Here is a 61,418-nt window from a genome sequence, read left to right on the forward strand (position 1 = left end):
AGCTTGGAAGAAATTCTCCCTAAGATTCATTCCAACAGACTAAACCATCAAAACTGCGTACCTTGAACAACTCAGGCTATCTAAGCAACAAGGTGCCTGCTCAGTAAAGACTTAATACAAAAGTCATTAAGAAAAAGAACTGAACAGGCCTGTTTTCTTTCTGCTCTTGCACAGGTAGCGCAGGTCCTGTCTGGCAAGTTCTGCTTCTAGCTCCTTTGATGAGATGGGTTCAAGTACCAGCAGGCCATGGCTAGTAACAGAGACCCAAAAACAGAAATCTTGAAGTGCATCCATTTAGTGCTGTGCGGTACCTGCTGGAGAAATCTTTTGCTTCACATTGACCATACAGGGAATTTAAGTTAGGCACCTTAACAACTAGGTAATGTTATGATTTCATGCCTTGACCCATTTCAAATGTGAGTCCTATGTCACTGCTCAGCCATTCCTGCCATGGGAACAGGTTACTATAAAGATACGATGTGAATTTGCAGTCCATCAGCTATCCCACGGTAATGGACTGTGTAGAGGCTTTTTGGGTGTATGCTCACAGGGCAATTCACTTTGCTGGTCGCTATATGCTTCTGTAGGACAGAAGCATGCTGACAATGCACCTCATCCACAAGGTAACGTCTACCGACCATCCTGAGATACTCATTTATGAACTGTTCTCTGTACAAAATCATTTGATTTGCTGATAGATGGCAAATGGTGCTAACAAATAAATTACCTGCTGCCGTCTAATAGAAACCGGTGATGACCCAGATCACCTCAGAAACTAACAGTTTTTCTTAAGGAATGATTAGCTGAAAAACAATACTAGAGGCAATACATGCTATTACTAAATTCATTCTGTTGTCATCATTAGGGGAGTCAACTTTCCTGTTCTGTGCTAATTAGATCAGTTAGCAGAAGCTCAGAAAGAGGAACATTAACCAAGTGTATCTGGAGCATCCCAGGGACAGAGACAGCTCGAAGGGATTTCTGAGTACTCACTGCCTATGAAAATTTGGAATCCCCTTAAACCAGTCATTCAAGTTAGGTCAATATATATGGGTTTAATCCTTCCACTCCCTCTAGCAAAGCACAAAGCACTTTGTGAAGGAGCTTTCAACTAAGGCCAAATTAGCAAGTTTGTCTTGTTTTGCTAATGCAGTAATGCTGATGATCTGTGCCTCCTGACAGAAGGTAAGACTTCCTCTCCCATGTGATTCTGCTCCCAATGCAAATCCAGCGTAGTTCAGTGCTGATGAAGATGAAATTTAGATTCTCCACCCTTTTTCTGTTAACAGGTGCTACGGGTATTAAAAATATCTTGTTAGGCCAGTATCACACCAATGTATGCCATAATAAGTAACGTTCTCTGGGACAAAATTACTTCCTCTGACCTGTAATTACTAGAATGACACCTGCCAGAGTAAGTCCACCCCTGATTCACGCCTTCTGTGACTACCAATACCTGAAGTTTGTAAGCCTACCAAAAAGATCATTGTTTATCCTAGATTAAATCCAAAATTTAAGTCTTGCAGTACTATAAGCATAGTGCACTCAATACAACTGACCGTCTTGCACCACCTTGCCTTGGAGACCAGCAGAGAAAAATCAGAGACAGATGACCCATAGTCCTTTTCCTTGGAGGAAAGATCCCTCTCCTCTACCAGCCAGAGAATGCTTCCCAAGAGAGCTCCAGAAAGAAAGATCAGACCGTGTGCAAATTCTCCTCTATCTTACTTAGAAATAAAAGATCGAATAGGACTGAGACCTCCATTTCCTTTCACAAAAGTTGCAGTAGTTACCGAGATCAGACTCTGTGCTGAGCGTGTGCATGACCGGACACGAGTACGTGCTACAGCACTGACATGACTTGCATGCATCAGCCAGCAAAGCAACTGCACTGGAGGGCTCCACCCTCCCCTGCTTAGAGAAGGCTGCACCTCGTACTAGCGAGGCACATGTAATCTGGTACAGCAGAGCCCCAGGTCAGAGAAACGGGGACACGCAAAGCCTGACCACCTGTATTTTTCCTGCCCAGTGACAATGTTTGGAGCACAGTTTGCAGCTCAGTATTACACCACGCAAACACCTCCACAAAGGTGCAGCGATCTGTAATGTGCATTTAAAGGCTTCTAGAGGAGGTGCTCTAAGAGCAGTGAAGGAACTCTTCAGAGCAGCAAAACAAACACCACTGATGCAAGCAAATACTATCGTTAACAAACTTATTTACAGTATTCAGCTGTGAATTTAAGGTTAAATGGGTTGTCAACACAAGACTACCCTCAAAAAAGGAATTTTCAACTAGAGTGGCATCAGCACAGTGACTATCCCCATGTTACCACACGGTCCCAGCAGAGCAGAAGGGGAAGTACACTAACCCAAGCAGTGACCATCCCTCCCTAGCAGTACCGTTTGGTTGTGGTCAATTGATCCTAAAGGTCCACCCTGCGAGCTGAACTAAGTGCCCTCTGGATAGCTGGTGCATGTCAAGGCATCAAAAATCTTTGTTTTCTCTCTACTGGAGCCGGGTTGAAGACAGGAGTCAAATTCAAGCAGTTGGGTTTTATTCCGTAGTTCTACAGAATAGTCCTTTCACTAGGGTTGTCATAGTGTACATGAAAAACATTTTTCAGTTGCTCAGAACATGGCCTTTGTAGTTTCTTTTTTTTTAACCTGTAGAAAGTGAACAATCATGTCAGGGAAAAACAAAAAGCGATTAATCTAGCTGATCATATCTCTATCAAATGACAAGAGTCAAAAACTTTTGCTTCAAAGTATTCATCCACAAACACTTCCTCAACAACTGCAGAAAGGAGATCCAACTGTAGAAGAGTTGAGTACTTATCTATTTAGACCCCCGCCTTCATCATTTGTATCAAAGACTATCTTGACCATATATTGACAATTGCCTACCATTATAGTAGTCAGCAGGATGAATTTAAATATTTCAACTTCCCAAATCAAGAAATGAAATTAATCTAAAAATATTTTAATGTAGCAAGTTTGGCTATAGAACCAGTGCAACATAAAGAGGACACCCATTGTATAACTGACTTTACTCTTAATCTTAACAGAGTAAGCTACAGATGCAACGGATTTACCACAAGTTATCTGGTTAAATTAAATACTGCAATTAGGATCATGCTGTTCGTAATTGTGGCTTTACAGTACCGATGCTCAAGTTGGCTGAGTTAGTTTTACTAAGTAAAATGCAAGTTTACAGAGAAACAAAATAATCTAGTATAGTATGCTGTATTCTGTTTCATGCTCAGTCACAATGATAACGTCTTCAAACAGATAAACAATATTTCAGCATTATGTTAATAATGCCAAAACATACAGGAATTTTAATGCCAAATTTACAACATAATACAGTGCTTAACAGACAGATTTCTCAGGTATGGTGGCCAAGTGAAAATGCTACACAGGACTGAGAAGCATCCAAGCACTACTCAGTGCATAAGAAGTGAAACACGCTGACAGGAATGTCATACCTTTTGATGGAATCACTGTTCTAGAAGTTTGTGTCCCAAACATAATGCAATGTAAAATGAATGTTGAACCCTTGCCTCAAACTTGAAGCAAAAGCACGACGTGTTATTTACAAACTTGAACCAGTAAAACCACTTTAAGAACAGAAAAAAAATTGTGATCACTTGACAAAGATGACAGAGCTTGATTACTGTGTTATGTGAACTAGAATGGTAATGAAGTTGTAAACAAACTTTAACCAAATTAGGTTAATGCATCTATTCTTAACTCAAGAATATTGTCACTTCAGCAAACAGTGATTTTTAAAGCTAAGGACACTATCAGAGGTTTTATTTTTGTTTAAAGCCAAAACTGATAAAAATCTGGAAGCTGGCAAATCATTTTTGTTCCCTATTAGCCTTCATTAACTTCTCCACTGCATACTTCAGCAAAACTTTCAAAACCCCTGTTTTTATCTAATTCTGCTTCAACTTAAGTAGCTGGTAGCAAAGTTGAAGCAAACATTAATCAACACTTGAAAAATCCCTACTCAGAGTGGTTTGGTTTTCCACTATTGGGGAAGAGATTAGACTGCTGGCATTGTTCTGCATAGAAAACAAAACACTAAAGCATTCATTTTTACTTTTAAAATAAAAACTTCCTCAAAATTAAATAGGTTTTGCAAATATGCAAAGAAATATAAAGGTGAATCTGTCAATCACAGCAGCGTCCTTCTCATTCCCCCACCCCCCACCCCCAACCCCCTCCAAACTAACAGCACTGCCAAAGTGGCTGATGTGAAACTGATATAATTAAATTCATTTACATGAAGCCTGGCTACAAAACAAAAAGAAACTTTGTCCCTGCCGCATCTATTTTTTATCTTTTTCCTGCATTTTGTAATGAATTCATGCAAGCATAAAGGGGGTTGTGTCAGGTTTTTGTGTGGGTTTTTTAAACAGGCATAAGGGTTGTGCAAGACAAAACTGAACAAACTTTTGTTTCACTTCAGAAAGATTTTATATTACCAACTCATTTCTCTTCATAACTAAAGGTGATAAAAAATAAATCCATAGTAATAAAAAAAAACCAACCCCACAACCTGTAGTCACACTGCTTTTTCAAGTATGTTTCTCCCCTCATGAAAGAATTGCATTAGCCATACTACAAACCCATGTCACAATCATTAGGGTTTAGACCATAGGTCCAGATCTCCTGGAACCGGGCTCAACTGGATCTCCAGCTGAGTTTACACAAGACTGGAAGCAGGAGGCTGATGGGTACACACGCATGCATTACACCACTCCTCAACTCCCCGATTCTGACCACATCCACTATCACACCCCCCATCACATCCCCGAAGCAGGAGAAATGGCACAGGAGCCACAAAGTGATCTTGGACAGGTACCATTATTCACCGATTAATCAGGTGCAAATCTGGTTTGTGCTGACGGAGATGCACTTTGCAGACCTAAGAGACTGGAGAATTTTGCCCACAATGTTTCTACATAGCACAGCATAATACACATCTTAGTATTTCATTCAGTCTGGAATTCACATCTCAATCTATTGCAATTATGGAAGCCAATGAAAAGTCAATGAGAGGGGTTCTACAAGAGTTGGTCCCAGCATTAAACACTAATACATATGAAAAAAAAAAGTGGACAAACTTCAAGTCACTATTAGTGATGGTGATAGGTTCAACTTTTCTTCCTTCCTCCTTAAATTCACCTCCCATTAATGCAAAGAGAAAGTGCAACTTTGCAGCATGTTTGTTCACATCAAGTTTTTCCTCAAGAACACATTTTGCAGTAACAAAATATGGTCTATAAAGTTGCAAAGTGCACAAGCTGAAGGCACAGAGTACAAACACATAGGAAAACAGATTTCAAAATACCAAGTAACAAAAAAAGAGATAAAAGAAAAATCTGGAATTTAAAACTCCCTGACAGAAGATACATTTATATGGGACCAACTCTTAAAAGGTGACAACTTTTAAACTAATGAACAAATACTGCAAAATAATGAAAATTTATTCTTATTATTTAAGGAAAAGCTCCAGAAAATACCTTGAAGTTTAAAAACTAATACACTGACGTGTTAACTAGTTTTAAGAATGTCCTTAATATTTAAGAAAAGAGTGCAAAAAAGATTCTTCCATTCTAACGCTTTTGGAAGCTGCTGATTTCGGCTGCCCATTTCCACTTTGAAAGGATTGTTTTTCAAGGTGCATTCCTCACAAAAATCGCAGAACATGAACTTGTTGAGAGGCTAGACCAAGGAATCATGTCTTTCAAAGTCATCCCAATTGTAGCAGCAACTGACATTTTATTATATAAAGAAGAAAGTCCAAAATTCTTCTTTGAGGCATAGTTCGTGTCAGAGCTCGAGTATCAGCAGTTGCCAAAGGAGGCTCCGGATACCACCTGCGCTCCTCCAGTGTCTGTTCTGGCTAGGAATAGAAGCTGATCCAGTATATTCACTATCTGTACCCCCTGGAGCTTGCACAAGCTGATGAGCCATCTGAAATTACATAAAAAGTTCAAGAAATTCTCTCATATTAAACTTCCACCTTATGTCCTTTGCCCCCCTTCCCCCAACAGCCCAAAAACCAACCAGCCCAAAGGTTGCCTGCAAAACATTAACAGTGTAAACAGAAGCTGACATACCACGTAAACATCCATTCATTCATTTCAGGTTGTAATAAGAGTTCATCATAAAACTGTATGACATTTTATGGTAGGAAATAAAGCGAACATACTCAGCTGAATGGGAGTTCACAGGAGGGAACTTGGCGAAAAGAACGCAATAAAATGAACTGAAGTTAACAACAGTACCAGAACAGATACTATTCCCCAATCCCCAAGCCTATTTAATGACAATCAGGACTTTGTACTTCAATCCTAACATAGAATGTATGGGACTAGATTCTCTCCTGGCTAGATATTTAGTCAGCAGAGAAGATGAGACCTTTGACTGACTGCACCCAAATTAGGGCTGTCTGGAGTAGAGCAACCAACTGAGAATGGAAATACGATTCCTCCCTGTGTCTCTTCCCCCCACTCCCTAATCTATACGGGGGAAAATTAAGGGAGTAACAAAGTGAAGAACCTTACAGTTAAACATGCAGCAAGAGACTTTATCTACAAATGGAAGAGAACTTCCCTGCTGCATGACTTGAACATTTGTGGCCAAATACTGCCTTTCGTGTCTCAACGCAGGTGCATCCCAGGTTGTATGAGACACTAATTGAGGGTTCCAAGTTAAAAACCCCTCCAAACTCTCCATTCTGTCACTGGACGGAAACATGCATTACCAGCAGGTGATTTATATCAGAGGTGGACTGGCTCATCATTTCATTGCCTGTTGTGTATCCTGACCAGGCAGAGACTTGGGACAACTATGTCCTTTTTCCTCAAGACCTCAGCTTCCGCTTAAATGAAGTAGAAATTTCTTGGCCTCAGTAGCTAGGATATCTTACTACCTTACAGGTGGCTGTGGGACTCCAGCACAGTTAGCCAGGCTCTAGATCCAAGAAGTTCCTATTATTACTTAGAATGGTAAAGTTTACATTGGCAGACAGCTAGCTGCGTGTGGAGATGTAGCCTCTGACACCTTACCATCCCCCAAGAACCCAGAAGCCCACCACTACCTGTATGCCCAACCCGTCAGGGACTGTAGCACACTGGAGGGCAGGGTTAGATGCATACTTACTGTAAGTTAACTCTTCTCCAGCTCTCTTGCGTGACTGGTCACCTCTAGGAAAGAAGGGGAAGAAAGACATTTTCATGACGACCTGAACTAATTGAAGATGTCCCTGCTCATTGCAAGGGAGTTGGACTAGTTGACCTTTAAAGGTCCGTACCAACCCAAACCATTCTATGATTTTAAAAAAGGGAAAACAATAGTGAAGTACCTCCACACAATCATCAACTTTTACAGACTTTAGAAACAAAATGCAAACATAGTAGCAATAACACATGACCGCAGGATTCTCAATTTACTAAAACAGAAGTATAAGCTGTATTTTATAGATTTAATTAACTCATTCTTTTGTTAAAGATAGTAGGTTTGATTTTTATAAAATTAAGATGAGGAAAATTGCTCATACGCAGTGTGGTCTTAAGTCATGCATAAAATTGTATTCCTTATTTCAAACTTCTCAACTAAACTTCATAGAACTATTTAAAAAATTCTGCATCTATCAGTCTAAAAAGGTAAGATGCTCCTGAAAACCCAACAATCAGACCCTAAGCAAGTCTGAGCTGCCAGCATTCCCTCTTCAAGCAGAAGATTTAAATAAATAACTAAAGTTGTGTAAACACCAGTTGACATCACTGCTGCTGAAAACCCAAAGTCAAATTCCCATCTATTTGGAAAACCTTTTTTTTTCCTTTTTTTCTTGTGCACACAAACTCTTAAAGCTGGAAAATCCTGCTGCTTCACAAGTTTCTTGTGATGATATGCTATTGATAGTGTTATATAAGGAAGAAAGATTTCAATATATTTTCATCACAGTGGTTGTAATTTCATATTTATCTGCTGGAAGTTGGTAGAAATAGGGGTTTTTTTGAATAACATGAGGTGTTCTTCCCTGAAACTACTCTTAATGTGATGGATCTGCTGTGTATGCCTTAATTAAGGTCTTTCACAAGAGAAATACCAGCAATGAACTGGCTTGTATTCCCACTTGCTGCAGCAATAGTATTTAACACTGTTGATAAGCTGACTATTTAAACCAGAGCATGACATGACATTAATGCTGCTGAAGACACCTCACTGTGCTGTGTTCCTCATGGGTATTGTTGTAGGAAACACAGCAGCAAAGACATCACCATTTTTTGGCGCAATTAGAGAACAGATGACATTTCATACTAACTCAGAAGAGAACAGACTTGGCACACTACTTGCTAAAAGAGAAAAACAATCCTTTCATACATATAAATATATACATCTATATGTGTAGGAATATAACCTCATAACAATTCTGAAAAATTATAAATAAATATAATCTATGTTCATAACACAGGAAGAAGCACATTACACCTTGAAATACATTTCAAGGCGAAATGCATTTCAAATACCACTGCAAAATGGCATGTAACAAATATATTACCTGTACTTCAGTTTTGTTTTCCTTGTGTCCTTTTAATGATGACAGACTCGACTCTAACACTTTATATAACCTCTATGTTTACCAGACTGCACTGACTCCCTCGCAGTACAACCATATAAAATATACTGTGCAAAACACATTCATCAGAGACTAAATGCCATCAATCAGTTATTCCACTGCAAAGTTTTACTTTGCATTTTTATTTAATAAATTGAAAGCAAGCTACATAGAAACAGCAGTTGCACAAAAGCATGGGCTAGGGTGGGCCAATTTTCTAAACCTATGAGGCACACCAAAACTCTTCACATGTCCGATAGCCACATCACCACATGCTGCAGAAAGCCAAAAGAAAGAGGAACTCTTGGGAATTAGACTCTGCAAACAACATGTGACAGAGAAACCTTTACTTAGTTCTTCCTTGTATGACTATCCTCAAGCCCTAATCTCTTCTTTGTCCCCACCTATCACACAGGATAGAAACAGTTTCCTATGGATTTTTATTAGTTCCAGTGCTAGAGAATTACTTTTCTGCATAAAACAGGAGTTGCTAAAATATATTCTGAAGGATCCCACCAAGTCTGTAACAGGAGAGCACGACAGAGGCATGTTGCCTTTGCAATGGTCAGCATCCTTCCTACTACCCTTCCTAGCCTTTTATACAGTATCCTCCTCACAGTACCAGCCAAAGAACTTCACAGTCAAGCTTACAAGCCTGTCTTATTTTCAGGTACCTAGGGAAAAATGTTTTTGAAACCAATTGTTTTTGTGGATATGGACTGTTACTACTTGAAACTTCATTCTTAATTCTCTATGGAGTGTAAAACTTGTGAAATGCAGTTGTAAGCAGAACTATAAGTCACCTACAGAATTAGTAAGATTGAAAGTTAGACAAAACCAAAATGTTCTTGGTTTTGTTTTGTTCTGTGCATTACAATCCTCTGTCAGCATTATATGCTCACTCAGTTTCAAAGTCTAAACTTCTATTTCTTGGGCCCAATGCACTGCTTTTCTCAGCCCAAGCTCTTATGGCTTTGTTTTTAGTGTCTTAACTCATGCATATCTATCAAAAAATTCTTTTCCTCAACAGAAAGCCTGACAAGGAATGAGTCTACAATACCATTTGCATTTGGGTCAGTAGTAGAGTTTTGAAGCTCAATAATTTACCAAGCTTTGAAGAGAGAGATTACCTTCAAGGAAAACTACACAAGAGTATGAAATGCAGGAGTACATCTAACACTAAACATAACCACGTCTAGTGGGTCTTCAGACTACAGGACCAGATTCTCAGCACTGCACAGGTAACAGGAAAGATGAAGATGTACTCCCTTCACAAACCTCTTGGGAACAGAGCACGATAGCTTCCCCAGCTTGATCTTGGTTTGTCAGACTACTGCGAAAGTGGCACACTGCTGTGGTGAAAGAGCTGTGCTTCTGTCTAGACAGTTAAATAGAAGAGCACAGAGCAACAGGCACAGCCCAGAGTAAACAATATAGGTTACAAAAATTTTCCACTGTCTCTTTTACTGTTTGTTCTTTTTTTTCCCCCAATTCAATAGCCAGAAGAGAAATACCTACTTAAAATAAACACCTTGACAGTATAAAATAGCTCTGAAAGTGGAATAAGAAGTCATCAACTGACATTTTCAGAAGCATTATGAAAAAAAGTCAGCTTATAGAAAATAAACGGCCAAAGTAATGGCTGAACAGGAGCATGATCATGCATTAGAAGCGCAATCAAAACACAGGAAGGCATGAACTGTAAGCAATCTGTTTCATGAAAATATCTCAAGACTTCTGATCATCTACTTTCTGGTACCATCTGCAGGGTTGGTAGTGCTCAAATTGCATGGAAAATAAGGCCATATTTCAGATACTGGGTTGTGAAGGTTCTTTATTAACTCTTAAATTATTTCTTCAATATTTTTAGGTGTATCCATTTTAACATTTCAGCACCGTCCAGCACAATTACTACTGAAGATTAATAATTATTACCTAGTAAATCCATTCTGCATAAGCTCTCTTTGAAGCTTCTGGTCTTGAGCAGCATATTCCTGAAGCTCAGATTCCACAGCAGGGGGTAGAATATTTGGGATGAATTTAGAAAATAAAGCTGGTGCCATCTGTACCCATTCTGTAAGAAGAGGGAAAGCAACAACAAAACACGTGGAAAAGATCTTTTGAAAATTTTACTCTTTGACAAATGTAACTTTGCTCTATTTTAAATACATTTTAGGATCTTGAATTAAAAAACAACAAAAACAGAAAACCCCAAAGCATCCCCCCAAAACCACAGAAACCAAGCCTTAAAGTAGAACACATAATCAAACTGTTAAAATCAGATGTTTACATGTAGATAATGGAATTACTGGGTTTTTTGGTCATCAACGTTATCATCAAATTGAAATTCAGTTCTTGCTGCATCTCGTAGGGCCTGCTGACTCTCTGGACATTCTCAAGGACAGGTAATGAGGATCAGCAAACTCACCTTGATAATCAGATCATTTGTAACACTTTATTCCAGGAAGCATATTCACAAAATTTATACCTCTCTTCCCCAAGCCTTACTTCTAGAAAGCACAGTAATATCACCATACAACCCTGCTTCTCCATCCCCCATTTCAAATGAATTAATGCAATTCTCTCACCGATCTTCCAGAGCTTAGATGAACACTTTTTAATGTTCATTATAAAATTTTAACCTGTACTAGTTCAGCTTCAGGATAGAAATGTGATTTAATTTCACTACACTGAACATTGCCTTACAGAAGCAAGACAGATTATGTTAAAGTTGCTTCAAGGCTGATGATAAGAAATACAGAAGACTGAGCAAAAGATGAAAATGGGGTTTATAGCAACTGTGTAAAAACTTCTAAGAAAAATAAATACTCCTCAAGTATTTCTGAAGCCAGACTTTCCAGAGGTTCTAGCAGTTATCTTAAACCTCATCTTTACTTGGAAAAAGGGATGCTTTTAAACATATTCACTAAGGCACATTACGAGTTTTTATCCAATTCCCACATTTGGTTACTTGGTCCATGCCAAGCTTCAACAGTCTTTAATCAGCAAACTCACTAAATAATCATTACTATATGTGCAGGTGGTTTAAACAGAAAACAATGCACTAACCTCCCTCATCGTAGAATCATTTAAGGTTGGAAAAGACCTTTAAGATCATTGAGTCCAACTGTAAACCTAGCACTGCCAAGTCCACCACTAAACCATGTCCTTAAGCGCCACATCTACACATCTTCTAAATACCTCCAGGGATGGCGACTCCACCACTTCCCTGGGCAGCCTGTTCCAATACCTGACAACCCTTTCGGTGAAGACATTTTTCCTAATATCCAATCTAAACCTTCCCTGGCACAACTTGAGGCCATTTCCTCTCGTCCTGTTGCTTGTTACTGGGGAGAAGAGACCGACCCCCACCTCACCACAACCCCCTTTCAGGTAGCTGTAGAGAGCGATCAGGTCTCCCCTCAGCCTCCTTTCCTCCAGGCTAAGCAACCCCAGGTCCCTCAGCCGCTCCTCGTAAGACTTGTGCTCCAGACCCTTCGCCACCTTCGTTGCCCTTCTCCGGACACGCTCCAGCCCCTCCATGTCTTTCCTGCAGTGAGGGGCCCAAAACTGAACACAGCACTCGAGGTGCGGCCTCACCAGTGCCCAGGACAGGGGACGATCACCTCCCTGCTCCTGCTGGCCACACCATTTCTGATATAGGCCAGGATGCCGTTGGCCTTCTTGGCCACCCGGGCACACTGCCGGCTCATATTCAGCCGGCTGTCGACCAACACACCCAGGTCCTTTTCCACGGGGCAGCTTTCCAGCCACTCTTCCCCAAGCCTGTAGGGTTGCGTGGGGTTGCCGTGACCCAGGTGCAGGACCCGGCACTTGGCCTTGTTGAACCTCATACAACTGGCCTCGGCCCATCGACCCAGCCTGTCCAGATCCCTCTGTAGACCCTCCCTACCCTCCAGCAGATCAACCCTCCCGCCCAACCTGGTGTCACCTGAAAACTTACTGAGGGTGCACTCGACCTCCTCGTCCAGATCATTGACACAGATACTGGCCCCAGTACTGAGCCCTGGGGAACACCACCTGTGACCAGACACCAGCTGGATTTCACTCCATTCACCACAACTCTTTGGCCCCGGCCATCCAGCCAGCTTTTTACCCAGCAAAGCGTACACCCATCCAAGCCACAAACAGCCAGCTTCTCCAGGAGAATGCTGTGGGAAATGGTGACAAAGGCTTTCCTAAAGTCCAAGTAGACAACATCCACAGCCTTTCCCTCATCCACTAAGCAAGTCACCTTGCCACAGAAGGAGATCAGGTTGGTCAAGCAGGACCTGCCTTTCATAAACCCACGCTGGCTGGGCCTGATCACCTGGTTGTCCTGTACAGGCCGTGTGATGGCACTCAAGGTGATCTGTTCCATAACCTTTCCCAGCACCGAGGTCAGGCTGACAGGTCTGTAGTTCCACAGATCCCACAGACCATAGCAGTGCTCGATTAAAAAAAAAAAAACAAAAAACAAAAAAAACAACCAACCCCCCCCCCCCAAACCAAACCAACAAAACGAACAACACTCTACAGACATAAAACGGCACTTTTCATCTTATGAAATACAGTAAAAAAGTACCACACAGAACATGCTACCTACAAAAAAACCCTACTGCTACTGAATAGTTTAGCTAAGCTAATAAACTGTCTTGGAATTCACAACATGAAATACTGTGGTATGGTATTTCATGCCACTACCAGATCATTATAGGTGAGGTGAAAAGAGTATTTCAGATTAAATCCAAGTGGGCCAACTAGCAGCCCAAGCACCTGCCCAGGCTTCAGCCTTTTCTACTGCGGCCACTGCGTGCTGGAGCTAGAATTAGAAGACAGTCTTTTCTGGCAACATTTGAAGTCTAACGGCTGTCAAGTACTTGCAACTTGAAGAGAAAGTAAAAGAAGAGAAAGAGAAGAGAAAGCCCATGGCCACCAGCCACATAAGCATCGCTTCTCCATTTGCTCTCTGCACTGCCTAAACAGATGCTTCCCAGTGCTGCTTTAATCCCCCAGCACCTCCCACTGGCCACATTTTATGCTTTACTTCCCAGTTATCTGCTGCCCAGTCCCCATGATACATCCAATGGAGCATGTCCCACAGAATAAGTGAGCAGCACTACCTCAGAGGAACTCTTGCCCTGATTGTTTCAGAATTCATCCTCAAAAACCAGCACCACCAAAGAACAGCCTTTTACATCAGTAAGTCTATCTTGTGCTCTTCTGGTTGGAATGACATTAAAGTTCCTCATTTTCTCAGAGGCTGAGAAGTTTGAGGAGCAGGTAATTAGAGCAAATGTGTATCTGTTTAAGCACTAGCTTAAAGTCAATCACCTGGGTCTTCATACCCAGCTGTGAAAAGCAGGCATCACGAATTGTAAGAACATTTTTTATACTTAAAAGATCTTACAGACATAAGACAACTATTCAAAAATCTGATTAGGCCCATGATACCAACCCAAACCAGTATCTGTTGTGTTATGTAGTAGAAAGCAAGACAGGGATCATCTGAAATGGACAACTGGGAAATTGTAAGTCCATCATCTACAGTACTAAGTGCAGTACAACAAAACCATACTGAGCTGCTTTCAGAAGAATTATACTTTTATACTGATGTATATACCCCTCCTTCCTTTGGTACTAAACAGTTTATGAAATTAGTATTGCCTTCAAAAATTATGGTAGGATGTTAATTTTGCTGTTGTAAAAATAAACTTTGCTTACTGAAAGTGCTTTATCCATGCATTTTGTAAATGGAGGGTCCACCACGTTCCTGACGTGTATACAAGCTAAACATTGCACTACAGAAAAGGGCTTTTTTTGTAAAGCTCTCCCATCCTCATTTCTATTTCTGTAAATGTGGATTGCAAAGCAAAAACAGACTGAAGCTCAGACACAATCCTCTCAGTCACACCAAGGTAAGAAGAAAGTATCAGTATTGCAAAAGGAAGGGAAGCAGGTACCGTTTTTTTATGGATATTTTGAATACTCTCTGTTTCTAAAGTCTTTTCGAACACAGGCTAGAGCTCTGCTTGGTTCTCCAAAACTTACAGAACCAAAGATTTTGGTACAAAATTGATTAAAATCTGCAACACCATTTTCCTATCAATATAACTGCTGTTGCACAAGATGTCATGATGTACTCACAAGTTAAATTAAGCTCTTCCATGAAATAATACCAACCAAGTAATGGCTTCATAGACAAAACAGTCATCTCATGTCAAAGATCTGGCTGAAGTGCGACTCACAATATAACTTTCACTATTTCAATACTTTTAAACTGCCATGACTGACTTCTTAAACAGCCTTCTTTCTTTATTTCTACAAAGCAAAAGAAATAGGTGTTCCCTCTGTCCCCAGAGTAGAGGGTTGGGTTGTTTTTTTTAAAATTAATTTGGTGTTCACATGGTACCCAGGTCACAGAAATGGGCAACAAGAACCACCAGGGCCTTTGCATAGTAGACACTAAGCATTATGATGGACAGAACACAATGCACATTTGTTTGTTAAATGTGCATTAGATAGACAGCAACCGCATACATATTTAGGAAAACACATCATAGCCACAGTATGAGAGACTCCTAGAAACATTTTTCTTTTTTTTACCTGGTCGTAGTGTATACAGGCCTTTCACTATATTTGCCATGGTTGAAGGAGTTATTTGAAACGGCGTTGACTGAGCTTCCAAAAGTAAAGCTGAAATAAAATTAAGAGAATTAGCCATTTTTCTAACCAAGAAATATAGGCTCTTAAACATACATTTTTGTATCGAAGAAATACAGTAGTTGTGCTTTTTTTGTTATCTGATGTCCTCACAAAGGAAACAGCCAGTTATCTGATTGCAACAATTCTCAAGAGTAATAAACCGTCACCTTTCAATAGAAGTATTCTGTTCAAATTACGTATGATGAAAATATGAAATAACTTATTTTTCATCTGTTTTCAGACAGGTAGCAGGAGTTCTGAGGAAAAACCAAGCAAGCGATAGCTCTAAGTATTCAGATGCAGAACTGAAGTAAACAACTTATTTTTAGAAGCACTCTCATACCGAGTGTGCTAAACACCTCGAGATCCACAGATCCTCGCTTTACAGTGTTTAGCGTCTTGTCCATTAAACTAAGGCTGCATTGAAAGTCTATGAATGAAGTACAAGTAGTGTAAAAAAAAAAAAAAAAGTAAAAATCAAATAAGAAAAGTTGTTTGTTCTTTTAAACACAAGTGAACATTTCTATTTCATTTTTGGTCTCTTCTGTAGTAAACATTGCAATAACTGCATTTTCCTCTCGTAGGAAAACTTGGCAATAGCGGATCTACTGCTTGTATTACAATAGCCAGACCTTTAGCCTGCCTTGTATTTATTTGAGGTTTGTACATCCATCTGAATTACATAAACAATCAAAAAAATAAATCACTAAGGTTTAAAACTAACTGCTGCCTTTCAGTTTTTATGCCTCTACAAAGGACTTGAGCAGTATACACACCTTTCTGTACCCACTGTGTAGAGGAGAAATGACTCCTACAATTCTACCTAAAGGGCATATCTCTTGTGCTTACATTGTAGAGACTCTGGTTTTTAAACTTCAAAGCTTCTTCAGTTCTGTCTTCAGTATCTGCCACTATAGTACTTACCATAAAAAGAAAAATCTTCTGCAGCATGTTCTTCTCTTTGTGAAACTGTTTAAGGGGCTCATGTAATAGGCAGATTAAAAAAAGAAAGTATTTTTTCTAACCTCCAAGTAATCAAAGTGGTTATATTTAACTGTTATGGATGAATTTATTTTACAAAGAACCATCTTAAAAGTGCTTGTTCCTTTCAGCTGAAGCCTTGAGGGGGTGAGAACCTGTGATTTGTTTTGTAATGACATATGTACAGCCTCTTTCCTAAAGATTTTTCAAACAGCCTTTTGGCAGGCAGGAAAGTTGCAAATCATAAAATTAAAAAGGGGATAATGCTTTGTAAGGAAGATATGCAGACAGTAATGCACAATCCATACAATGTGTGTGTATATACATATATATATATTTAATTAGACTGTAGCTACCTTCAGCATAAACTTCACCAACAGATTTGTAACGTGTCCAGAGAACTCAAAATTTATTCTTCATATGTAGGCACCAAATTATGTTCCAAAGCTATGTATAACAAATTATTTAAAACAGAATAAGCCTAAAAATTAATATTGACTTAAAGACCACAAAGTCCAGTGTTAAAAGTCACTTGAACATTTTAATAGATGTTAAGAAATAATTCAATTAACAGACTTTCTTGATTTTACTCCTGATAAACTGAAAACCATGCTCTCCAGTTGTATCCAAGTTATAACGAGTAAAAGCAATTTTAAAATATTTCAGAAGCTACTTTATGTAATTGTATATGTACAGGGCATACTGTGGAAGAGAAAGAAGTTATTCAGAGTTGCTCTGGGGACAAACCAAGCATTAACAGAAGCTGCTCACAACTACATAACGAACTAGAGGGTATCTTACTACTTGGGTATCTCTGAGTAAATGGAAAACTGCAGGTCACACTCCACCTACGGATGAAATCCGAAATACAGTGCCTATACCCCAAGCACACAGTTGTATGTACTGCCATCTTTCAATTTTTTTAATTTTTTTTTTATTTTTAAATAACATAGAACAAGTAGATGGCAGAGACAAAGAAAAACTTTATTTTATGGTATATATGGATCAAAGACAAGATGTGATGAGCACACCAGACTGGCAGCCCACCTCATTCCTCTCAGCCTGTGGTACTGGAGACGTACTCCTTCTACCTACTCCCAGAAGCTCCACCTGTGGCATTTACAAAGACAGAACAGGGTGAGGCAGAATAAAACTAAACCTCAGATGAATGACAGTGGTAATGACACTATGATACTATCTGACCACCTCCACAGTGTTTATGAACTAATATTGCACTTTACAGACTAAGTAACCAATATGCAAAGAAGTTAATTAACCTTCAAATAGTCTTGAAAATAACTCATGGCAGAATCAAAGAGGAGAAGTGTGGGTTCCCATGATGAAATGCTTTAATTGCAGAAAGATACAAGATCCTTTGAAATATTGTTGAACTGAAGTAAGACACAACACCCAGAATGGCCTCAGGATTTTTTTGACGAATGGAGGATGAACTGTATTGGAGTAAGTGAGGTATGAACCTGCAGCACTTCAGGTACTCTGAAGTTTGCCCCTTGATGAAGGTTTAAGCTACTTCCTAATTACAGTGGCGTCCTTGGGGCAGGATCCAGGGCTGCAGTAATTCCAAGAGTAGCAGATGATATCTTACAAGTTCAAACTCACTTGCTCATAACTCAAGATTCACTTGCAGAAACTATGAGTTGGCTATCCTAAAAATCTTTCTGTCCTTCAACATTCCTTTCAAAATAGATTTATTTTGCTTGGCAAAGATGTAATTTTTCTGGCAGAACAATGAAACTTTTGCATGTTAGAACAGAAGATTTTTTTCCTCCCTTTGCAGTAATCTAATAGAACTTCAAAGTAAGATATTTTAACCAATCATACGTGAGTATGGCTTAGGCAGATGTAGTCAAAGTTGTAACTATTCAATAATGCACTTAAAATTATAAAGTGTATTCCCATTAAATGCAACTCAAAGTAAAACAAATGTATTCCAGAGATCTTTACCCCATTGTACAAACTGTGCTCTTTAGTGCTTAATTCTAATATATATGCAATATTTATATTTGTGGCAGATTGACCCTGGCTGAACGCCAGGTACCCACCAAAGCCGTTCTATCACTCCCCCTCCTCAGCTGGACAGGGGAGAGAAAATATAACAAAGGACTCGTGGGTCAAGATAAGGACAGGAGAGATCACTCACCAATTACTGTCATGGGCAAAACAGACTCAACTTGGGGAAAATTAACTCAATTTATTACCAATCAACCAGAGTAGGGTAATGAGAAATAAAACCAAATCTCAGAACACCTTCCCTCCACCCCTCCCTTCTTCCCGGGCACAACTTCACTCCCAGATTCTCTACCTACCCCCCCCCCTCCAGCGGTACAGGGGGACGGGGAATGGGGTTTACGGTCAGTTCATCACACGTTATTTTCTGCCGCTTCATCCTCCTCAGGGGCAGGACTCCTCACACTCTTCCCCTGCTCCAGCGTGGGGTCCCTCCCACGGGAGACAGTTCTCCATTAACTTCTCCAACGTGAGTCCTTCCCACGGGCTGCAGTTCTTCATAAACTGCTCCAGCGTGGGTCCCTTCCACGGGCTGCAGTCCTTCAGGAGCACACTGCTCCAGCGTGGGTCCCCCACGGGGTCACAAGTCCTGCCAGAAAAGGTGCTCCGTGGGGTCCTCTCTCCACAGATCCATGGGTCCTGCCAGGAGCCTGACCCAGCGCGGGCTTCCCACGGGGTCCCAGCCTCCTTCAGACACCGACCTGCTCCGGCGTGGAGTCCTCCACGGGCTGCAGGTGGAGATCTGCTCCCCTGTGGACCTCCCTGGGCTGCAGGGGGACAGCCTGCCTCACCGTGGTCTTCCTCACGGGCTGCAGGGGAATCTCTGCTCCGGCACCTGGAGCATCTCCTCCCCTCCTTCTGCACTGACCTGGGGGTCTGCAGGGCTGGGGCTCTTACATGTTCTCACTCCTCTCTCCGGCTGCCATTTCTGTCTGTCCCAGCAACTTTTTTTTTTTCCTTCTTAAATCTGTTACAACAGAGGCGCTACCACTATCGCTGATGGGCTCAGACTTGGCCGGCAGCGGGTCCGTCTTAGAGCTGGCTGGTATTGGCTCTGTCAGACACAGGGGAAGCTTCCAGCAGCTTCTCACAGAAGCCACCCCTGTAACCACCCCCCCACCCCCACTACCAAAACCTTGCCACACAAAGCCAATACAATATTATTTTGCAGAATAGCAACTTCAATATTTCCACAGAACTTGAGCCCTTGCACAACTTTGAGAAATACAGGGATGCACAGCTGTAACGATGGAGCCATCACCAGTGCACAGCCTAAACAAACCTTCACAGCACAGGCTCACCTGGAAGTTCTGCCCTTTAGAAATATCATCAGATCACATGCATTCAAATCTACAGTATAATAAATTACCTTTCTCTCAGCTAAATTATATCGGGTCCATCTGACCACACATACTCTTCTACTTCACTGTGATAACATCAGATTCACCTTGAATAAGGTTCCTGTATCCCAATCTTTACTCCCAAATCTAGTCCATGCAAAGCACTTGGCTGAACCCCACATGCCAACTGCAATTAAACAGGAAGGGAATTGCTACAGCTGGCGTCCCCGAGATGTGGCTGTAGGTTGTTGTTTGTTTGGGTTGAGGCTTCTTGGGAGGTTGGTTGTTTTCTGGTTTTTTTTTTTTGTTCTTTGGGGTTTGTTGGGGTTTTTTCACCTGCTGCCTATTTTATTATTAAATTGACTGATGAAGTTTGATCATATATTACCTTTTCATTACTTTAACCCAGGTACATGTCAGCTATCAATTTAGAACTTCAAAAGCCATTTGCATGAAAACTGACCTTCCCTCTGGCTTAACCCTCACACTTGCTGTTACATCAAACTCCTTGTGATTCTGCATTTTTATTTTCTTTTAAACAGAACTAAAAATAAATTCTTAGCAAGTTAAATTCTTCAAAAGTTTGTAATTAATTAAAACGTAGGTTAGAAAAAAAACATTAGAAGTTGTATTTATTACTAGGCATTTAATGAAGCCACAGATTACTTTTGAAATATTCATTACATAGCCCAAAAGCTTTATAAAGTATCTAATAAAAATGCCACAAAATAAAAATTCCAAGTCTTAATAACATGGAAAATATTCAGTGTTGTAACAAGAATAAATATGAAAAACAAAGCTATAAATATAGAAATATAGACTTTTGGACTTCTATAACCGGAAAATAAGGTGGTATTTTCATGTTTACAATTTTATGAAGGCTTACTGAAATAGGAACATTATTCCTATTTCTTTACCAAGGAGCCAGATTAAACATGATGGTCATTATTTGAGACTACGTTTTCCAATTAAAAAATTCCCTTACTTTGAGGTGCTGCAACTTTATCAACATGGAACAAGAAAAATAGGAAACACTGCTGCAACTTTTTTAAAATAACTTAGTTCTTTGATGAAAAGTTTAGTTCACTGACAAAATTTGTGTGTAGATTAAACGTTATTTAAAGAATATGAGGGTATTCTATGATACTTCGTAACAGTACTGTTTCCAGTATGGTTACAATACAATTACTTAGCCCTGTCAAATCACAGCTACCACTTCAATATTAGTGATACCACCCTTAAACTGGCAAGAGTGTTATTCTCAATTATTCCATCAGGTCTGCAGAGCACAGAGGATATAAGAAAGATTAATAGCTACAAAAGCTATCCTATACAGCCCTTGAGCGGGTAGGGGTAGGTACCTGCTGAGGTCTAAGACCAGACTGACATTAACATGCCAATTCAGTATTCTGAAGAGGAAGGAATGGCTGATTATCCTGCAATAGCAGAGCCCCAGCACACTGCCCACATGCTGGAAAAGAAATGGAACATACTGCAGTTGATTTTCACTATCGGTTATCTCTGTCTACCAATATTTGGAATGAAGAGAGGAAGGAAAACACTGGTTTAAGGTTAGAATGGGAATTTGAAGTGGAGCTAATGGGATTAAACTATTTGCCTATGTAGAGTAAGCCAGAAATTAAACACTGAACAGATTCACAGTCTTGTAGATGCACAAAAGTCTTTAAAAATTACTTTTAATGAAGAACTTGATAATAAAAGCATCCCTTCCCTACATCTCAAAAAGGACCCTTTATGCTATAGAACCCTCTTGTCCCCAAAAACATTTGCTGCCCAAAGCTGGTATTTCAACAACTTTATAGCTGGGGAAAAAAGTAAATTAGCTTTTTGTTGTAGAAGAATTCTCATAGAAATCACCCCATTTTAGTCTGGTACAAATACACTGGAATGAATCAGTATTTTCTCCTAGTGCTCTGCTACCTTGCTTCATTTTTTGAGGCTCTTAGGAAGGAATCTTCTCATTTCATTTTACCCATCCAGACATGTAGCCTGATTCTAAAGACAGAGAGCAAGTCACTCCACAGGCAAGTAATTCTGCCTTTTTTTTTTTTTTAAAGAAACCTACCATTTTATTTTTCTGTATCATTCTTAAACTTAAAAAGAAAGAAGCATAGCTTTATGAAGGTGGCAAAGTGAGGTTGTGCAGGTTTTCTTCTCATACTGATTTTGCACACTTTAAGGAAAAAAATAAGCAAAGCAGTGTCTAGGGGCTGAGCAACATCCAATATATTACAGAAGGGAAAAGCCTCAGCAATCGAATAGGACATTTTTTTAACAACATATTGCTTCTGCCATCACAGTAGTCACTCTGTGTCTCAAAGAAAAAAGAACAGTGATTTCAAATGCTTAAGGGCAGATTATATATTAATGCTTTAGTTCAGATTAGAAATGTGCTTTTGAAGCAAATTCACTGATCATCCCCACTTACTGCTCTTTGGTTCGTATGACAGAGCTGCCTTGGAGCGTATTAACTTAATTCCTTTTGGACAAGATTAAACCAGATGTGCTCAAACTACTAACTGGCATTCTGTCCACAGGACCAGACATTAGCAAGCATGAAATACAACTCTCCAAAACACGTGTAAGGCGAACACTGGGTCCTCAACACCAACATGCAGGTCTTTCATACTTTGTAGATCTGCTCCCTTTGTACCACACCACTTATTAATGCAGACGTAGCCTAAAACATGCAAGGAAACCTTCAGCTCTTCCTACAGGGCACATACATTTCAAGATATAAAACCATGGTCATCGAACTTCTGCTGCAGCAAACCTATAATGAAGCTCCATGCTTTTTTGCCAGGACACTGGGCTACACTGACTTTTGATCCAGTTCAGCACAGCCATTCAGAAACAAGTTCATTTATGAAACTAACTACTATTTCTTTATGAAACAGAAGCATTAGATCTGACACGGAAATGAGAAGCACAAAGAAGAACAACTTCTTGAATGCAAATCCAAAAGGGCAGCATACAAAAAGCATGGGGGCAATGCCTTCTGTAAGAAGCTGCAAAATAACAGGAGTGTTTTCCCCCCCTTTTCAGGGGATTTTCTCTGCAGTTTGTGGGTCAAGGCAATGACAGCTTGCTTCTCATATGCAGATCATTTGAGACAGATGTCAAATTGGAGGGGAAAAAAAGAAATGCCAACTAGAGCAGGGAAAAAGTCAACCCAATCCATCTTTTTCTTGTCTATCTCTGCCAAAGGGTGAGGCATGGAGAGTGAATTAAAAAAACCAACACATCAAAATAAACCCTGTGGTCTCTGTTGTAACTGTATAGTCAGGCTATGAACCTGGCATCAATCACAGTCCTTCTCTCAGCCTTTTGCACTGCTGCTCTTCTCCTGGGGTATTCACAAACAAAAGCTAGATATGGAATTTATTAACGAAAGGCATTATGTCATAGCAGTACACAGCCAAAGAGATGAGGGTCCCTTGCCTGACTGAGATCAGCAGGCTTCTGGAGGTCAACACAGCAAAACACATCTGCTAAGTATGTAGATCTGGACGCCCATGGAGAAACACACCCTCTCCTGCTTACCCACTGCACAAACAACAGGAAAATCTCTGCACAGGAAACACGCTCCCTGCTACATCTATCAACCTCTAACAGTTATAACATGATTCATTCTCTGTAATTTTGTATTAAACTTGTACCTGTTGCAACCAAAAAGGACAGTTGCACAACTTCGTCGTCAAAAAGCTGTTAGCAACCTTCTCCAACTTTTGCATTAACTTTTCTGGTACTTTTCAGAAAGCACCAATGCAGTGGAAATAGCTTTCCTGACATCTTTATAAAGGAAAACCTCTTCTAACATAAACAGACCTTCTATTGAACTATAATATACCTCCAGCAAAAAAATAAAAATTAAGAAAATGGAGCAGCAAGATCTCTTCACCACAGCTGAATCCAAGTGACATAACTGGGAAGAAAGCTGTCATATGTAAGAATCTTCAGAGAAAAGTTTTTCCCAGTAACTAATTAGAAACTGCAAACATAATGAAATAGGCTGTGATTCCTCACCCTCCTCCAGACTTTTTACAAAAAATTTTTTCTTGGAAAACCATGAGAAAAGCTGCTAGTTTTACAGATGATGCATTTCTACACTGGGTTTTAGCTCTGAACTCACACAAGCACCGATATGGAGAACTACATTCAACAATTGCCTACATGCTATTAGAATCTACATACAGATAACCGCTCTGTATGCTCAGGTTTCCGTAGCTAATTCTGTAATTATCTTGATATATATCATGAACAAAAATCTGACACAGCCAGAAGCTGAGATCTAATGCTTTAATCCTCAATAATCATTTTGCCTATATTTCACATGTTTTCAAGCCCATGCTCTAGTTCTGAATCAGTAAGTTTCAAGGGAATCGTCTCATTCACAGGCCATGTTATCACCTTGGATCCTGATAACAATTTTAAGACCCATGAAGTCTTACGCCCTATTTATTCTATGGCATTTTCACCATGCCCCAAGAGGTTTCCCTTCCTCTGGATAAAAAGGATCTGCTTCTATGATTTATTCCTGACATAGTAGATCAAAGATGGGAGCACGCAAATATTCACTGCTTACCCCTGTCAATAAGAACAAAAACAGAAGTGTTGAAGAAAGCGCTTTTCCCTCTGACAGAGTTCACTTGACTTCCTAGTTGAGTAACTTCTGTCCAGAAGTTTAGGCAGATGCTTCTTTGGGAAGAACCAGCTTGTATTGAATGATATCTGCCAGTACATTGATCCTACAAGAGTAGAAACCACTTCCTGAACTCAAAACACTTAACATGGAAGGAAAGAAACAGCTCATACACACACAGGTAGAAATGGATGAAGTACTACAGTGATATGCTAAGGCTACCACTTATTTGGAAGTGCCATAATCAATCTGATACATCCCACTTCCCCCACGAACACCATTGTAAGCAAAGAATAAGGAGAATCCTTTTCCTCAGATTGCCTTCTAAAACTGCTTTCACCTGTATGACCAGTTTCAGTCATAATTGCTTTTCTTCTCAATATCAAGATATTGAGAACCTCATCAACCCTGCCAGTTCAGGACTCCAGCCTAGCACTCACCTTCCTTTCTTTAGTTTCTGGAAAGAGAACAGGGGTAATTGCAAATTCTTGTAATTGTAAACCACGTGATCTATCCACCAACCAGAAACAACAGTACACTGTTAATAGCTTTTCCTCTTTTGTTAGGTTCAAAAGCAAGCTTGTTTTGGGCACTAAGCTGCCAATATCCAAAAAGAGAAGAGTGGCAGTTGCTTGCAAATACTCGCTGCCATTGAATTTTACCTACCGCAAGTACTAAAGTAGAAAGTTTCAGGAGCTGTTACTCATTTTCACTACTGAAGACAGTTAACGTTTGCAATAACTGCCATTCTTCTAGACAAGAACAAACAGGCAGGATGTTTTCAGGGCACTGAGATTACAGTCCTGGAAACCCAGGTCTAACCTACTAGAAGAGACAGTGGCTGCATAAGGAGAGAAAACACATACTTCTGAATTTTACTGCTTAAAGTCATCTCATGCAGAACTCCAGCAGGAACAAAGACAACATTCTCCACCATCCCTTCCCTCGTGACAAGGGGGTATTATCCACATCTTTTCCTCCCGCCACTTCTGAAGCTTCTTGTAAATAAGATGCTACATCTTTGCTTGTTACATTCAGTTAAGTAGTTCTGCACATAGCAACTTCTCCCAAGCCATTTAATACAGCAGTCTTATCAGCAAGAGCCAGCTTTGGCTTTGTAAGGAAAATGATCAGGTTATATTCACTTAGTTCAAATGTATCCACTTTGAAGAGCATTGACTTGGTAAGTATGTGTGAGTGTAAAAGTGTTTCACAAACACAACTGTGTTCATGGATCTGTGTATTTTTTTTTTTTATGTATTTACTTTAAAAGCTCAGAAGTGCTTTAGATAGTAGAGCTTTTTTTTTTTTAAAAAACATTTCCTCTATCAAAAAAAAAAAAAAGGAACCAAATCAGTGTTTGTGCAGGCAAAATTTATCCAAGTAAAGTTCACTGGGGCGATATTTCTTCTGTAAATAATGAATTCACAGCTTAATCACTCCATTTTCTGCAACTAAGTGCTCAGATAAGTGCTCCCACCACAGACACCATTGTACCAGGAGTTCATTTTGCATCTTCCTGCTTTCAACCACACAGCACAGAGACTAGGGCTGACTCAACCAGTGGGAGTTTGAGCAAGATCAAACACTAAGGAAGAGATCTGTGCTGCACCACTTTCCTGACGTTTTTTTTCTCCATCTTTTGAAGTGGAGCAAGAACTTTTTCTTAGATCAAATGAACCTGAAATGTACTTACAGTCCTTCCTGAGCACAACTTCAAATAGAAATGCCAGCTTCCAGGCTCTGATAGAATGACAAGATACTACAAACAAAAACCCCTTCATATGAAAAATATAGCAACAAACTTCAAGAGCAAGAGCTGATATTATTCTTGTCCTCTGAGTCTAGATCACAAACTGATTAAACTGATTTTGTTGTTCATTTTTTAAAATAGAGGAAGGCATGCTGCTTCTCACTGAAGTGGCAGCTGCAGCATCTCTTTAAAAAACAGCCCCAGGATTCCATTTCTCTATATAGACCACAATTTCATTGACTTTAATTTCCTAAGCATACCCACTCAAAACCTTATTTCCCACCCACTCCCACCCCCCCAAATACAAAAACACTTTTCTGTTGAACCAAATCTATATCAAATATCAGGAAACGGTACCACATACTGACAATGACATTGGGAAGTAAAGTAATTAACAAACACTGACTTATATCCTATTTTCATAGAGCCCTTACACTTTCAAAAATGAAGGTAATATTCTTATGTATTATGGTCTGAATTTCAGCAAGTTAGAAAGAACAGCTGAGAATGGCAGAAAATTATACAACACTAGAACTTTTTCAGCACCTCTACAGCAATATATCATGTGCTATGTGTCTTCAATTATTTCCCAGGAATCTGTTAGCAAGTTTAGAATTTTATTTAGGCATACTTTAACTCAATTTAAAGATCATATTATCCAAGATTTATCCAAATCAGATCACAGTTAAGAGTTTAAACATGTCAGTATATATTGTCTTACTTAGGAGTAAGATGAAAACTAAATAACTTAGTTTTAATAAACTGATGGTAAGACTGAAATGAAATCCAAGGAAGTTGCTTATTAAACAATAGCACCATATACAGCAACACAGTCAGTGACAGCTTATTTTTATTTTTCAATGTTTTCTTTTAATTTTACTTCTGCAGCTAACACAGAGCTGGGGAGAAGTATTTCAGATTTCACACACGCAACCACAGGTATTTTCCTTTCAATAGTTCATCTGCAATTTCTATTTGATTCTCATATTATCATCCACAGAAAATGAATTACATAGCAACACACATCTGACATTACTTACATTCTAAAGATTTGACTGGTGTTACCTTTGCTTTGTCATTGGAAAAAAAAAAAAAAAAAACCAACCAGATTAATGTTTTCATTGCCTGAAAAATGCACACACTTAAAATTAAATGTATTCAATTTTAAGGCAATATCAGCTGAATTTTCCATGATCCTGTTACAGCAATCATCTTACCAGGTTTCAGGATACCATTAAACCTCTTTGGCACAAAATAAAACATCAGGTCCATGGGTGGGCATTCCTCATTGTCCTACTATTTCCAAGGTGATCTGATCTGCTACATGGCTAAAAGCATTTCTCAGGGAGACTTTTCCAGATGGCAAGAACAAGATGGCATCAGAGCTGATGGTCTCCCATCATTCTAGGGTACCAGGCTCCCTGACCTCAGGGTAGTCACCTTGTTCACCCACCCTTCTCCCAGGATGCCAACTCACAGTGACCCTAAAAAAACATAGCAAAGCTCTTTTCCCCCAGCCCTTTGCTGGAGATAAAAGGGCATTACTACCCAAGTAAAGGCAAAAGGCAAAATATACTCAACTCTAATCACCCATCATTTGGTCTCCATTTAGCATACAGATAGCGATTGCTTCAGAAAAAAGAGGAGGGGAGCAGCTAGATGAAAACAGAGACACCGAGTAGGGCTGGGTCACAGAAAGGAGTACACCGGGCTAGATACTGAACTCAGCACAGGGCACAGGAACTACCCAGTTGCACGAAGCACCTACAGTTGCAATTCTCCCAGCACGCTGGTCAACTGCTCACCACTCTGCAAACTTTTCCAATTTGAACTCCAAGTCCAACTATCTCTGCCTTTGCTAATTGCCCTCTTGAGGAGCTAACCAGGTCAGAAGCAAGGTCCCCATGGTCACACAAGCACACACTGATGGTGGCAGGTTGCAGGCAAACTCAGCGGCTCACGACAGGAGCACTTAATGGGAAGCATATCACTTGAAATGTATTCTATTTGCATTAACCCATTAGCTTAACAGAGAAACTGCTGTCGGCATTATGCAGTTCACTAACTAGCAGGGACTACTTGAGTACATCATGACAATAACCCCAGCGGTATCACAATTCTTTGACCACACCACATTCTTAATGATACCTGTCAATATTTTGATAATACAATTAAAGAATAACAACATAAGCAACAGGAGAATAAAGCATTTGTTAAGCCATAGTCATAAGGGAAAATTGGTTCCCCCAGATACTCAAGAAAACCATGACTTCATACAAAGTAGTATTTTGGAAAAAAAAAAAAAAAAGTTGAAGTGTGCCACATTTCTTCACGTGGACACCTTAAAAGTGAAGTTGTATTTAAGTTCACTAATCATTTCCCACTTTCTTCCTATTTGCTGTGGATTTCTGCAATATCTGAAAGCACTGCCATTTTCCAGAGTCCCACTGTAAGAAAAATTCAATAGGTTTACTTACGCATTAGGTTGTAAATGTGCTTTTCTGCAACATGTTCCGTAAACAGCTTTATAAGGTCATCTTTTAAGTCTCTGTTAAGCTTGGTTTCTATGTAAAATTTATTCTGGAAAATAAGACAGAAGTTTTCAAGTTTGTTTTTCATAATACCTAACAGTAAACTTACTTTTTCCCTGAAGAAAAATAATTCAAAATTTTAAAGCTGTAGAATATTTGAGCTGTAAAGTGCTTCCTTGGTGACTGCATTTATACTACATAGAACATTCCTGTACAACAAAAAAACATGTATTTAAAATTACGAATGCACGTGGTACTATTGGTAACAAACCTGTTTACATACAGGCATGCATATGTTTGTTTTTTTTTTCTATATCTAGAGATATATCTCCATATCGATCGAGACTGGGGAGTTTGTAGAAAAAAAACTTCATTTTAGAACCTTATAAACACTCTAACACCAAAATAGGGCTGGACATCACGTTTATAACAAAAGAAAACATTTTTACCAATGTCTAAAAGTGATTAAGCCATTAAAATAGGTATGTTACAATAATAAATCATCAGTACAGCTATCCACTTCTATGGTTCATCGATAATCTCAGAGGATAGCTACTCGGAATTAATCAGCTGTGGAAATAAGTGATATATACAAATCTATACAAAACTGAACTACATTGAAATTTTTAGGATTCAATTATCTTGACACACTCAGCATTAATAATAAATTCATCTCTTCAACCCTCAAAGGAAATTCTATTCATGAGTTCCTTGAGGGCCTCTATACCTAATATACTATTTGGTGTTATGCCTCAGTTCCCAGCCTGCAATTAATAGTAAGATTTCTTGTCTGTACTTTATTCACAGGTGGGTTTTAAATGCTGGAAAAAAATAATTGTTTCAATATAAGTCTCCTATCGTTACAACACTAAAATGAAAGTAGAACAACTGAATTCATCTGGACAACTTGTGTAAAAGAGTTAAACAAATACTGTAATAGAAAAATCAACTTAATAAAAAAATAACATACTGGAACACTTATCTGAGAGATTTACTAGAGGAAGGGATATCTTAAGGGAGAGAGGTTTTTCCACACTTTAAATCAAGATGTTCTCCTAACTGTTAAAGTATTTTACATAATTGGAACAAACCCTCAGAATGCTATTAGAGCAATCTTTACATTTTTTCGTGAAACCCATTCTCTTGGCCATTACCAAAACTATAGACATACCGTAATAAACTGTCCATGCAGAAACCACTTAAATTTTCATGGCAAGCATTGAGCAGTAGTTATTTACCTTTAATGAAAACTGAACCTGTTCGAACAAAGGCAAACCGAGGGCTATTCGAATACACAGTTTAGGTTTGTTGCAGTAATGGACAACAATCTTAAAAAGATTTTTTTAAAAATTTAGTAGCTTCCTACCGCCAGTTCCCTTCCTGAAGCTATCCTACCTGTAGAGGTTTTATCAAGGGCTATGACTCAGTTATTTCCCCCTCACCTGGGCCTGTTCTTCAGAGATTGAGAGAAAGGCTCTGCAGACAGAATAACCTGTCTTGTAAGAAACAGACTAACTTCATTTGTAAAATTTTTGGTCAATGGTGAATTGCCACTGCAACAGAAATTGAACAGCAACTGAAGATAAACCTCTTCTAGGAGGTGTTAAACTACACACCATGCTACGGTTTTTCTATCAGACTTAACTTCCTAAACCATTTCCACCTTGAGCTTCCTGACCACATATTACCATGTCCCCACTGGTGCAACACGCAGGCGTGACCAGAGCATCTCAGCACAAGCCTACTGACCTGAATCAAACCTGACAATGTCAAACTACTGATTCTTATGAGCTGACAGATGAGATGCACCCGGCTAAGGAAATAACTTAGTTCCCTTCCCAGCCTCTAGACCTTCTCACATTAAAAGCAGCTGGCAATGTCATGTGCAAACTGCGATGCTTTCTTTTGTTTAAGAGTTGGAAAACCTATACCTTAAGTTTCATAACTAGAAAAGCAACAAAAAAATCCCTGTAGTTTCAAGGAGAAGAGTTACAACACAGTACTTATACATAGAACAACTGTAAAATACTCTTCACATTTGCTTACTTGGAGACACCTTTCCAAAAAGATGTTACACTTGCATGGATTTAAACAGACAATGAAAAATCACCTAGCACAAGTACTTCATTTCCAATCCACAGTGCTGAAAGAAGATAGCAGAAGAGCTGTCACCTTCCCCATTCTTGTTAGTGGAAAAACAGGAAGATTTTCTGTGTAAGATGTCACTACCTAGGCTGTACCAGTATTTCTTGAAAAGTGTGTCAAGTCACCTAAAGGTCTAACTGACAGGTAAAAGGTAAGCAGATAGCAATAAGTGAGAAAGTCAGATATGATATAAGCTTTTCTTCTACAAACCACCATATCATAAAGCAATCTGGCAAACATTAAAACACATAATTGTGTTAATATTAAGAGGAAAGCAATAAATCCTTGAAGGAGAAAAAACAGTATATAAGAGTGCTTATCATCTCATCCACATATATATACTCACATATATTTGTGTATAGACACACACAAAATGCCCTCTAGCTGATAAGCAACGAAGTGCAATACCACCCAGTAAGAATAGTAATATTTGAGAGGCAATGAAAAAATTCTTAACTATCCTAAAACCATGGTGCTCACAAATGCTAGGCTCATTTAATGCCACAAGATAACAGATTTTCAGCTACATCTCTAAGCATAATTAACAATTGAGAACCTATTAGAAAAAAGTATATCATCCAAATGCTGACTTTAAATTTTCTTGAAGTGGAAATATGATTTTTATTCCTTCACACATGCAGCATACTGTGATATGTACAATCTGTAAGCATCCAGAATAACCTCATTTAGATTTATAAAGCAAACAGTTATTCACTAGGAATTATTCTTTGGAGTAAAGCACTGTGTGCTAAGCTGACTTCCAGTTTAATTTGCTTTATATGCAGTTACGTCCCAGAACATTTGAAGAAACTTAAACCCACAGAATTTTGGAGGGACAAAAGTGCTCTGCATCTCCATGCTTTCTTGAAAAAAGTCCACTGTAGCAGCGTAAGACTGAAAAAAAAAATCCATCACCACGCAAAAAACCCCAACCACTAGTGCTCCTAGCAAGAGAAGGAAAAAGAAAACTCCCTCAATTGCAAAGTCAGCCCTCTCAACCACCACGCAAAATAAGCTTTGAAACACACCTTGGTCCCATATACAAGCAGGTTAAGAAAACACCTTTCCTGTATTCCCCACCATTCACACACAAGAATATGGTTTGGTACATCAGGAAAAAGATGATAAGTGCTGCTGTTGATATCAAAACACACAAGACTAAGCCTAAGGCAAAATACTATGCCTTTTTTGGCCACCAAGGGGCAAAAACATGTTACAGTTGCACAAAAAACCTCTAGGTTTTCCTCAGCTTCCTAGATTTTTAAATATTTAAATGCATATTAAAAGTCTTCCTAAGCAGCAACATAATTATCCTTTCAGAACAAAGTTTATCTGTGCAACTCAACAGCCTTGGAAACTCCTGATTAAAGCAATCACATCACTACCAAAAAAGGAAAGCCCTGCCATCTCTGATGAAAAGGCAGAGTTCAACAACTTAGTCCTCTTCACTTAAAAATACACTGAAAGTATCTATTAAAGTAACTGCAAAGCTGTAATTTATACCTAGCATAATTAGGCTTTCACCTCTTCCAATTGTTTTTTAATTGTATTTTCTTGCCTAAATAAAGGAAACTGCTGCTGCTGTATGAGAGAAAACTTGATTAGATGCTACAACGTAAAATTGCAAGAGTAGCTGTACATAAAAGTACTTCCAAATGCACACAGAAAAAAAACTGAGGCAAACATTTTTTCATCCTGACTTCTCTAGAGATATTTTCCACATCATGCACAGCACTGATTAATAAATTATTTCAGAGAAAAAGTATGAGACTTAATTTGACATTAGCCTACAAAACCAGCTATATAGCTGAGCCAAATCAGCATTGCGTTTGGCAGCAAGAGGAACTAACACATAAGTCACTAACTCTACTCAAAGGGGGCTTATAAGAAAGATGGGGAGAGACTTTTTAGCAGGCCTGTTGTGATAGGACAAGGGGTAATGGTTTTAAACTAAAAGAAGGTAGATCCAGACTAGATATAAGGAAGAAATTTTTTACGATGAGGGTGGTGAAACACTGGCACAGGCTGCCCAGAGAGGTGGTCAATGCCCCATCCCTGGGAACTTTCAAGGTTAGGTTGGACGGGGCTCTGAGCAACCTGATCTAGTTGAAGATGTCCCTGCTCGTTGCGGGGCGGGGGTTGGACTAGGTGACCTTTAAATGTCCCTTCCAACTGAAACTGTTCTATGATTCTATGATAACTCTCAGGCCTAACTTTAATTAAAGTCACTTAAATGAAAAGTGTTTGCATTAACAGAGTTTTACTGCCTGAACAAATCACTAGTCATGCTTTAAAGAAGCTTCTCCTTTAAAACCATAGAGTACTTTCACTTTTCTTTGTTCTCAGATTAAAAGGTTACTATCTAACTACTCCTTTTACAGGTCTGTTTATTACTCATTAACCATTTTTACTACGTTCAGATATCAGTTAGACTCAAACTCTAAAAAAGAAATGATGGGATACAGAGCACTCCTCATTTGAAGATACAAACACCACATCACAAAGATATGGAGATCTATTCGGCAATTATACCTTATCTGGTCACATAGACAAAGCTTATAATGGTAAAACCTGTCTGTTTATATGTCTATCATGAAATTTTTTCAACGATAGTTACTGCAGTCTTAATTGTTAAGGATAGATTTGGACCTCTGCGATGGAAGAACCTCAGTGACAGAACGGAGCATTCAATAAAAGTACACATCTGAACAGCTTATCTCCACTTGTAAATGGATATTAAATTATGAGATTGCTTAAACACCTGTGTGCAATAAACAAGTGAAGCACACAAGTGAAAAAACAGTAGCATCTAAAAATATCTGAATGCAATAGGGGGAAAAAGTCTCTTCCTAGTTTTTTCCCCAGCATTTTACGACAAGAACCAGGAGAAAAATAAAAAATCATCACCAGGAACACATCCCTTAGCTTACGAGTGAAGCTGTACCAACTGGATTTCATTCTGTATAAACTAGATAAAAGAGCAAATTACAAGACACCCAGCTCAAGAAAGGCAAATTCTTCTTTTAATGCAACAAATCTGTACAGTAACACTATGCCGAAAGACTGTAGCAAGTTACCTGGTTTCAGATACATTCACTGAACCATAGGAGATCCTTCTACTGCTTCCCAAACTCTGGGAAGCTACCAATGAGAATAATTTTAAAAAGAGTTTGAGATTTATTTAATCTAAATCAGTTTAAATACTTTTTCCTTTTAAAAAAAGTTTCTTTCCCAACAAGTATTTCCTTTATTTTTATTTATTTATGATGCCAAGGCAAGGACAGTTTCTAGGAGAAGGACAAATTTCAAGCTTAAGTTATTCATTACCATAAAAAAAAGGAATAAAAGTCTTGGCACTTTGACAAAACCAATGCAAATTATAAACTTCTTCAAAGGTATAGAAGACTTCGTAATTTACAAAATCAGCACAACAAACACTTATAGCCAATGGTTTCTGAACCTCTGCAAGTATGCCTGACAGTGCTATGAACATAAGTTTGTCTTCATCCAGTCAACCAATGCTCTAAATTGCTTTATCAAGGGACACAGACATTTCCAAGAGACATTTCTTTCTGTCTTGTCTGAATCTGTGCAATTTAAAAGCAAGAAGCAATCATTTTTGTAACCTGCCCAAACTACCAAGCCAACATATAACAAGCCAATAAACTATCTCTATTCAGAAAGATATAAATAATGACCTAACTATTTGGGACAGCTTTCTTGCAATCAAAATAAAAACCATTCCCCCACTCCCAGGAAAGAAATATTAGGGTAGAAACCAACTACAAAACTCCACATTTAAAAGCACAACTCCCCTTTCCTCTCCCCATTCAACTTCATCAGTACTGTTATGCAGGTAGCAAAACCAGGCATGAATCATAAGTTCTACAAGTTAAAAATCATTACAGCTGCATTTTATTCTTTTCACTTTCAGTCAGCATCTTGTGTATGGACATACTTTATTTGAAAAGAATTTTCTAAAACTTACCATATATATGAAAAGAGGCACAATGCTCTGCAATGCTCCCATATACTGTCCAAGAGCTACGTTAAATCTTTCAATATAGAGATCTGGAGGGCTGGCCTGCAAGAAACCGTAAAAGTCAGGTTGCAATTTGAACAAGAGAAAGATCTGGAACAGCATGGGCTATGCTTTCATAGCAAACTCAAAAAACTACAAAGTATTTGATACACTAAGTCCACACAAAGCAAGCCACACATCATTCCAGAGTTTCTGCTATAACTCCCTCCAGCAAAAACAGTTTTCTTCAGTAACTGGTTTTTGCCTAGGACTATGTGTCAGTGCCCAGCAAAAGGTGCATTCAATGAGAAATACAGTATGCCTGTAACAAACTAACATTTAGCATATGCAAATCAAAACACTTATTGAAGACCAGACCTTCATTTTGAAAGAACTATCTGTCACGCCTAGAATCCATAACTAAATTTCAACAAGTGCTGCAGTGTGTGCTCCAACCCCCCTGCAAGCTTTTACTCCAAGACAGCAGGGTGGCATTAAGCTGCTGCTTTGCATCTGAGCTGGCAAGCAGCACATCTTCCAGCTCCAGGGAGCACTGTCCTTCACAGGAAACATTTTAAAGTTTTTGCTGGGTCACCTAAGGCAAGGCAAGTATTCAGGGCATAGAGCTGGAGGGACTACGAAGCAATGGCTTCAGATAGAGCTCAACATCTGGCGTCCTGCACTCCAGATCAGGCCCATGAAAATCTACTGCAATGCTCCAACACACAGCATTACCCTGTAGCCCCAAGCAAAAAACTTTGCTACATAAAACCTGAATGTGCCAACTTTATGATAGGCCTTGTAGAGCCCACAGTGACAGCCCTGCTATTTTCCATGTACAATACTATCTTTCCCAAAGGAGGAAATAAGGAAGCTAAAAAGATCTGCTCTGCAGCAAGCTAAGTTAAATTGAGAAGGGAACCAGAAAAATGGGAAGCACTAACCACTGTTTCTTTTATAAATATTTATTTGGAGGGATGCAGGGGAGCTGTGTTAGAGCATTCAGGAGTGCACTTACACAGGCAGGGATGGAAGTGGAGCTGGGGTTAACGTGTTCCTCCGCTATCCCCCTCTCCATCCCAACCCACCCGCATACAGTGCTCTGCTTCTGGCCCCACTCCTCCTGCTTGCCCTACTATGGTCTTTTCAGACAGACGTGGGTAGCTGCCTGAGTTTCTACTGTTCATATACATATACACAGCTATACACACCCAAGGACAAAGTGTTGCTTGCTAATGAGAAGCAAAACTTCTCTGCCCTTGCACCATTTTCCTCTCTGACAGCACCAAGCCAGAAGAGGATAGAGAATGCAGCAGTGACTGGGACCTTGCAAGAAAACAAGCTCAAAGATTTTTCTAAAGCCAAAGCGTCTGTGGCATGAGAAAACTTCAAGGCTAGCTGCACCTCAACCACCTTATTGGAACTTAAAGCTCTTATCTTTACAAAGCAGATTTTTCAGCCTTTTTATGGACATTCATCAGGGGCCTTAAGAGAACAGTTAAAATTTATGTTGACTTTTTGCTCTATTAAGTATTCTAAGTTTATTAAGTTTTTTTTCCTTTAAATTAGCTTCTTTTGCCTCCTTCCTTAATATGCTTAATGAACATGTGGGTAATTTTCACAGCAAACACCGATAGAGAGCAGACATTTCAGAAAGGAAAGCAAAACTGGCAAAGCAATAAAGAGTGTTATTCCATACGCTGTTGCCAAAGATTATGTATGGTTATTCCTCATTTTGATCATAAGCTTTTAATCTTAGTGCAGATGCAGTTCTCAGGGGTGGCCAAACAAATTTTAGTTCAAAATGCCAACAATGTATAAAAGCAACTATGAACTCCAAGGACTCCCTTTCATATATAGTTACATATATAATTTGTTGCAAATAACATGCAATGAAATCTGCATTTCTAAGCAGTATGTATTCCTGCTTCACTCCTTTTTAACCTCAACTTTAAATATGGTTACACTCTCTGATTCGTAAAAGCTTGGTATACAGCTTCCAAGATTAAAGAAAAAGGAAAATTCTACTTCAAAGAACATGTCAGACAAAAGGAGACCATAGCCTGACACAGGGCACCACTCTTCTCTCACTAGCAGTTTGCACTTTTCATTAAAAACAAAAAAAACCCAGAGACAGAAGTTCTCTGGACAGCGTGTGATTTAATCCCATGAACAGACTCTAGGCAATGGTAGACAGCCAGTCTGCCAGCCTTTTTACAGGGGACATTAAGGATTTTTCCTCCACCAAAGATGAAAACTTTGCTAGCTCACCTAACAAAGCCTATGTCCCATTAAGAGAGACATTTTAAGAGGGAACGACTGCACACCCAGCTGTCTCCTGAGAAAAACCTCAAGAGTCCTTTAATGGAAGGATACCTGGAAGCTGTTCACCACCACCACCACCTTGCAACCAAGTGGAAAGTAACTGCTCTAGATAAAGACAAACAAGCTAAGAAAAGTCCTGACAGCTTCAGGAGGAGCACTCACTAGTGTCAGGCAAGTATCAAGGCCTTGGTCTTAACTCCTGGAATGCAAAATCAGAGTGTTAACTGCTTTATCAGCATGAGATGTTACCTTTCAGTTTTGTTCTTATGATAGTGTTCCATGTCAAGCCTCAACAGTCAAGGAACTAACAGGAAAGCACATACTACCTGACACTGCTTGTTAAAAAAAAAAAAAAAAAAAAAAAAAAAAAAGCTTGACAATCAAACTCTCCTTGCTTGACTTGTAAACTAACAAAAAACCCAAGCCAAAGAGAAATCAATAATAGTATTTTCACAGCTCATCTATGAATTATTGTAACCTGTGTGGGGAAAACAGAACCATCTGTTTTCTGTTCATTAGGGTGTTACTGTGTGGCTGGTCAAAACTGCTAGACTGAAATCAATTACTTCTTTGAGCACAGGAACTTTCTCCACGTCTCTACATTGACATTAATAAGACAGTAACTGGAGTGGGACTAGCTTTATAGAAACTACATGAATTTTACAAACTAAAAAGCAGTGCATGGCACCACATTCATGAGTAAATAGATGTTGCTAAGATTCTTCTATTAAATGGCCATCATTAGAGTGGAACTTGCATTTAAAATCCGTATTTATTCAGCTACAACTATTATAAAAAAGAAAGAAACTGCTTAGGCTAACATTTTTCACTCTTGGTTCTAGTCCAGAAAAGATAACACACACATCCAGCTGTTTTAATTACTGGGTGAGGGGCAGAATTAAGCATGACATTTACTTCTTACAACACCCCCCCCAATAAACATTAAGTCTTTAAATCCACTCCTATCTTACCTGAGGGATGTATTACAGAAGCTATTCAAAGAAAGAAGAATATACTGCTAGCATAAGGTTTTCCAGGAAAGAAGAGAATCCTTTGTTCCTTCACTCCCCATCCTGAATCCTATCAAACTGTCAATTCAGTTTTGGTTTTTTTAAGACACTCTATACAGGGAGACAGCTTAAATCTTCTCCTACATTTGCTCTCATCTACCACTCAAAAGGTTAAGAACAGTTTTCCAGTAGCAACTATACAGTGCATCTGTCCATGGGAGCACTGAACATTTGGTCAGGTTTCTCAAGTTGTGATGCAGTTGCATTTGCTTAACATCTTCAGCTTGGTTTTCAGTCGACTACTTCTTAGCATAAAATGCTATGGCTGCTGTTAAAACCTGATGTTAGAGACATCATTTAATCTACTTACACACCACAGTGGACATCTCAGCACCAGGAAAAATGAGAAGTAAAAGAAAACACATTTGAGAAAGGATGACATGTAAGACAGACATCTTCAAACAAAACAAGCAGTTAGAAACCCAGTATACTAAAACAACCTTCTCTTATTTGAAATCTAATACCTAGGCATTTCAATGAACTTGTGGGCAAGAAACTGTATACATGAAAAAGATGTGGGTTTTTTCAGTTTGAAAACCAGTTTGAATATCATTCTTTAACTGAACATATGAATGAAACCAGAAGACATGCTGCTGGCTCAAGACAACTCAGAAATGGCTCACAAGAAAGAAACAGTGACAACAGTTCTTTGCTTGAGGAACACAAAGTTAATCTGTTTATGAATAGTTGTCTGGCACAATCAGCAATATATTCAGTAAAGCTTACATTCCTATGTAGAATGGAATTCCATTTTCCTGGGAACATGCTCACTGCCAAAATGCCAGCATACATGCTGCAGCATCTCTCCCACGCCTGCCAAGTGAAAAGGGAGAATGGCTATGACTACACAAATTAACCTGCTATTCATATAAGTGGTCTGAATCTTTTAAACCAGTGTTTGTTCTTTCTCAAGAAAATGTAATTTGTTTACTTTGCCTTGCAGACTATTTATATGATGCCCAGGTCTACCTCACTAGACAAGAGTACTATTAAAACTTTTTATAAAAAACAGACATCAAGCCAAAGTACAATTCATTCCAAGACTGACTGCGTCTTCCTATTCAAGTCTGCACTCAAAACTGTTCAAAGCTGTATAGCACTGTGACATACTGTCGTATAATTGTCTTAGAGCAGGGTAGCAGATGTGGGCGTTTCCATTTTCATTCTACACATTTGTAAAACAAACAGACATTGTACCTAAGGACCACAAAAACTTTGTTTAATAGTAAGAGATCTTCAGAACCTCTTCCATCTAGTAAATATATATTCATTTGTGCTGTATTTACTTACATCTTTCTGTAATTATATCAGGGTCTGCAGCACCCAGTGTACTGTGGCAAGGGACTAAAAATGACTGCAGGAATACAAGCCTTTTCAAAAAGCTGCAGGCAAGGATACTTCTTTCAGGTTAGCTTGCTCATGACAATGTCATTTTTAATGGCAATTCTGGCAATACAGTGACCACTACTTCTACCTCAAGTCACAAGCCATCTTTTTGATGTCCACACATGAAGATGCACACATTTCTAACACTTCTGGTTTCTGCTGTCTGAGTTCTAATACTGATCATTCATTTGATCTGATTCAATTCAGTGTGATTCACAGCAGTAAAGCCTTGTTTCACACACAATTAAGCAATGTTCCCCCAACAAAACTGATGGATAAATGCCTATGGCAGTGGATGTTTGCATTTGTTGGTTTTTTTCCTTTTAAATGTTATGGACCAGATAAACGGCCAGTCTGAGTCTCCTCCTCTTTAAAAAACGGACTGTCGTTGTTAACAGATCATGCAGTTGACCCAAATGAACTTTAAGAAACACTAGTGATTTAACATATTTAGTAAGAAAAGAGTTAGGAAATACAAGTTCTCAGTTTCCATTTTCCACCTCTATTTCTGATTTTTTCTGTAGGCAGAGCATAGAGGAGGCAGAATTGTTTTCTACATAAATGTTTGAGAAACTACTGCAACTATGGAAATTATTTCAGGGAATCAACTAATTTCAAATTAACAAGAGCTAATTTGAGTGTTATTTCTATGCTACAAGAGATGAGACATGAATCGTGAAGAGGGCTGGCTATTTCTCATTTGGCTAGCAAGTCAGACAACAATGCCTACACGAACAGTGTAATAAGAATGGGCTGCTTCATGTAGATGGAGTATATAGCCTGGCCTCCCATTAAGAACATTACTAAAATCTAATCATAACTTCATTAGCAATCTGATGATTTACTAAGTTTACACAAAAAACAGCCACAGGTGATGATGTCAAAAGTTCTATTTTACAGACTGGTATAACTGTTCAATTACAATATAGCACTATATAAAGGTAATGTAATTATCAGCGTACCTTGAAAGGAAAGCAAAATGTATCTACAAAAACAATCTCGGGTAAAATTACCTTAAAAGTATAAATATAAAGAACTGCTATAAGGTGGTACCCAGTACATAACACTGCCCACGGTCAGAAGTTCGGTTTTACCAGTCCCTCAAAGCACTACTTGAATGCATTTTTCAACCACCCTGACTATATGCAAAGCTCACAAGATAAATGTGACAAGCCACTTAAGTTTCATGCTTTTACTCCTGCAATCAGAAGAAATACTGGAAGTTACACAACTGTTTCTAAAAGACAAATAAGGAAGTTCAGAATCTAATCTGAAGTTTGGAGTAAGACATCTGTATTCATCAGATCAGTGTTTCAGAAAGAGTTGGGGCAGGAAACGACAGGCTCCTCACCACTGGATGGCAAAACTCTATATAATCACAGGGGACAAGTGGAAGGTAAACGTGAGACAGAAAAGAAGAAAGGAAAAGGCAAGGAAGGAACAGATTGTCCACAACAGATACGGCTGACATGTTCTTAAGAACAGATGGCAACCGACAGTGATGTGATACAAGGCACTCAGTTCCCAGAGACTTGGCACTCCTCAAAACAGTGGAATAGCTTTTACAGTAACCTGACTCCAATGCATATTCTTCCAAGGAAACAATAGGTGAGAAGATATTTTCGCACACTGCACTGACGGGTTTGAGAGCTGACAAGACAGAAGGCTGAGAAGTTGTAAGGATTAATATGAGGCAGGAAAGCTTTCTGGCATTGCACAGCGAAGACTCTAAATCTGCAGGTCCTGGGGGACACACGGCAGCCACGCAAATTACCTACCAACACCAGTGACTGCTCAGTTCGGTCATGTTCATTAGAAAAGAAATATATTGTTCATAATAATAATAATAATAAAAAATACACACACATATTCATACATATCAAGACATAATAGAGAAGAAAAACCCCGAGTCCTCTAGAGTGCTCAGGAGCTTAAGTATATTACAAGCAATTGGCTCCAAATTTAATCCAATGCTTTTAGACAGATGGAATTTAAGCAAGAAATTCTGGTGGTTTAGCTCTACCACTTCTGTTTGATTTAAAATAGAAACAATGCAAGAAAAACAGTGTTTATTTACCCAGCAAAAGACTGATTCTCACTTATTAACTTCAATGAACATAAAAATGACACACAGTTAGTGAGTTCAACTGTTTCTGGTCAAGACAAAAAAAAAAGCAACAAACACACACAAACAAAAAACAACAGATCCCTTTTTCTCTTTTCTCTAAATAAAAAAAGAGGGTGCAACATGACAAAGAACTGCTTTTCAGCTCTCAGTCATTTCCTAAAGGAGTTATTGAGATTATTCTAACTAAAATGAAAATATTTCACTGCACTTGCACAAAAAAAGCTACTTTTGTCACAGGGCAGCTCAATGCCTCAGTGCATTTTGACTGTCAATGCTTAAAGTACTGTCCAGTGTCTTTTGCTGAAGAGATATGTAATGGGCAGAGTACTTGATTTTAAATGACTTTATCAGAGTGCATAAGAATAAGGTAAGCCAGAAACACTAGTGCCTAATGCAAATATAGTTTTATTCATTTTAAAAATAGATGTATTTAATTTGAAAGCATATGCCTTACGCTCATACCCTACCTCATACATCTGAATGACTCAGCACTTACCCACAAAAACAGCTGTCATTATTTTAAACCACAACATAATGGGCTATGTCCATTACCAATAAAATGTTTCCAAATAAAGCATCTTGGAAAAATCATCTGTATACTACAGGCTTTACAGACCTCAAGACAACAGGAAACATGTTCATTTGTGTTTTCTGCAGCCACCCATTATTTTATTTTTTTTAAGCACACAAAATACAAAATTCTGATCAACTCAAGAATTAGGGAAATTTAATTCTCAACTAGTGGAAGCTCCACATGGCAAAACTCAGTCTTACTAATGCAAAGAAACTGGTCATACATCAGTTGCAAGAAAGGAAGTCTTTCCATAACTGAAACAGCCTGAAGAGAGGATCATTTACTTACACACATAGTAAGGAGGGAGCTACAAATGTCTTGGGATATAGGAGGCCCCATATCCAAGAGCTGATGGTCTGATGACAGGCAATTCATCTCATCTAAATGTACTACTACTCAGGAGGCAACATTCACTGCTTTTCACCCAACGTCTAACACGCAGAGAATACATCAGCCCCACCCACATTTTCGTAATGCCATACTGCCACCACTGAAAATTGGATTTTTAGTTGAAAACCTGTGAAGCGGGCCTTCAAGAGTACACGTGGTGACAAACACCAATGCCACGCAAGGTGTCTTGTGGTCTGGGAGAGCAGAAGTCACGCAGGGGATGACCAGGGAGTATGTGCATGCCCCTGTGTGACCATGGGGCCCCGGCGGCAGCATCCGAGACACCCAGCTCAGGGCACCCGAGTGCCCACCACTCTTCTGACTTCAGCTGAGGCCAGCTGGTCAGGCAAGCTGAGGGCTAAGCACACAGGGGAAGAAAAATAATATAGGGAATTTCTGCAGTGAATGCCATGCAGAAAGAAGACAAACTCCAATAAGGCTACAACCATGCAAGAGCAAGACTGACCGGTCCCCTGAGATGCTCCCACTTCTACTATTTGGTATCTGACAGTTTTACTGCTTTTGCTGTTGATGAGTGGTTCTTGTAGGAAACAGCTTGCTCTGGCATGTTGGTTACATGCGTATATTCTGCAATCCACTTGCCATTAAACTGTTGCACTTCTACGCAGAGCTGCTTGGCTTGTCCAGAATAAGACATTGCATTTGCCTGCCATTTCAGTTCTCATGATCATCTGCTTTCTCACACAAACCAACATTCCCACTTATATTGGGCTACATTTGCATCTCTGCATGTAAAAAAAAAAAAAAATTATCTTGCATCAAGTCACACCTTGCCAACTAAACAGAACTCTGCAATTAGTTTAAATACTGTCAGCAAGTGGAATGAGTTTATGTCAGAGAAAGCAAAACACCACATATTGTGCATTAAAAGGATTCATATTTAGGGGTTTTGTATTGTTTGCCTGTGTGAACCAGACACTTCCAAGTGACCAACATTTACAAAGTAATTTGTTGTTGTTCCTAGGGTAAAGATTTAGCACCGCATTTTCAACATAAAACCCAAGTGACTGAGTGTCACCAAAACGTATTAAGATAAAAGAAGCATCAGGATAATAAAATATATTATAGTAAAGTAATTCCTTAAGAGTAAATTTCACAGCCCACAGTTAAAACAGTTTCTTTACAGGACAATTTTCTAAGGCATGTGAGTTTTACTTCAAGTGGCTCAAAAAGATGGATTTACCATCCAAAACCAAAGTCACGTTCATGTCAGACAAAACTCACGTAATATAACATGATACCACCTTGGAGTATATTATAGTCCTCTTGCCACCTACCACAAAGGTGTGTCTAACCTACATAAGGAAACTTTTGCAAAACAAAGCTTGCGTTAAATAGTTGTCTCAATTATTTTTTCAACAGCTGATGTTCAGAAGGCAGCCTTGTTTTTAGGCATAAGCATTTAATGCACATACGTGCTAAAGCAAACTTTAAAAGCAGCTGCCTCAGTCAGTTTTGGAGCTTCAGAGGAAACAATCAAGGACTACCACAGAGTAAAGAATTTGGAGTATTTCCAAATTCAAAGCAAGTAATGCAGTACACTACCACAGGATGTATCAGAAGAACTGGCCAAACCTGTACAGCTGCAATGATTCGTAGTTCTCACAAGCAGAAGAAAAATGTACAGGCTGCACCAGCTCAGCAGAACCAAGGGAAGGCTTTATTTTAAATACTATGTCCATCTAATCTAACCAATTTTTACAGAACAATGAGGCTGTCATTCCACGAGGAATAAAGAAATTGTAAAAGAGAAGCAAAGAACATAGCTCAAGATGACCTAGATATTTTATAGTCAAAGACTGTCCCAAAGACAGTGCCCATTAAGTGCAGGGTGGTTATGTTTCTTTATAAGGAAAGCAACAAGAGGAAAATAGTGAAGCGAGAAGGACATCAGAGCGATCACAGTGCTATATATTTTGATGGGAATTCATGCTTAGCCAGAAGTACCTGATGCAGTTAAAAGTAGTAAGACTGCTTTTGACTGACAGAAATTAGTTATCAATTGTCAGAAGCACTGAAGGAGCTGCTGTAGCTAAGGGTTCCTTTGTATTTGGCGTCCCTACTTGACACACTGCAAGTCACTACAGAACTCAAACATCAGTTATGGAACTGACAAAAGCTGTGGGGAAATAAAACAGTGTTGTTGCTACAGCAATGACAATTTCAAGAACATGCCTGTTGATTCTAGCCAAAGAGGAATTTTCAACAAGGAACACACATGAAAACAAACATGGATGCACAAATAAGATGCAGAGAAGGATAGGGATACACAAACTGTATTAGGACTGCTGTAAACCACTGACATCTAGAGATAGGCAAGAAAAATGCAGAATAAACCATAGCACAATACTTTCATATGCAATAATTTCTAATTTATACTTCACAATTCATATTTAATTCGCTTCAATTTTTTCCTTTAGATTTTCCCTTTTGTGCTGCTTGTGATGCACAAGGACCATAAACCATTTATATAGATTAACACAGCAATGGCAGACATCCATGTCATATGCTCAGATCACGTTTGACTGAAGCATTTACATCCCAGATTATACTGGAGATTCTCTAATCTTTGATTCTATATTACATATTCAGGTTTAGCCACTGCTCTCCACGTGGTTCAGATCTCTAAGGCTAATCGGCACCATACAATTGGATCTAGTAGTTGGTATTCTGTCTGACAGCCAGTTAGCAAATGAAGTAGTCCACAATTTAGTAAACTCCTGTAAATCAGTCTTAATGGCAATCCCCTCCACGGGCCATCTACATGCTGCTCTGATATAATCACAGATCCCAGGAAAGACAGAATTAGATTGTGCAGCTTCTTACCTGCAGCTCCTTTGAGACTCTCTCTAAGTGGTTAGTTATCTTTTTTATTAGGTCACTATACATCTGTTCCGAATGCTGCTGGCATACACACTTATACACACAACTGCAGAAACAAATATAGGAACAAACAATGAACTTACAACAGTTTGCAATGAAGGGTAACAGACTTCAAAATATTTTGTTCAAGTCTCAATTTAGAGGATAATAGAGTTAACTGAATGATTGCTGAACTTTTAAATACAGTCCTAAGCTTGGAATGAGCTCCAGCAGACTCTTAAGTCTCCCCTGGAGGCCCCAGTGTGTCCATCCCATTCCCCCTCCCCAACCTCACTTTAACTTATGAGTTCTCTTAACAGTGCACTTCAGAACAGCCAGGATAATTCTGTCAACAGCACAGTCCTAATTCTGGCTTTTGTTTCTCCTATGTGAATGAAGTCTCCATTAAAATAAGCGGGTTTAATGATTATATGCATATTCTAGGGCAAAACCTTTATTAAAAGAAGGGCAACACTGACACGCAGTCATAGAAGTTGCACCAAAACCATGCTAACGTTTCAGAACGAAACAGCAAAAGTTCTAAAATTAGAAACCGAAGCATGTTACTCCATCCTTTGTTACCTAAATTCTAAGAAAACCCTACATTTTCATAATAAACAAAGATGCAGAGACAGAGCAACAAAACTTGAATTCTACTTCCCATGGCTTGGCTGTGTTAACTCTGGTCTTCAGTGTTACCTTTGCTTTTTAAGAACATTTTATGCTCTCATAGTCAATAACACATATCTGAAAAATAAGGCTATGTATTGAAAACAAATTTACAACAGTTGTAAAACAAATATATATATTACTTTCAGCAAGAAGTTACATTAAGGTAGTCACCATCGTCAGGACTAACACCAACATTATCTGTACCAAACAGCTTTTTCTCTTGAGTGCTTTCACTCTTTGAAGTCAGCATTTTGAAAGCTAGCTGCTAAAAACCAAGAGGCACAAGGAAGACTTCACCTGATATCTTGGGCAAGCCAAACCTCCTCCCCATGCCTCTGTTCTGCTTCCCTCTATCTCCATCCCTCTGTATGGAGTACTGTGACAGCGAGCAATTTAGGCCAGAGACCGCCCCTTAGGACATGCACAAAAAAACTATTTCCAGCAAGGTCCAGATCTCAGACTTGAATTCTACAGGTTTTTAATAGCACCGAAAGCCTAAAGCTATGGTACAACAACACTGTCTCTCTGTAGGGGAATTATGACATTCCAATTCTCTGCTGAGAAGGTGCTACAATGACAAACAAACTGCAAAGATGGGATTAAAACAACTATAGACTATGGGCTATTGGGCTTCTTCTGGAGGAAGTTTTTACCAGTGAATTATCACTAATTTTTAGAAGTTCATATTTATTCCCTTTGACAACTTCAAAAGCCTCAAAAATACAGCATTCACCCCTATGCAAAGCCTCCTCATTTGGGAAACCATGCTATTTCTTAAAAACCAAAAGACACCCCACACCTCTCCTACTATTACATTTTAAAAATAATTCAGTATCTGTAGTTTGATATTATTTAAATAACAGTCAAAGTCATCCTGTTTCTTTCACATGAATTCTACCAATAGCAGATCCTATTTTGGAACAAGCAAGTGCAAAAGACATTTTGGTATGATGCAGTAACAGCAAAAATACCAAAGACAGAAACACTGATAAGAAAAGCCAGACTGATTTTTGTTACCTCTTACAAACCAGCCAGCTAGGTAACAAAGCAAATGGCCATACATTTGTTTGCTCCATAACTAACCAGTATATAGCCACTTCCACAAGCTGACCACTTGCAACGATGTAACTAAACTGAATTTTAAAGTACACCTCTGCTTAGCCTTACATACAATATTGCTATACCTACTTTTGCAACACATTCTGTAGTCAAACACCAGTCTTTGTATGTACGTGCAGAGTGTGTTTACATTTTATTTGAACACTTCTATTTAGAGGTTCCTTCCCCATTTTCAGATCCTGTTTTCAGTTCCGGACTGTGGGCTGATTCTGTGAATCATCCTTGCCCTGCTACTACCCAAAGGACGTCACGAGCTTGTTAGTCCTTTAGCATTAACCAAGCACCTTAGGAAAAGGAAGACTCAAGCAGGACATTAGAAGGTAAGCATTTAGTGCGAGGGATGAAGATCTGAGATCTGTAAGTTGTCTTGAAGAACAGCAATCTAACTGCATCGTACCTGGGAGGCAGCTGTAACGCTTGCCAGAAGTACAACTTCGCTGTTCACATTTTCCTCATCTCAAAGTTTCCTTCACACCTGTCAATATATTTAACCCTTGTAATAGGAAGTGACTACGCACAGGCAGGCTTTGGACTCAAAGATGAAAACAGTCACTAATCACACTTTGATACCTTATGGGTAAACTGATCCGTAGTAAGTATCTGCATACACACCTTTGAAGTTATCTCCTAGCTTTCACTGCTGTGGAGTAGACACCTACAGTTATCACTGATCATGTCAAATACAGTAGTTTGAGTATCTAATAATATATTTTGAGTTTGCTTTATGGAAACCTTGATTCCTTTAGTCAGCACAAAGACGATCAAAAAGACCACTGTATTTTCAGCTCAGTTTCACTGTAAGAAAAATATAAAAGATATGTAGCTGTTTGAACCACTTCAAAAACCACCTCATTTTTAGACTAAAGAACTAGCCTAGGGAAGCAGAGAGGATCTAAACCTCAAGTCTGCTGCAGACTTTCTGCAACACTCCAAGCAAGCATCATCATTAAATTCAACAAAAAAAGCAGTTTTTCTTCCATCCTCAATCTATGTTGTCTAGATTATAAGTCAAGCAAAGGGACACCCTCTAAAATAAAATTTAAAAAAAACATAAAAAACCCTCCTGGTTGGAAGAGGCTGCGTCAGAGTAATTACATTCACAGACATAATTTTCAAAAGAAAATTTAAAAAACTGACACAGTAGCTTTATCAGTAACACTAAACTACAGACAATCTTTTGTTTTGGCAAAATACATGCAACAGACATCTGTGCATCATTACAATACTGCATCAAGAATCACCCTGATGTCTAAGGGTTATCTATGAGAAACTTAAAACCCATTTTTCCTTTAAGAAATAAAACTTCTGAGCAGTAAAAAGATGGCAAAGATATACTGCAGTTATCTGAAACCCATAACTAGGTACAGGTCTACTCTAGGTATTAAAGCATTAACTTTGCACACCTACTATTTATCAGAGATGACTACGGAGAGATGTTGGCTTAACTCTTACTGACAGTTGTTTGCACATTGGGGATTTCAAGCTAGGAAAAGGATTTTGATTACTTACACTAAAGCTGCAAAATGTCTCTCAGTTCAAATTTACCACCTCAATTACTGAGACACATGCTGATGTCTGAGTCCTGGTAACAGCAGTTCCAAAAGTTTGGAGAGGAAAGAGGAAAATTATTAAAGTTTTTAACTGGAGTTAAGAGGGAATACTAAACACCTGCCCTTCTTGGATCTGATTGCCTAGTCCAAAGTTTCAAACTGGAGAGACGAAGCAGGCAGGAGACAACAGAGCTGAAAGCCTCTAAACATGGCAATCGGTGACTGAGCTGCCAGTGTTATTTCATAGAGTGCAACACTATGGTAAAGAAAATCAAGACAGCAGTGCTACTAGTTGTGTTGCTGGCAAGGGCCAGTAGTTTTAATGGCGTCTTGGCCAGCAAATGCAGCAGCAGCTACCCAGTTTCCATCCTATTTACCAACGTCCCGGATACCTGTCACCTACAGAACAAAAATCTCCATTTTAGTCAATCTCTTAAGAAACTGCCAGGTCTCTAAAGCATTTAGCATTTTGGTTTGGAGCAGTAGTGTGGTTTTGAAGCAAATCCCCTACCATCCCCACCACTGTGCACTAGCTTAGTCTGCAAAGCAGTTCTGGTGTGTGTGACTAGATCCCTTTTAAAGCAAAGTAAACTGCAGCTCCAGGCCAGGTACAAATCAAATGTTCTCCAGACAAGAATGGAGATATAAAGGACTGAACCTTGTGTCAGTCTTTCAGACAGCCTCTAACTACACATGCAGTGGGATGGCTGGGCAAGGGGAAAATCAGACCAAATCTACCTGATGCAAAACACAAATGACAGTTTATATGGACAGACCCTGGCACCAGTTGCTTCTATTTACTTCTGCACCTCTACTGCACCAAATTGGTTCCTATTAGACATGACAAAGAAGACTTTTGAAACATCAACTCAAACACCTATCATGCCAGTCTTTTCTTCCCCTTTGAGGCAAGGGATGTTGAGACTTTAACACATTTCTTAATATATTACATTAAGCAACTATGGTGGACCTTACTTTAATGTTAATGTTTTCAGCACTTATGCATTTTAATTCTCTAACGTTTATTCCTGTTAACATGGGATGTCAAGATCTGTATCTTACTCACTCATTCCAACCATTTAAACAATATTGTTACTTCCATAACCTTCCCACTCTCCTCCTCATAAATACAAAATATAACATATGCATAGGCTGCAAGATAAAACAAACATTTAACTTGAAAGAAAAAAAAGAAGTAACATAAAAAGATTTCCTTACCTGTATATTTGTTCGTAGGAGATAGGGATGTAGTCACCAGGACTCTGAGTTAAAAGCTGATCTATGGCACTGTCCAACTTTGGCCAATATGTGCTCTTATAGTCTTCAATTGTTATAACATTCATTACTACAAGAAAGAGACAAAACTACATTTAGTAATCTTAGCTGAAAGACTAGAAGCAAGTGAATGCTCTGCAATTTCAGATCACACCAATCAGCTGGCCAAAAACACTGGGAACAGTTCACTTTTGCTAAGATAACCTTATCTAAAACTAAAGCCCAGACTTGAATTTGTACCTTTTTATTTACAGAAAATAAAATAAAATCAGAAAACCTGCCAAATCAGTGCTTGCATATTTCTTAGGGTCCCAAGTAGCAGGGAAAAACAAAGTCCTGGGAGTTCTAGCATGACCATGTAATAATAATAATTAAAAAAAAAAGTGTAGTTCAGTAGTTAGTTCAGATTAATAAATTACACAACTTTGTGGGAGTCCAGAATCAACGATTAACACTGGGTCCTTACATGCAGGAGAACAAGCTTTGGCCAAGACTGGTAGTTTTTGGCATACTCCTTCCCAGCAGATATATTAATTTTACAAGTCTCGGGTGGGACCAGAAGCTTCCTTGGCCTAAAAAGTGATGCAATTCCCTCTGCCTTGAATTGCAGTTAGGCTCCCAGGCAACTTTTTTGGATATGTATTACAGCTTCCCCTCTAGCAGACACAATAATACTCCTTTTCCAGATAAGAATCAACACAGGGAAGAATAGGAGGCATTTAAATTAGCGTTCCCATTCCCCATCACTCCCTGATTTTCTCCCTGAGCTTCCCAAGGGCACCTTCTTGCACAAGCCCCTCAGTGTGACTTCACAGACACAGAAGAGTGTTAATCTCTCTCTTTTCAGGGAGGATTTCTGAACCAACTACACATGGCTCAGTTCCAACAGCAGCCACAGGAGAAGGGTTAGCACCTTCCCTTCAGAGATGTACTCACAGGACTGCCTTGCTGGCTTGTCACACCACCATAGCTTCACAGCACCCACTCAAAACAAAGCCCTCAGTAAATAACAGCACAGGGTATACTTCACATCAAAACTATCCAGTCCAGGAAATCAAAAGTAATTTCTTCATTTGAACTCCACATGTGGGTCTGGGCTATATAGAACAGAGAATAAAGATAGCTCCCACCCCAAACAACCCAGTTTAGACACTGCACTGAAAAGAAATATTTTGAATAGGGCTGCATTTTAAATACATGTATAAATGTAGATTCACTGCTGGGTTTGAGGAGCAAGGTTTCTGAAATGTTATTTTCACAAAGGGCTGAAAGGAGCTGGGTAAGTCACTTTTGGCAGCATTATGAAGAACAATTCTAGGGAAATACAGGCAAAACGGTTATCATGAGAAAAAGAAGAGTATAAAGAAAATGTGGAGTAAAAGAGGTGTGAGACAAGAAATGTTTGGACACTATCTGTAAGAGCAGGTATTAACAGATTCCTGTTGTGTGTCTTCTTAGGGTATTTCAGCCAGAAACCTTGCTTAGTGAAGAATGGTAGTGCAGTACTCCTAGCCCCCTCTTCCCCCACCTAGTCATTGGTTCACTTTTGCTTCATACCTGTTACAGAAACGGATCTAGTTAACACAGTATGTGTCTGATTAGTGAGCAGGTCACCACCGCCAAATGCTGCAGGATGCTGTCCCAACACTCCAGCCTGCTATCTAAAAGTATGACACCATTCCCTAACAGGTTGATAAAGGTTACGGGTCCGGGTACGCAACTACCAGGACATAAGTTAACAAGTCCAGCAAGTCACCTCCACAATGTAAAAGCATCTGTGCAGTCAGGAACAGCACAGCACCTGCCTGACAGTAAAATCAACCCTTATTCATTTGTCTTGCAATGACTTGCTTGAGTTCTCATGTCTTACAGAGCGCAGGCTCCGGGCAGATGTTCTCAGGACCAGCTTCCATGTAGTAGTGTCCTGGTTTCAGCTGGGATAGAGTTAACTGTCTTCCTAGTAGCTGGTACAGTGCTATGTTTTGAGTTCAGAGCGAAGAATGTTGATAACGCTGATGTTTTCAGTTGTTGCTCAGTAGTGTTTAGACTAATGTCAAGGATTTTTCAGCTTGTCATGCCCAGCCAGTGAGAAAGCTGGAGGGGCACAAGAAGTTGGCACAGGACACAGCCAGGGCACCTGACCCAAACTGGCCAACGGGGTATTCCATACCATGGGACGTCCCATCCAGTATAGGAACGGGGAAGTGGTGGGGGGCAGGGATTCGCCGCTCGGGGACTGGCGGGGTGTCGGTCGGCGGGTGGTGAGCAATTGCACTGCGCAACATTTGTACATTCCAATCCTTTCATTATTGCTGTTGTCATTTTATTGGTGTTATCATTATCATTATTAGTTTCTTCTTTTCTGTTCTATTAAACCGTTCTTATCTCAACCCACGGGTTTTACTTCTTTTCCCGATTTTCTCCCCCATCCCACTGGGTGAGGGGGAGTGAGTGAGCGGCTGCGTGGTGTTTAGTTGCTGGCTGGGGTTAAACCACGACAAGTAGCTTTACCATTCATACTCAGCAGCAAACCTGAGCATTTGTATTTCACTTTGTTACTCCAAAAGAGGTGGGTCTCCACAGAAGCGCTCTTTTCCACACAAAACATTAAACTGAAGTCAGCATAAATATTAGACCAAGTCTTGACTTAAGATTTTAATGTATAATCACGCCCACATCTGGTTTAACATATTAAATGAGCTCTATTCATTTGAAAGAAAATAGTCAAGTAAGAATTGAAAAAAAACTATTTTGCAGTGTTTAACAGGCTGTTGAGATGTCAATTTTTTTTTATTTTTTTTTTTTTTTACAATGTGGAAGAAGAAAGAAGCAGCAGACAAGAACGCCTGCCCATTAGAAGTGCTGCACAGGTAAAAGACAAAATGCTTTTACGAACAGCCCCAAGAGGCTTGCATAGGAAACACTGATAAGTTCAAAGTAACATTCTAGAAAAGCTTCATTTTTATTCAGAAGACTCCTACAAGTACTATTTCATTTGATTTCCACACTTCAGTTCTGAAACTAAGCCAACCATAATATTTATATAGGTAAAAGTCCAAAGACTACACACTGAACAATCACTATTTTTATTCTTCTAATCCAGAAAACAAATTACTTTAAAATTTTAGTAACTGCCAAAAGTTACTAACGTCCTTTTTTTCTGGCAGTGCTTATACACACACAAAAAAAAGCGAAGGGTGACTTAAAGTTGCGTCCTCCAATTACAAACTCTGCAAGAACAAACTCAAGACCAGGAAGGAAAGAAATCACACAAATCCTTAGAAAGAAAAGACAGACTGCCCTTTCAGAAACATCTTTAACTTTTTACTTTTCTATCTTTTTAGGATGTCATTCTTAAATGTTAATCCCTACATTAGGTATTCAAGATTTAAAAGGATTTATCCAACAGCCTCCATTACGTTCCTCCCAAGGAAAGGATGATACTAAAAGATGACTTTCGTTTCATTGAGATTTATTAAGTTTCTGGGAAGTGACAGACTTTTTGTAACAAAGCATGCTAGAATGCATGACTTTATCCAACTACAGTGAGTTTGCGGTGGGGTTGGGAGAGAAATCAGTCTGATCGGATAGAAAGGAAGCCAGTATCTTCCAGTGAATTATAAAAGACTTCACAAGTAAAGCTTGAGAAGCAACTGCTGCTTTTCCATATACAGAAAAGTTCAAAAGAAAAACTGTTTAAGTCAAATGCAGCAGTGAAACCATTTAAGTGAAAAAGAATATGCATGAGCTTCACTTCATAACCTAGATATTTCAGTACCATAGCCATAATTGAAACATAGCCTGCTCCAAGCTACCAAATTCTTTGATATCAACTTCCATCAAAAGAATGGCAAAAAACACTATGACTTTGAAAAAACAAAAGCAAAAAGTCTAAGAGGAGGTATATGTCCCCCATGAAATTGATAAGAAAAACTTACAAACACACATAGCTTAAAAAAGATGCTGGAACAGCAATACGTACAGGACATGAAGAATAGAATAATAATTAAAAAAAAAAAAATAAAAATCATTGATAATGTTGGTTTTGTTATTTAGATGAGACAAGTTAACCTGAAAATCTACTCAAAACACTTACTACGTTCACATATAAAAACCATCCTTCTTTTAAAACCATAGCTATAAAAGCAGAGGACAGAGCAGGACAGGTAAGGCAACCTACTGTCAAGTAAGCAGACACCAGTCTGACAATTATCTGTCATTTATTCTGACAATAAAAATCAAAGAAAGCAGCTAGGCATCCTTCAGAAGCTTTACTTCATCTCGAAGTGACATATATGAAGCTTTACTGCTTAATTAGCAATGCTCCCCACAATCCTAAAATATTTTGTCAAAGTGTACAGACTCTTCAAGCAGATGTCTGAGACTAATCTGCAGACTTGTAGCTATTGCTGTGGCTCTACACTTTCCTTTTTCTCAGCCATCATGTGCGTGTTTACACAATAGATTTTGCTGTATCCCCTGCCTGACACATCCTAGCATATATTAGCACGTTTATGAGTCTGCCCTGTAGTTGCTTTCAGTTCTATTCTATTTTTGTTACATGTTTCTCAGTCTGCGTTGACTGGTTAGTAAAAGTAAACTTTTTCTTCATCAGACAATTTGCCTACGCAGCAAAGCACATACACTGCACTGAACTACATTATGCAAGAGGGTAGGCAACAGATTTAATGGACATGCCAACGCTCACAGCTACATGTGCCCATCCTAAATGGGACTGGGATCAACTACACTTATAGCCATCCTTGCCTGAAAAGGACGAAAAAACCAAGACACTGCAATTACTAGTACAGAAGAGTTTTGCTTAAAGTATTAAATGCTCTTACTCTTATTTTCTCCCTTATGGCCTTTGAAAAATATCTTTCATAACACTACTACTTTATAAATCTGTAACTATGACTGAAGCTGATCAACTGTAAATAAAGATTTAGTTATAAGTTTACCACACCATGGAAAAATTTCTTAAGTTGCTTTAATCAGAAGAAAAGCTATTAACTGAACTATGCATTATTATATCTGATTTTAGTTCTCAGTCTCATCAAAATCTCAAGGAAGGAGAATTGGATTTGGCCCCTTCAAAAGATTTTAAAGGGTCACCATCTAATCTTCTTCCTCCATTATTCTGCCAGCTGAATTAGACCAAAAAAGGCCCACCAAACAGATTTAGTCTGCAGCTACGAACATGAACAAAACCAACACGCTGCAACAAATTATGTATTGGAACACAGGCACTGGATTTTTTGTTTTGGAGGAAAGAATCAGGAGGGAGAGACCTATCTGAACGTCAGAGGAACTCCAATTCATCATAGGATTGTTGGAAACCACACGTCACCAACATTTTTGCAGGTCACCTGTAGGATAACCTGTCTAAGGCTAAGCCTCTGCATCATGAAGCAAGCAAGGCATGAGTCCTTGCTCATTCAACTGCAAGAAGTTCTTCATGCAGCAGAGAACAGACAACTTTCCTATCAAGCTTAAGACAGACAATCAGCTTCTTGACACATTCTGCCATTGCTAAGACAGAGCATGCAGAAGCGGGTCTAGCACACACTGTCTGCTTCTTCGTTGTACGTTTACACTGAAAGTGACCTTTCTTCCTCTTTCTATACCTGAAAATTAAACAGAGGCGATTAAGAGATCCTCTGCCAGAGCCAGGATTAGAACAGGCAGGATCCCAACTCAGCTCCTGTACTTTCTCAGTGCACATTACTTCACTGGACTTGTTCTGTTCATATACACATACCATCAAAGCTATCCACAATACAACGGTGTAGAAAAGTTCTAATTAGCTTAACTCAGAGAATTTTGTATTTTACAGGAATTTTCATTTTCTTCAAAACAATACTTAACATCAGTAAGACAGACATTGGGTTGAGATACCAATGCTGGAGAAGTGAAAACAAGAACTCAAAAACCACACCCTAAGCAAAATCATGCACAGCCTCTCCTTCTCCCCCTCAGACATAAATTGTAGATTAGCCGGAAAGTCACCTTCCCATTTGGTGAAGATCCAGCTTGAAAACCATTTTCATTCTGAAACAGAAGGAAGAACTAAGACTCTAAATTTCTCAATGGGGAATTCAAGAGCTGAGTTTAGCAAGGCTGAACAACATTTCATTTCAACTGACTCAAGTGCTTACAAGCCACCCCAAGGTACCTGGAGTCCTGACAAGCAAGGCAGGCAGCTGACAAGCAAGGCAGGCAGAGAGCCAGAAAGCTCACGGAGTCTCGGAGCCTCAACTTCAAAGCTGCTAGCCTTGGCAATGTGCCTAGAGCCATGAAATCCAAGGCTACCAGAGAAGCAGGGATCCAGAAGCCTGAACTTCCAAGCTTCTCATCAGCTCTGGAGCTGAGCTACTGAGGAGCTGGACAGGTGAGCTGGCATTGGGGAAAGGGGGGGAAACAAAGAAAAAAAGGTGCATTTCCCATCAAAATTTCATCACGGCAGTTACACGGTTACACTTCGAGGAACACTTTTAACTAGCCAAATCCAAGTTTTCTGCAAGTGTTAGAGAAAAAGGCATATGTTGCCCAGAGGCGTGACTTCCGGAAATAAAAGCAGAATTGAAATGAACAGCAAAAGGTCTTCCCCTCCCTCAACCTTAGCTCAGCAAAACAACAGAAAAATTGGCCATTTCTGTTAAAAGCTATATGCAGAAGATGTTTTGGAGGGATAAATTTGCCCTCAGTTGTTCTCGTCAGGCCTTTGCAGACCTACGTCCCTTCCAAGACTGCAGACCCCTTCCAGGGGCTCTGCACACATTGCCATCCGCCGTCAGCAAGGACAAACAGGTTCCAGGCCCGCCTTTGGGTTTTTCAGGCAGAAAGAAAAAGTCTTTAGGAAAACACGGCCTGAGCTAAGAGCTTCAGGAAAAGCAACAGTGCCTCCGTACAGCTGAACACCCTGCCTACACCCGCTCTCCCAGTTCAACAGCCAGATCTACCACGTCACCTTGCCGTGACAGGAAAGCAGCAGACAGTTGGGGTGTGTGCAGGGAAAGGCTATTTTCTCCTTCCCAGGCGCCTTCACCCCTTCGATTTCGCTTCGAGAAGCCTCTCGGGCCAAGACCCACGTCAGGGACCGGCCGTAGGGCCGACCCGAGCCCAGCCACGGGAGAAGCGGGCGGGGAGGGATGGAGGGACTGACACCGGGGTCCCCCCCGTGCGGCCGAGGCCGAGGGCAGGGCGGTCACTCACGGAACTTGGAGGTCGAGGCGTTGATATTGATGGCGGCGGCGATGGCTCCGGCTCCCCCCTTGCCCGCGGCGGCGGCCCCCGGCTCGCAGCCTCGCAGCACGCCGTTGGCCTCGGGCACCGCGGGGAGCTCCTGCCCGGCCGGGGGCCCGGCGGCGGCGGCGGCGCCGCGCAGGAGGCGGTCACCGAGCGGCGCGGCGGCGGGGCCCAGCAGGTGCCGCCCGTAGCCGCCGGCTCCCCAGTTGTTGTGGTTCTGGTCGTCCATCATGGCCTCGCAGCCGCCGCCGCCCTCCTCCTCCATGCTCTCCTCCTCCATGGCGGCTGCCTGCCTGCCTGCCTGCCGGGGCGGCGAGGAGAGGAGAAGAGCGAGGCCAAGCGGGGCGGGGGATCACCGCCCGCCGCCCATGGCGGCCGCTCTCCGCCCGCCGGGGCTCGCCGCGGCCGCCAGCCCAGGCTCCGGCCGCACAGCGCGACACTTTGCGGCAGGCGGAAAGACGGCAGAGCGGACCGGGAGGACGCACCCGCCCCCGCCGCCGCCGCCGCCGCCGCCAATCACCACACACACTGACGCGCCGCGGGGCATGCTGGGGAGTGTAGTCCGGCGGGACGGAGCTGCGATTGGCTGGCGTGCGGAAGAAGGCGGGAGCCCTCCCCGGCGGGCAGCCCGCTGTGCATTGTGGGATGGCGGTGGGTTCGCCGGAGCTGTGAGGAGAAGGGCGGGCGGGCGGAGCGGGGCCGGGCTTCCCCTTCCCCGTCTCGTCCCAAGCCCGGTGGTTAATTTTAATTTGAGAGGGCAGGCTCCGGCAGGTCCCGCCTTTGGTTTCACCTCTCCCGCTGAGGAGAAGGGGCTGCCCCCGCCCGGGGCCGGGGCCTGCGGTCGGCCTCGGGGCCTTGGGCTGCATCCCCCTCTAGCGGGAAAGCGCTCCGCGGGCGGCGGGGCCCAGGCGGGGAAACGGGCACGGCCACGGCCAAGTCCCCCTTAGAAAACCACCCAAAACGTGGCTGCGGGTGTTCTGCCGCCCCTCCCGCTCGTACTTCGCGCTCTGTGAAGCGCCGGCACGGCGTTGCCACCTCACAGGGATTCCTGTCGGCTGTTGCTGAGGAAAAGCCTGCGCGAGTAACGCACAGAACCGTTTGTCTTGTCAATGAACGATGTCACCGTTCAAAACAATTCGTTAACGTTGTCTAGTTGCCTTCAAGTACGCTTACTTTCGGTTTTATTTTCGTTTGCAGCTGGCTGCTGCCACGGAAGGACGGAAATGAATAGTGGGGTTTTACTGCAAATACATTTCCACCGTGTGGGGTTTTGCTCTTGCCTAGCAAACAAAAAAAGTGAAAAGCGTAGATAAAAGCAGAGGTGTCTAGCCTTCTTTCCAAAACGTCTCATGGAAAGTGAAAAGCGTGTCATTTGTTTTCCAAATAGAAACGCCGATTTCTAGTTTAGCATGAGACAAAATTGTCCTGTTTTCTAAAAGCAGAAGATGCCACTGGTTTCACTGCACTGCGGAACAGGTCTGTCTCAAGTTGCTTTGATAGAGGTAGGCGATGGAAAGAATTGGTCCCTATCGCATTTTTTCCTTATATATTTGAACTAATAGTGTTTTTCTTATACGTCAAGATCACACAGTGAATATCAACGGTCTGTTCAAACCAATATACCAAGTCCTCTCCATTTTCTACCTTGGTAGATGCCAGCAAGTCACAGTTTGTCTCAGAGACCAATAGCTGATTTAGCGCACCATGCGTAAATCTTAGATTATGGATTTAGCGTATTCACACGCCTGCTTTGGCTGTTGATCTGTTTCTATCTATGCCTTAACTACAGCTGGAAAAAGGACATTTTTTGTTCACTTCTGCAGCATCTTTGCATTTACTGAGTGGGCTGTATAATACAATGCAAATATCAATAGCGTCACTTATAATGGATACTAAACTTTGAAAGCTAAAGCAGCAAACCATTTTTAGCTTAGGTAAGTGTTGCAATTTTCTGGTAATCACAAAGAAACATAAATGAAGTTTGCGTGTCTTCACTGCTTCAAGAAAGACGTCTTTGTATTCTCAACCTGCAGAGCAACTCCATCGTACCCTCCTACTCATCCGCTTCCACTGATCTCAGGAGCGGGTCTCAGATGGTTTGCCAGTATTTAAAAACACTGTGACCTGAGGGGAAATCAGGAACTTATCAGCATAGCTTTATCTTTGTCTTTTATTAATTTTGAAAGTGCTTATGTTAACATCTAAGAGCAGTGGAGAAGTAAGACAAACCCAGCATTTTTCAGTTCTAGCATTTCTTATTTTCTGTTTCATACTCTCTTGTCGCACACGCCTGTTTTTGTTAGCATCTCTGTAATTTACTGACCAGCTGGGGTCTTTTGGGTTTTATTTTTGCCATGATCTTTAAAGGTATGTTTCCTTTCTAATCCCTTTCACAATGTTCCTTGCCCTGTGCCTACACTCTCTGCACTTCCTTGTGGCGGGAGTCCAAAAAAGCTTAGGAAATACTTCACTATACAGAGTCTCCTCTGTTGCCTTGTGCAGCGAGCTAGCTCATCTTACAAATCAAACAAGAAGCTCTTTCTTGCCTCCCATAAGGCAAATGACAAGCTGCAACAGTCATCTATGGCTCATTTCAAACACATGACTGCGTGCTGATAAAGGCACTATCAATTGGAGCGGCACTTGTTTTTGCATGCACTTCAGAGACTTCTCTGCATCGTTTCCTTGTTTCCTCGTCAGCATGTGGAGGTTTGATTCAGGCTTTAAATACTGTCTTGGCAAAGTTACATTTTGCAATACCACAGCTATAATTATTTTCAATGTTAGTGGAGAACACAACGTACGAATGCAATTCTGACAAGACCTGAGTATCCTCACGTCTCCATGAAATCCCTGGAGACTTGACTTGTCTTTATTGTAACTAGCTCATCAGTAGACTATAGTACTTTTGCCAACAAGTAACATGCAGATGTCACACTTTCATTTTAGACTCCTGGATCCCTATCTAATTACCTGGACAAGTATCAGAAGCATTCGTTACATCTTCATAATATTTACTTTTTTTTTTTTTTTTTTGGCTCAGCACTTTTGATAACCAGGTCACAGCCGCAAGCTTTACTACAAATTAAAAGGGAACATCAAGGTTTCCTAACAGTAGCCACGGAAAGTGTGAGTCATTAAAGAAATATTTGCTACACAGAAACTTGTAGAAATGAGGCTACAAGGAAGCTTTTCCTTCTAGGCTCTCAGAAGCAGGCTGTGACACTTGCTTCTGCTGAATGTTTATCTTTTGCATAGTTTCAATTTTATATGAACATTTGTATCAACCAGATAAGGGTATTTTCTTTTTCCTCAGATATTTGTGTTTATAAAGCAGAATTATTAGGTATCCCAGAACAGCTGTTGCGGTGCTCCATGTCACAGCTGGGTCTATACGGGTAGCAGTTAAATGATACATGAAGCCTGTCAGGAACAGATCTGCTTAATATGTTTTGTTTTATTTCCTGCTATTGATGATAGACATTATGACATGGATACAGTTCTTCTTATTTTAAAACAGACCATTTTTCCTTATTTCCCAAGTGCCTGGTCCACTGAAGTCAATAGGAAAGCTTTCATTGATTTCAATGGGATTTCAATCAAGCCCTAACACAGCATGCAAAATGCTTCCCGGATTTATAGGTCTGGTTCTAAAAACTAAATGAAAGAAGAAAATAGTTCTGACAAGAAAGAAATATGAATGCTAAGCACAGCCTTAAATAGCAGTCTGTCAGGAGGAGCATGAAATGTAGCTCTTTCAATGGCAAATAAGATGGCCCCTTGCAGAATACTGGCAGAGAGCAGATAAACTGAAAGGGAGGTTTGAGCGCTCATTATTTTTGAGACATATTTTGACAATCTCCAAGAGATGACTTGCTCAAGCTCAGAGAACTGGTAGTCTGCAGTCTGTGGCATACCCCTTCCAACAGCAACTACCGCTTAGGGCAAGCCGATTAGCGTAAAGTTTTCACGAAAATGTGCCAGTTACGGTATGGA

At 40.0% G+C, this 61,418-nt stretch overlaps 1 protein-coding gene across 3 annotated transcripts; it reads right to left on the minus strand.

Moving 5' to 3' along the window:
- Nucleotides 1–2,538: 2,538 nt before the first annotated feature.
- CACUL1 (CDK2 associated cullin domain 1) lies at nucleotides 2,539–57,873 on the minus strand. 3 transcript variants are annotated; one of them, XM_052798801.1, is made up of 10 exons: nucleotides 57,390–57,873; nucleotides 50,118–50,244; nucleotides 45,523–45,625; nucleotides 38,924–39,010; nucleotides 34,770–34,865; nucleotides 28,583–28,685; nucleotides 15,242–15,331; nucleotides 10,571–10,709; nucleotides 7,177–7,220; nucleotides 2,539–5,985 (listed from the first exon to the last, which is right to left on the minus strand). In XM_052798801.1, the coding sequence occupies exons 1-10, from the start codon at nucleotides 57,700–57,702 to the stop codon at nucleotides 5,945–5,947; spliced, it is 1,143 nt and encodes a 380-aa protein (XP_052654761.1). In that variant the 5' UTR covers nucleotides 57,703–57,873; the 3' UTR covers nucleotides 2,539–5,944. The 3 variants fall into 3 exon arrangements, with proteins under 3 accessions (XP_052654761.1, XP_052654762.1, XP_052654763.1); XM_052798802.1 differs by lacking the exon at nucleotides 38,924–39,010 and having other exon boundaries at nucleotides 57,390–57,870; XM_052798803.1 differs by lacking the exons at nucleotides 34,770–34,865; nucleotides 38,924–39,010 and having other exon boundaries at nucleotides 57,390–57,872.
- Nucleotides 57,874–61,418: the final 3,545 nt, after the last annotated feature.

This window comes from Harpia harpyja, chromosome 10 (genome assembly GCF_026419915.1).
Source record: "Harpia harpyja isolate bHarHar1 chromosome 10, bHarHar1 primary haplotype, whole genome shotgun sequence".
Taxonomy (NCBI): domain Eukaryota; kingdom Metazoa; phylum Chordata; class Aves; order Accipitriformes; family Accipitridae; genus Harpia; species Harpia harpyja.

Bases quoted from the DNA above. Each gene is read 5' to 3' on its own strand.
- CACUL1 (XM_052798801.1), bottom strand. From the start codon at position 57,702: ATGGAGGAGGAGAGCATGGAGGAGGAGGGCGGCGGCGGCTGCGAGGCC. The intron at 39,011-45,522 runs GTAAGAAGCTGC...TTCACTTGGCAG, and splicing joins GAGTCTCAAAGGAGCTGCAG to GCGTGGGAGAGATGCTGCAG. The intron at 28,686-34,769 runs GTAAGTTTTAGA...CTTATTTTCCAG, and splicing joins TGCCTCTTTTCATATATATG to AATAAATTTTACATAGAAAC.